The following is a 72089-nucleotide window of genomic DNA, read 5'->3' as shown; positions in this document are numbered from 1 at the left end:
TGCCAGCTGGAGATAGTTCATGTTTGGGATTCTGGGGTCTCTTCAGAGGGTATATATATATATGAATGACAGATCTCCAAGAGTAGCATGGCTGTTGCTCCTCCTGCTCCTTTTGCCTCTGCTCCTGTTGCTCCTGCTGTTGTTGCTGGTTGCTCCTATTGCTGGTTGTTGTTTGTTGCTGTTTGCTGAATTGTTGGTTGTGGGTTAAACATATCCTGATGACAAAGATTAAACTTACCCCCAAAGAACTAAACCCCCCCAACCAGCAGGAAGTAGTCTAACAATATTGGCACCCCCTTTCCTCTCTAACCTTCTTTCTGTCCTACCTAGTGTTGGGGGTTGGAAGGGATAGCGATGGTGTAGGGAGGTAGGAAAAAGAACACAATAAAGTAGCCAACAGTCGGGCTTTCACAGACCCTGGAGCTGGCTGAATGGGCTAGGCTGGGTGGCCAGTGAGGCCCCAGGGATCCTCCTGACTGGCTCTCTATTGCTGGGATTACAGACATGCTGCCACTGCTGACTTTTTTTTGTGATTTCTGGAGACTGACGTGGCAAGCACTTTACCTACTGAAACATCTTCCAATCCCTATATTAGTTTTAATTTCCCCTTTCCCTTAATAGATATTTGTTGCTTTTAAACTAGAGATCAAATAGCATTGTCAACCTTGGGGATACATAGCTGCTATGTATTTTATATTTATTCATATTGCTTTCCACTTTAGTTTCATATAGGAGCACTGTAGGATAGAGAGTGTTCCTTACAGGACCTTGGTCAGCCTAGGATGGGTGGAAAGTTGGTATAAACATGGCCAGGTGTCAAAGCCAACAACCTTCTTACCTGGCTGCTGTGCCTCTGAATCACTGTGTGTCTGCCAACAAGGGCTGGAATCACTCCCCCTACTATTTGGGATCCTGTCCCTGTGGTGTAATAACAAGTGTCGGCATTGGATGCTGTTGTATAGGTTACTGTGTACATTTAGGATCCTCCAAAAGGTACAGTTACAACTTAGGGGTTATGCACACTCACTCGTATAGCTATTAAAGGAAGTGTTATCGGCCTGGCTTTCATATGTTTATGTATAAAGAGGGCAGAGGGCAATGAGTATCGGGATTTTTATAGTTGAAGATTTCCCAATAGTAGACCGTGAAATACAAATATAAATGGCTGTACAGACCATGCCGACTAGTGTAGTTGTCGACTTGGACATCTAGAATTGCCTAGGAGACAGGCCTCTGGACACCCTGTGAAGGATTATGTCGACTCAAAAATAGCCCCTGAGAATGCCTGTCAGGGATTATCAAGATCACATTAATTAACGTTGTAAATGCCATCATAACTATGGGTAGGGTCATTTCCTGGACAGGGGAATCTTAGATGGTGCAGGGAGGAGAAAGCGGGCTGAGCAGCAGCATCTGGCCACTGCCGTCTTCTGATGCGATGTGGCCAGTGGCTTCAAGCTCTCGCTGCTTTGACTTCCTTGACATGATGGACGGTATCCAGAACTTAAGCCAACGTAAGCCCTTCCTTACGTTGCTTTTGTCAGGGTCTTTTGACACAGGAACAGGAAAGAAGCTAGAACACAGCGTTTGCATGGAGTAGCAGAGAGAAGCTGAGTGAAAACAGAGAAGCTGTGGTGCAGATGGGGTAACTGAAATACTGTGTGGCTTTCTCCCATTCAAGTGTCATGCAATTCTTTTTTTCTGTTCAGTTTCTCATTTTTATTATGTCTGCAATAGAGGCTTTTTAAGTGGCGAGTCCGCCATCTAGGAAAACAATAGCATTTTGCCATGAGGGACAGTCTTGATGTGAAGGCACGTTAATGTTTCCCTGAAGAATAGCCAGCTGCTTCCTAGAGAGGGTCTGGCATACAACAGCATTTAAAACTTTTTAAGTCAAGCCTGTCCATATGGGACTATGATGCCAGCTACTCCATAGGTTGAGGTGGGAAGATTACTAGTTCCAGGCCAGCCTGGGCTACATAGTGAGTCCAAGGCCAGCTTTAATGAGGTCTGTGCTGTTTATTATTTTTTTTTAAATCACCTTGACACAAACCTAGACATATCTGAGAAGAGGGACTCTTTTTTTGTTTTGTTTTGTTTTTTGAGAGAGGGTTTCTTTGTGTAGCCTTGGCTGTCCTGGACTTGCTTTGTAGACCAGGCTGTCCTTGAACTCACAGATATCTGCCTCTGCCTCCCAAGTACTGGGATTTCAGGCCTGTGCTACCATGAGAGGGACTTTTAATTGAGAAAATGCCTCCATCATAGGCAAGTCTGTAGGGCATTTCCTTCATTAAGGATTGATGTGGGAATGCTCAGCTCACTGTGGGTGGGTACCCCCTGGGCAGGTAGTCCTAGATGGTATAAGAAGGCAGGCTGAACAGGCCAAGGGCAACAGTGAGCAGCATCCCTCCACGGCATCTGCTTCAGTTTCTGCCCTGACCTCTTCCATGATACAGTTAGGTAGAAGTATGAGGTGAAATCAACTCTTTGCTCCCTAACTTGCTTTTGTTTATGGTGTTTTATCACAGCTGGAGAAATTCTAAGACAGACTCTGTCTCAAAATTTAAAAGATGATAAAAGGGGAAAGGGGACTTTGATATAGTAGTAGAGTGTTTTCCTGGCATAAGGGAGGCCCTAAGTTTAATACCTACTCTAAAAACAAAATAAAGAAAAGCCACAGAGATTTTTTTGTGTGTGGTATGTGTGGCATATGTGTGTTCACAGAGGCCTGAAGGGGACATTGGATCCCTCGTGTTACAGATGCTGTGAGCCAGTGAATGTGCATTCTGGGAGCCAAACTCTGGTGTTTTCTACGAACAGCAAGTGTTCACCAGTGTGCCCTCTCCTCGGCCCCACCAGCAACGTCCACAACATATAACCACGTTCCTACTTGGGATTTGTACTGGCTTAGGCATTAAAGACACTGTATAGCTCACTAAAATGTCCATCAGCATTGCAAATGTATCTATGAATTCAAGCCACATATTTGTAGCTATAGAAGCATATGTAGTATACATCACACACACAATTGAATACTAATAATATAAAGACATAAAACTTTCTCCTTCATTTTCCAAATACCAGAGCACCTATTCATAACTGTAATTCACTCATATTCTTTTTTGGTGAATTTTGAAAATGATTTATCCTCTCCTCCCAGTCTCCCTAACACCCCCAATTCTCTCCTCTCCTTCTTCTCTGAGAATGGTGGGGTCCCACATGAGTACCAATTTGTCCTGGCACATTAAATCACTGCAGGACTAGGCACATCCTCTCCCACTGAGGCCAGACATGGCACCCCAGTTATGAAGCGAGACCCAAAGGGAGGCATCAGGGTCAGAGAGGGTCCAGTTCCAGTTGTTGGGGGATCCCAGCACTTGGGGAGGCAGATGTAGGCAGATCTCTGTGAGTTTGAGGCTAGCCTGTTCTACAAAGGTAGTCCAGGATAGCCAAGGCTACACAAAGAAACCCTGTCTTGAAAAAAAATGTATAAAGTATTAGGGTGTGGGCGATGGCCCCAGTTGGTGAAGTGTATGTTTTGAAGGCATGACAACCTGATTTTGAATTCCAGAGCACAGATAAAAGTAGACATGGTGGCATGTACCTATAATCTCAGTGCTGGGTGTACAGAGACAGACAGATACTTAAAGCTTTCTGGACAGTCAGCCTAGCCAAATTGTCAAGTTTCTACAAAGCAGCCTCAGGACTCTTCACACATGACCTTGTGCCCAAACACATACCACACACATAGTACAAAATAATAAAAAAATTAGGTCAGTATAGGGGGTATTCTTTGATCTAATGCCAAGGTATGTGTGTTGATTTCAAAGGCAGAATAAGGAGCACAGGAGCAGTTAAAATGGGGGTGAAAATGACCTGGGGCCTAGTGGGTAGGCCAGCCAGCTTGGAATGGAAGGTTCTGGCCGGGACAGCAGGGCTGGAATCAGTTTCTTGGCAAGCCTAACTGCTAGGCTGAGGAGATTAGATTTCAGAATGGCATCTGTGTCCTTTGCCTCAGCTGCCAAGGGCTCGGCTGTTAACCAGGAGCTGCTGTATTTGTTTCTGGAAAAAATCCAGGAGTGTGATTAATGCTGGAAAAGAGTTTGGAGTGGTTAAAAGCAAGATTCTGGGAGCAAAATTTTAAACGGATAGCCAAGGAAGGAAAGTAGTAAACAAAGAGACAGGATCCATTTATTCACTGAACAGGCATTTATTGAGTGCTTCTATGTGCCCGTGAGAGCAAGGTACGGATAGGATAGAACACCATTCTTCCTCAGGAACTTGTCACTGGAGCCAAGGGTGGTGGCACATGCTGTGTCTCAGGACTTGCTGCTTTCTCTTTGTCACAGCTAATTTTGTTTGTCATATGTCAGGCTTAGATGAGAGAGGCACATTCAGCCTCAGCTAATTTTAATTTGTTCTTTTTTTCCCCTCCCCTTAGCAGCCACATTCAGCAAGTTGGTAGCCACTTGCCAAAGCAAGCCATTAACTTCCATTAAAAGAACAATACAAAAAATCAATTAAACTAAGAGCTGCTTCTTTGAGAAAATCAACAAGATGGACAAATCCTTAGTCAAACCAACTAAAAGGCATAAAGACAGTATCTAAATTAATTAAATCAGAAATGTAAAGGGGGACAAAATAATAGACACTGAGGAAATCCAAAGAATCATTAGTTCTTACTTCAAAAGCCTGTACTCCACAAAATTGGAAAATCTTAATGAAATGGATGATTTTTTTGATTGATTCTACTTACCAAAGTTAAATTAAGATCAGGCAAATAATTTATATAGTTATATAACCCAAAGGGAATAGAAGCAGTCATTAAAACCTAAAACCTAATAAAAAGAAGTTTATTAAAACCTAATACAAGCCCTGGGCAAATTGGTTTTAGTGCAGAATTCTACCATACTTTCAAAGAAGAGCTAATATCAATATTCCTCAAACTATTGCACAAAATAGAAACAGAAGGACATTGCCAAATTCATTCTATGAGGTCAGAGTCACCCTGATACCTAATCCACACAAAGACTCAACAAAGAAAGAGAATTTCATACCAATTTCCCTTATAAACATTGATGCAAAAATACTCAATAAAATACTCAAACCAAATGCAAAAATATATAAAAAAAAACATCAGCAGCTGACCTATGAGCTGGGACATCTTTCTATCCTCTGATATCTTCAATTTATTCCTTCAGATACTTGAAGTTCTTGTCATACAGGTCTTTGACTTGCTTGATTAGAGTTACACCAAGATACCTTATCTTATTTGTGGCTATTATGAAGGGTGTAGTTTCTCAGCCCGTATTCCATTTGTATACAGTAGGCCTACTTAATTTTGTATCCAGCCACTTTGCTGAAGATGTTTATCAGCCGTAGGGGATGTCTGGTGGAATTTTTGGGGTCACTTATGTATATGGTCATATCATTTGCGAATAGCTTTGACTTCTTCCTTTCCCATTTGTATTCCCTTGATCTCCTTTAGTTGTCTTATTGCTCTGGCTAGTTCCATATTGAAGAGATATGGAGAGAGTGAGAGAGTGAGAAGCCTTGTCTTGTTCCTGATTTCAGTGGGATTGCTTTAATTTTCTCCACTTAACTTGATGTTGTCTATTGGCCTGCTGTATGTTGCCTTTATTTTGTTTAGGTATGTGCCTTGTATCCCTGATCTTTCCGAGATTTTTAACATGAACAGGTTTTGGATCTTGCCAAAAGCTTTTAAGCATCTAATGAGATAATCATGTGTTTTTTAAATTTCAGTTTGTTTATATGGTAGATTACATTGACAGATTTCCCTATATTGAACTACCCCTGCATGCTTGAGATGACGCCTACTTGGTCATGGTGGATGATATTTTTGATGTGTTCTTAAATTCAGTTTTTAAGTATTTTGTTGAGTATTTTTGCATCAACCTTCATGGGGAAATTGGCCTGAAATTCTCTTTCTTTGTTGGATCTTTGCATGGTTTAGGTAAAGATGCCCCATGCTCATGGGTTAGTAGGATTAACATGCTAAAAATGGCCATCTTACCAAAAGCAATTCAATGCAATTCCCATCAAAATTCCAATACAATTCTTTACAAACCTTGAAAGAACAAAATTCAATTACAAAACCCAAGCTTGCTAGAGCAATGCTGTACAATACAAGAGCTTCTGGAGGTATCACTACTCAGATTCCAAGCTGTACTATACATCAATAGTAATAAAAACAACAGAGTATTGGTGTAAAAATAGACATGTTGATCAACAGAATCAAATTGAAGTCCTAGAAATAAACCCACACACCTATGGACCCTTGACTTTTGACAAAGAAGCCAAAACATGCAATGGAAAAAAACCCAGCATCTTCAACAAATGGCTGTGCATGTAGTATAGTACAAATAATCCATATTTATTACTCTGCACAAAACTCAAGTCCAAGTGGATCAAAGACCTCAACATAAAGCCAGATACACTATTAGAAGAGAAAGTGGGTAAGAGCCTTGAACTCATTGGCACAACTTCCGTAACAGAACACCAAGAGCTCAGGCACTAAAATCCATAATTAGTACATGGGACTTCATGAAACTGAAAAGCTTCTTTAAGGCAAAACTATCAATAGGACAAAACAGCAGCCTACAGACTGGGAAAGATCTTCAGCAACCCTACATCTGACAGAGGGCTAAAATCCAAAATATGTACAGAACTCAAGATATTAGACACTAGCAAGCCAAATAAGCCAAATAAAAATGGGGCACAGAGCTAAACAGAGAATTCTCAAGAGAGGACTCCATAATGGCTGAGAAGCACTTAAAGAAACATTTAATATCCTTAGTCATCAAGGAAATGCAAAGCAAAAAGACTCTGAGATTCCATTTTCCACCTGTCAGAATAGGTAAGATCAAAACCTCAGTCTGGGATTACAGACTTTAGCCATCCTATCTGGCTTTTTACAGGGTTTCTTGTGGTTGAACTCAGGTAGTTAGGTTGTGTGGTAAGTGCTTTTTACCTGCTGAGCCCTCTTTCTGTTTCTCATCTGCTTTTAATTTGCATCTCCCTAAAGATTAGTGGTTTGAGAATTTAAAAAAAGATTTATTTATTTATTTATTTTATTACATGTACAATGCTCTGCCTGAATGTGTGCCTTCAGGCCAGGAGAGGGCACCAGATCTCATTATAGATGGTTGTGAGCCACCACGTGGTTGCTAGGAATTGAACTAAGGACCTTTGGATGGACAGTGCTCTTAATCTCTGAGCCATCTCTCCAGCCTGAGAGTTTTTTTTTTCATTTTTTACTTTTACTTAGTTGTTCATTTTATATCCCAATTGTAGTCCCCATCCTCCTCTCCTTGTGGTCCCACCCTCCCTCCCTTCCTTTCCCCCTCCCCTAATCCTCAGTAAAGACACCCCATCCCAACTAACCCATTCAGCATTCCAAGTTGCATCAGGACTGAGCATATCCTCATCCAGGGATGCCTGGCAAGGCAGCCCCACCAGGGGGAAGTGATTGAAAAGCATGCAACAAAGTGCATATCAGAAACAGCCCTGCTCCTCTTACCAGGAGACCCACAAGAAGACCAAGTTGCCAGTCAGGTATATATGTGTAGGGAGCCTAGATCCAGTCTGTGCATGGTCCTTGGTTGGTGCTTCAGTCTCTGCAGGACTCCCTAGGCCCAGGTTAGTTGGCTCTGTTGGTCTTCTTGTGAAGCTCTTGTCCCTTCTGGATCCTTCTATCTTTCCCCTACCTCTTCCACAAGGCTCCTTGCACTCTGATCAATCTTTGGCTCTGAGTCTCAGCATATGTTTTGATCCTATGCTTGGTGGAACGTCTCAGAAGACAGCTACGCTAAGCTCCTAACTGCAAGCATAGCAGAGTGTCACTGTTAGTGTCAGAGGTTGTTAGCTATCTCCCATGGGGTGGATCTCAGGTTGGGACAGGGATTGGTTGCACATTACCTCCATCTTTGCTCTATCTTTGTCCCTGTACATCTTGTAGGCAGGGTAAATTTTGGGTCGATGTTTTTGTGGGTGGGTTGGTATTCCCCTCTCTCCACTAGAAGTCCTATCTAGGTAGAGGGTGGTCTCTTCAGTCTGTCTCCATAACCCTCAGTACTAGAGGTCTCAGCTAGAGCCACCCCAATATCCTCCCTAGAGCCTACCTTGTTGTAAGTCTCCAGCTTGTCTTAGAAATGGCCCTGCCCACAGGATCTCTTCTCTCTGCAAGCCCTCTGTCCTCTCACCCACTCTCCCCCATCTGCTCCCCACCCTTATTTCCTTATGGTTGATCAATGGAATCAAATCAAGACCCCAAAATAAACCCTCACACGTAAGGACACCTGATTTTTGACCAAGAAGCCAAAATCATACAGTGGAAAAAAGATAGCATCTTCAACAAATAGTGCTGGTCTAACTGGATGTCTGCATGCAGAAAATGTAACTAGATCCATATTTATCAACCTGCATAAAGCTCAAGTCCAAGTGGATCAAACACCTCAACATAAAACCAGAAACGCTAAATCTAATAATAGAAGAGAAAGTGGGGAAGAACCTTGAACTCATTGGCACAGGAGATAAATTCCTGAACAGGACACCAACAGCTCAGGCTCTAAGATCAGCAATTAATAAATGGAGCCGGATGTGGTGGGGCACACCTTTAATCCCAGCACTCAAGAGGCAAAAGCAGAGTTTGAGGCCAGCCTGGTCTACAAAGTGAGTCTAGGATAGCCAAAGCTGTTATAGAGAAACCCTGTCTTGAAAAAACAAAAAACAAAACAAAACAAAACAACAACAATAACAACAACAACAAAACCCTAATAAATGGGGCTTCATGAAATTGAAAAGCTTCTGTAAGGCAAAGGGCATTGTCATTAGAATAAACGGGCTGCCTACAGATTGGGAAAAGATCTTCACCAACCCTACATCTGACAAAGGGCTAATATCCAAAATATATAAAGTACTCAAGAAATTAAACACTAACAAACCAAATAATCCAATTATTTGTGGGATACAGAACTAAACAGAGAATTCTCAACAGAAGAATACTGATTAGCTGAGAAGCACTTAAAGAAATGTTCAACATCCTAGTCATCAGGGAAATGCAACTCAAAATAACCTCTGTCTGGATGGCTAAGATCAAAGAAGAGAGTGACAGCACATGCTGGTGAGGATGTGGAGAAAGGGGAACACTCCTCCATTGCTGGTGGGAGTGCAAACTTGTATAGCTACCTTGGAAAGCAATATGGTGGTTTCTTAGAAAACTGGGAATAGCTCTACCTCAAGACCCAGCTATATCACTCCTGGGCATATACCCAAAAGATGTCCCACTGTCCAACAAGGACATTGCTCAACTGTGTTCATAGCAGCTTTATTAGTAACAGTCAGAATCTGGAAACAACATAGATGTCCCTCAACTGAAGAATGGATAAAGAAAATGGGGTACATTAACACAATGGAATAGTACTCAGCTCTTAAAAACAAAGAAATCATGACATTTGCAGGCAAATGGATGGAGCTAGAAATGATTATCCTGAGTGAGGTAACCCAGACCCAGAAAGACACACGTGGCATATACTCACTTATAAGCACACATTAGCATCATAGTACAGGATAACAATACTACAATTCACAGGCTCAAAGAAGCTAAGTAACAAGGAGGGCCCAAGGGAGGATGCCTGAATTTCACTCAGAAGGGGAAATAAAATAGGTATCAGAAATGGTTGAGGAGAATTTTTTTAATCTATCTGTTGGGCATTTATTTACCTTGAGAAATGTCTATTCATCATTTTATAGCTCAGGGAATACCATCTCGTTTTGATAATAAATTTTGTTGATATGATTTCCTTGAGGCAGGACCCATGGGTGTGCCTTCAACATCACCACGCTGCTCAACTTCGAGTGGATGCCTAATAATGCTTGCTTTAAGGTTTCTGGCCAGGAGTGGAACTTCGTTGGTAGAAAGCTTGCCCACAAGTGCCCATGCAGTTTCACATTGCATACAGATTTAATGTCTAACCTTGGCTGTCCGGTTTCTAAAGTACACTTTGGTCTTCCCAGAGCTCACCTGACCAACCTGATTTTCATTTGCTTCACTACATACCAGCGGCTCTGCTCTGCCAAACCAGTTTTATGACTCTTTTTGGACACACCTTTTCCTCTTCCTCATACATTTTTTTACGGATTTAAAAAACCTTACCTCTTTACTAACATTGCGTCTCATCTCCATCGTTAAAATCAAGCCCAAGGCTGGTGAGGGTGCTCAGTGGTTGTTGTGTAAAAGACAAAAGACGTTTCCTGGGGAGACAGAACATACACACATGTCTACTCTTTCCAGATAGGGAACCCATAATAGGTCAAAGTAATGATTCTATAAATATCCAACTTGGGAAACAGTGAGTTTTTATTAGGGTTATTTGCAGGAGTGTGAGAGAGGTGTTATTATAGGAGTGGAGACAACTGAAATGCATTACTAAGAAGCCCACCTCAACAGATGTCACCAATCAGAAAAGCTGTAATCCTGGAGTTCGCTGCATGACTCTTAGGCAGCTCAACAGGTCCCAGAGTCTTCTCTCAGCAGCTCAGCTAGTTAGTCCCCTCCCCTAGAAGTTATTTATTGCTTCTGTAACCTTGAGGAGGGGCATTCCTGAATCCTGTAAGCTTCATTATTCCCAGACAAGAGAGGTGTGTTTGCTCCCTGAGTCTCATGAATCTGTAAGGAAATTTCTATACAGTAATGGTGGAGTACTTGGCCAGCACGCTTAAGGTCCTGGGCTCAATATACAGACACACACACACACACACACACACACACACACACACACACACACACACTGATGATTTTTTTTTCAGCCATAAACAAGGTTGAAATCCTGATGACCCTGGGGAATCTTCATTTTAAGTGAAGTGAGTCAGACTCATAAAGACAAGTATGACGTTTTCTCTTATGTGTGGAAGTTAGAATAAAATATTTATATGAAAATGTGAATGTAAGAAGGAGATTATGTGGGGTCAAGAAAAAGACCAGTGGGAAACATAGTACAAGGAAGGGCAAGGCCTGGTGATATGAGCCAAGTACAATGATACACGTCTATTTTGTTTTAAACCCACAGGGCTTGTTTCTCCAACTTTCCCATAAAGTTCATGGAATTTAGAGTTTTATTGCATATAATTACACTTAATACTTTAGGTGCCTAAGACCCCACCCCCAAGTTTATGACATCTGTCACATGCCTATACAATGCAATATACCACATTTTTTAAAAGAAATATTGTATAAACAGTACATACTTTTTCTAAACAAAACAAAAGAGGAATCTTAACGCACTTAATCATTTCTCAGAAGTAAATCAAATAAGCTGCTACTTCTCTAGCCAGCCATGTGTCCAGCATGCTGCCAGGTGCTGCAGAAAGTATGATGTCATTCAGCCAACACTTGCAAGAGGTTGAATGTGCTGACAGACCCTAGCTGGGACCATATAGAAACAGGACTCTGACCTTCACCACTGTACTGACAAGAACACAAAGTGAACAAGAAAATCTGTAACGAATCAACGCTAGGTGGCCAGGACTTCACAAACAACTGCCAGCTTCCCTACATGACCAGAGAAAGTCAACTACACACCCCTAGCCAACCTTATTGTACGCTTACTTTTAATTAACTGGCGTCCAAGTTATATCTACTAATGGCTTTCCAGGTTTAGAGGGCATACCTGTATCTTTTCCCAGCCCTACTAAAAGCTTTCTTACTGCCTTGCTTCCTTTGTGTCACTGCCAAATACAAGTGATGCTGGCTGTCTGACTGGCTGCCTCAAGCCTAAATACAGGTGGATCTCTTTGCATTCCTGCGGCTCTGGTTCCCAAGATCCCATTCAGACGTCAAACTCTGAGGATACTCAAGTCACACACATAAAATGATATAGTATTTGCATAAAGTTCACATATATTGCCTTCATCTTCTTTAAATATTTTTCTATTATTTATAGCACCTGGTGCAAAAATAATGCTGTGTAGTTTTTCTCTGTGCAGGTAATGAATACATAAGCACTTGTGCACATGGTCATCGTCCCCCCCCCTCTCTCTCTGTGTGTGTGTGTGTGTGTGTGTGTGTGTGTTTTGTGTGCGCATAGAGGTTAAAGGAGAACTTTGGCTCTCACTTCCCAGGTACAATCCTTTTATTTTATGTGTATAGAGCATTTTACGTGTATGAATGTATATGCACCAAGTGCATGCCTCGTATCTACAGAAATCAGAAAAGGGTGTTGTATCATCCCCTGAAATTGGAGCTATAGACAGTTGTGAGCTGCCATGTGGGTGCTGGGAATTTGAACCAAGGTCCTCTGTGAAAGCAGTGGGTGCCACTGAGCCACCTCTCCAGCTCCCCATTCAGTCTTTTTGGCACAGGGTCTTTTAATGGCCTGGAACATGCCGAATGGGTTATGCTGGCTGGCCAGAGAACCACAGAGATCCGCCTGTCTCTGCCGCCTCAGCACTAGGATTATACATGTGCCACCACCCTTAGCCTTTTCTTTTTTAAACGTGGACTCCTGGGGATAGAACTTGGCTCCTTGTGTTTGCATACCAAGTATTTTTGCCCACTAACCTATCTTCTAGCAATATAAACAGTTTTTATACCATATTGCTTAAGGGAGAATGAAGAGATATTCTTCGCATGTTCAATACAGGTGCAATTTTTTTCTGACCATTTTCTATCTGCGGTTCATTAAATCCATGGCATGTAACCTACAGATACAAGGACTGCCAATACCTTTGCTTCTTTGCATTTTTCTCACTTAATTCCACACTTGGGATTTATGGATTCAAAAGTAGGGTTCAGCTGTCAACTTAGAGACCTAGTGTCTCAGGACAAAATCATCTAAAATTTCTTAGGCCTTGAACTTAAATTGTAGTCTTTGAAACTGGTATACTGGACAGTCAGGAGGGAACTAGGCTGGACACACATGTGTTTGATTTTACATTATGGCACAAGTATTTGAGAGAATTGCATTTTCTAGACTGTATTTCTTGGGATACTTTGAAAGGTGTCACACTCAATACCTAGTGGATCTTAACAGATTATAATAGATTTCAACAGGCCTTTTATAGGTATCAACTTTAAGGAGTAAAAAGGAAATTAATAAAAAGATCAAGGCTGTGAAAGTAGGAAAAGAGCTACAGGCTGATAGGAATGGAGACAAGAAGGAATTCTTTATACTGAAATGATCAAGAGGCAGTAGGATGCACAAGTTCGTTTAAGAAATATTAACTACCAGTGAGTAACTGGTGCTATTGTGCACAGTGGAGGCTAGAACAAGCCTTTTCATTGTTGTAGAATTAATATGTGAAAGCATACCATTGGGATTTGGAGGGGAGGACACAGAAATGACTCATGTTTTAAAGACTTATCTCCCATATAATTAAGAGATGTAGCTCTTAATGGTTGTATGTGCGTGGTGGGTCCAGTTACTCTATAGCACGAAGGTCACTTGAATCTAGGAGTTTGAGACCATCCATAAGCGGACATTAGAGACAGTTGTGACCTTTCCTAGCATATGAGAGCTCTATGTTTGACCTCTAATTCTTTGAGGAGAAGCAAACAAACAAACAAGACTTGAAGCTACCACACCAGGCAATAGACAGTTGTTTTCCAAGGAAGGCCTTGAAGGGCCTGCAGATTTAATCTGAGTAAGGCATATAGCTATATAAGTGGGGCAAAAATGAAAGGAATGCCTGAGTTGGTCAGTGTCTTACTTAGGATTGTTATTGCTGTGATAAAATGCCATGACCCATATCATGGTTCATCATCAAAGGACCCATATTACAGCACATCATGGAAGGAAGTCAGGGCAGGAACGCAAGCAGGACAGGGACCTGGAGGCAGGAACTGAAGCAGAGTGCATGGGGAAGTGATGCTTACTGGCTTGTTGAGAAGGTTTCTTATAGCACCCAGGACCACTAGTACAAGGATGTGCCATGCACTATAGTCGGGGCCATCCCACATAAATCACTAAGAGAAAGATAATACTTCTGGCCTGAAGCCCAATATTATGGAGACATTTTCTCAATTAATGTTTCCATCTGTCAGGTGACTTGACCTTGTATTAACATAAAACTAGCCAACACAGTCAGGTTGGTGCTACAGCACAGAAACCATAGCAGGGCCTGTGTTCTAGTCATGTTTCTACTTCTATGATAAGGACCATGACCAAGAGCAACTTGGAGGAGGAAAGGGTTTATGTGGCTTATATGCCTAGTTTGCAGTCCATCACTGAGGGAGGTCCAAACAGGAACTCAAGCAGGGCAGGAACCCAGAGCAGGAACAGAATGAGAGACCATGAAGGAGTGCTGCTTATTGGCTTACTCCTCATTACTTCCTCAGCTTGTTTTCTTATAGTACCAAGGACTACATGCTGCAGGACTGGCACCACTCCCAGTGGGTAGTGCCCTCCCACATCAGTCATCAGTCAAGAACATACCCTATGGGTCAATCTGATAGAAGCATTTTCCCAGCTCCCTCTTCCCAGATGATCCTGGCTTATATTAAGTTGACAAAAAAAAATGTAGCCAGGTCAGCCAGGTTTTATGAAGCAGTCTTGGGGAATTTCTCTCAGACAGCTAGGGGGAAATATTACTAGAAGAGTTAAATTAATTTTGAGAGTACATGAACATAATATACTGAGAATGATTTTTATCCCACATATGAACAACGGCACCACTGCCCTTTAGCAGGTGCTCTGGAATTACACTGTAATATCAGTAACTTGCATGCACACACTGTCCTTGTAAGAAACCCATACTCGTAGATGGAGAAACTAAAGCACGGTGGTGATAATCTGCAAGATTTTCTAACAGATTTTCAGAACTAGAACTCATGTGCTAGGGGTGGTGGTGCACACATTTGACCCCAGCATTCAGGAGACAGAGGCAGGCTGATCTCCCTGTGGGTTCAAGCCCAACCTGGTCTACCGAGTGTCTTCCAGGCCAGCCAGGGCTCCCATGTGAGATGCTGTCTCCAAAAAGAAAAACAACCTAGAACCCACTTTTCTTGAATCTCCTATCCTTCCCCCTAGACAAGGGCAGCCCCCAACGCTGAGACAAGTTGGAGACCTGGGACAGGGTAGGCTACAGAGAGGGTGTAGGAATGACTTTAGCTGAGCCTCCTAGCAGCTGGGGAGAGGAGACTGAGGAAACCACCTTCTAGCCAGGCAGGACCTAGAGAGGTGAGAGGGGAACACTAATCCTACAAAACCTTCAAACAAAATTTACCCTGCTTACAAGATATGCAGAGATAAAGATGAGTAGAGACTGAGGGAATATCCAACCGATGCCTGGCCCAACCTGAGACTCACCCCATGGGAGAGAGCCAACCCCTGACACCATTAGCAATACTCTGCTATGTTTACATACAGAAGCCTAGCATAACCGTCCTGGGAGAGTCACCACCCCTCCCAAGCAGCAGATTGAATCAGACGCTGAGACTCACAGCTAAGCATTAGGTGAGCTCAGGGAGTCCCGTGGAAGAGTGGGAGGGAAGGATAGAAGGACCCGGAGGGGACAAGAACACTGCAAAAAGACCAACAGAGCCAACTAACTTAGACCCATGGGGGCTTACAGAGATGGAAGCACCAAAGAGCATGCATGGACTGGACCCTGCTATGTATATGTAACTGACGGGCAGTTTGATCTTCATGTGGATCTCCTATTAAGTTGAGCAGATGCTGTCTATGACCTAGACTCTGTTGTCTGCTTTCAGCCACTTCACTCTAACTGGCCCCCTTGTCTGCCTTTAGTGGCCTTTGTGACTTGATGAGCTGGGGTGGATTGGTGGGTGGTCGTATCCCCTTTTCTGAAGGGAGAGGGTAGAAGGAAGGGACTGGGAGGATGGAGGGGCTACAATCATGATGTAAAGTGAATATATCAATTATAATAAATTTTAGAAAAAGAGAAAAAGTCACACTATGTAGCTCTAGCTTTCCTATTAACTCACCAGGCTGTCCTAGAAATTAAAGGGCTGGGATTAAAAGCATGTACCACCATGTGTGGCCTTGACTCTTTGATTCTGAGATTGATTTGCCATGCTTTTTTTTTTTTTTTAAACTATATCACATATGTAGCAAAAAAAAAAAAGCATACTATGACTCCTAAAGAATGTTAATGAGAGAGAATAACTAGGGTTGAAATAACAGGATTTATGTCTACAGGCAAATCCCAAATGTGTAGCGTAGTAATTTCAAGTATATGCCATGGCTGTAGGGTTTTTTTCCTACCCTGAATAAGCTCCCCCCTTTAAGAACCCTCAAAAGGTAAACATTCCACGTGTGGAGTTGATGGGAACAGCTCATGTTCTATCTTCTTGCTCCCAAGGTCTATTTACTATATTGTTCTTGGAAAGAGGATGGATTAGAATTTGTGTTTTTGGTTTTTCGAGACAAGATTTCACTGTGTTAGCCTTGGCTGTCTTGGACTCACTTTATAGATCAGGCTGGCCTCGAACTCACAGCGATCCGCCTGCCTCTGCCTCCTGACTGCTGGGATCAACGGTGTGCGCCACCACACCAGTCTGAGGATGGATTAGATTTTTAAATAGGTAAGAACAGACAGTATGCTTAATTGCTTGATCTTACCTAAAAGGCCATGATCTGTATTTGTGTACAGGAGTGTACATTACAGAGGCCAGAGAGCATTAGGCACACTGCTTAGAGGCAGAGAGCATTAGGCACACTGCTCTGTCTCTCTCCAGCTTACTCCACTGAGAAGAATCTCCTTCTGAATCTGAAGTGTCTGGCAAGGAGTAAGCAGTCTCTGTCTTCCCATGCTACTGTGGCTACAAATGTGCACATGACCAAGCCCAGCTTTTTACAATGGTACTAGGGATCTGAACTCGGGACCTCATGTTTGCACAGCAAAGACATTTGCCCGCTGAGTTATCTTTCCTGCCCCAGCAGTGGGCTTCTCAATAAATGAAGTGTTCGATGCCAGTTTATTAGAATCTGACAAGATCACAAAATGTTCGTTTTATTTTTAGTCAGTAGACTATTTAGACAAAAAGTGAAAAAGAGAAAGGATGAACCACATTGTGACTCCATGAGCAAGACATTTTATTTCTTTGCCTCATTTGATAAAAATGCTAACAATACACTTCTGTTTATAGAAGCTTTACGTCTCCTGTTTGTTTTCTAAATACAAATCAGGTTGCTGGCCAACTTTTCTATTTTATGGGAGCTTCAAGATACTTAAAAATAAACACAGAAGTGGGGCATGATGGCACACATCTTTAGTCCTAGCACTCAGGGAGGCAGAGGCAGGCAGATCACTGTGAGTTGAAAGCCAGCCTGGTCTACAAAGCAAGTCCAGGACAGCCAGGAACACAGAACAACTCTATCTCAAACAAAAACAAAAACGCACAACCAAACCAAACCAAAGTTATACTTCAATCAGGCTAGCATCTGTGGAGGTCTTTCTATATGTCATAGGCTGATTTGATTCCATTCTATTTGACAGCATGTGTAGAACGGTTGTAAACACACACCTGAGGCACTGACAGGATCCTGTGCTTTTTTTTTTTTTTTTTTTTAAATAAAGAAAGTGAGGGCCAGAGAGATGAATAAATTGGCTTACACAACTTCTAACACCAAGAATGAAGACCTAGTTTACGGTCGGTCAAAAATGATCCAGGAATCCATGGCCCGCCAAGCCACTCGCCTGTCGTTTTTAGAAAGGGCTACTGGAATAAGCAGCCTAAACTTTGGAGGAAACGGTGCGGCCAGTCTTTGCTTGAGGGTGGGGCTGTGGGGATGCCTGGCCGCCTTGCCAGGGCTGGACTCTCCGCTAGACACTCTCGCCCGCCCGCTTCCCTCCGCTCTCCTCCCATCTCTTTTCCTTCGCGTCACCAGCACGTCTCTAAGCCAGAAGGCTGCTTAGCCTTTGGAGTCCACACTACTGCAACATCATCCTGGAAAATAGCCTTCCGCATGTCTGAAGTCGCGCCCAGCGTGACGTAACCCCCGCGCTGCAGTCCTGGGCCCAGGGGGCGGGGCCGCAGAAGCTGACTGGACCGGGGCGGGGCCTGCCGGGGGGCGGGGCCTTAGGCTGACCCACCCAGGCCTAGGGTAGTCAACCACGGGAGGGGCCGGGATGGACGAACTGACGGTGGAGCTTGGCTGGTTCACTCACTGAGTTATGGCGAGGGCGTCGCCTGGTTGGTGGGCAAGCTGGGGGCCTAGAATCTGCAAGATGGAGTCCAGGGGGCCTGGAGCGGTGCCTCTCTGCCGGGACCGGCGGTCAGGTTCGCAGTCCAGGGGCGGAGCTTGATTGGTTGATCTTCTCGTAGAGTAGCCTAGCTAACTGGTGGGGGTGGGTCTCGGGGGCGGGGAGGACTGGCTAGATGACCAGCAGGGGGCGGGGCCCGCTGGCCGGCCAGCAGTGGGCGGGGCTCGTTTGGCCAGCAATGGGCGTGGCCTGGCGGGCTGACCGGCCGGGGGTGGGGCCTGGGCCGCGGCTGCGATCCGGGCCTCCCGGACTTTCGCTGCCAGCGCACCGTTCGGTGGCCTGGGTCACTCCCCTCCGTCGGTGCCCAGCGCTGGCCGGACTGACAGCCCGCGTCCCGGGCGCCGAGGAGCCAGCGCGGCTTCTGAAGTTGGGCTTGCTGCGCGCGCGGGGCGCGATGCTGGGGTCTGCGTGTGCGGTGTGAGGCGGCCGAGCTGGGCGGCGGGCCTGGCCGGAGCCGCTCATGGTGCCGCCACGACTCCATCGAGGGGCAGGAAGGCCAGGTAGGCGGTGGGCCGGCGTCCGCAGCCGGCCGTGGAGGACCTGTCAGAGTCCTCGCGCCCCTCACGAGGCGACACGCTTGGTTTTCCTCCCCAAAGGGGGGGGGAGGCTTCCCTGTCCCAGCTGTTCTCTGTCCGTCCTCTCAGACTGCAGCTGGCTGGGGAGTAGTGACTGGGTGGGTGGGGAGCGAGGAGGATCAGCGTCCTCACGTGAGGTGAGTGGAACCTCGCACATCACTTCCTGTCAGCGAGCTGAATCCACTGGAGAATGGGTGGGGAGGATAAGGACACTTTCTCATCCACGCGCCTGCGTGTCGTATCTAGACTGCCAGGGGGAGGGTGCCCTAAAAGGGGAGTCCAGAGAGTTGTGTTTACGAGACTTCCAGGATCTGTTTATGGCACTCTTTAATGCGCCATATGTTGAATGTGGCTTTTTTTTTTTAAACCCATCTGGTTACCCAGGACCTCCTTGACTATAATCTCTTTCTTTCCTTTTTTGCAGGGGTGTCAGGTAGGGGGCAAGTTTAATGTATCCAAGACTGGCCTTAAACTCACTTTATAGCCAAGGATAACTTTGAATTTATCTTCCTACTTTATGGGTATGCACCGCCACACCTGGCTTATGTAGTGTTGCTAATGAACTCAGGGCTATCAGCATGCTCTACCAGTTGAGCTACACTCCCAGCCTGGGTGTTTGTTTGTTTGTTTTGTTGTTGTTATTTTGTGATATGGTTTCATGTTGCCCATGCTGGCCTTAAACTCATGTGTATTCCGACTGACCTTGAACTTCTGATTCTCCTGTGGGGCCCCCCGACTTCCCAAGTGCCAGGATTATGGGCAAGTGCCACTGTGTCCTGTTTGGGGTGTGGGTGGGATGGAACCCAGGAAGTCATGCATGCTAGGCAAGTACTATACTACAGAGCTACATGTGCAGGCGACTGTGGCTTATGCTGAGCACACTTTGGTAGCCTTTGAAGGTGAAGAGTAAAAAAAGATTCGATCTTACACTTGAAATTTTCCTGAGCGTAGTTTCTGTGATGTCGTTTTAGGTGGACTGAACTCTTCGCCACCATTTAGGCTGAGGTCTGCCAGGTTTACAGGCATTGCATTGGAGGATCTCAGAGAAGCCCTGGCAGCAAGGTAAATTCTACATTTTACCCTGGGCACAGACGAGCAAATGTCTCCTGTTTTCTTGTACCGGTTTTCTGACTTCTCCGTGGCCCTTTTAAAAGACACTCTGATGAGCTCTCCATTTTCTAAATTAACAGACTGCAAATGGTTTGTGTGTTTATCATGAACCGTGTGAATTCCCAGAGCAGCGGCTTCAGTCAGCGCAGGCGAATGGCCCTGGGGATAGTAATTCTCCTGCTAGTTGATGTGATCTGGGTGGCGTCCTCAGAACTCACCTCGGTATGTATTTCTCCACCAATGATGTTGCATTGCGGTAGAGTTAATGTTGACCTATAGTATTTCACAATACTATACTATACCATTTAGTGTCAACCTGTACTTTCTCCGTCAGTGTCTTACGCTTCTAACATTAGCGTCTTAAGTACTGTTGAATTCTTGGCTTTTCTTTGGTACTGAATTAGTGTCATTTTAGGTGAAAATTGAGATGATGCTCTTTGTTGTTTCCTGAAGTTACAAAAGGTGTGTGTGTGTGTGTGTGTGTGTGTGTGTGTGTGTGTGTGTGTACATGCATATGTAGGCCAGAAGGGGGCATCTGAGTCCCTGGAACTCAGATGCAATTGTGAGCTGCCCAACATGGGTGCTGGGATTGGACTCTTAAGGAGCAGTAAGCTCTTTGAACCATGGAGTAATTTCTACAGTCCTACATACCGTTCTAGTACATTTGTACGGAACATTACTCAGAATATATTTTCTTACTACGTAAAGGTGGTTTTATTTTAATAAAAATTGAATTTGCTTCTTCTCTTCACAAATACTACTTTTTAATGAACAAACACTGAAGTACAGTCTTTTACCAACCAGTAAAAAGTAAAGGTCTGGCTGTACAGCTTAGTGGAGTGCTTGTATACACGAATAAATTTGAAAAGCAGGTGTTCTTGGAAAAGTAAACATGAGTCATCAGATTTTTCATGTGCAAGTCACTGCTTCCCACATGCATACATTGGTCAATCCACATTTATGTGTTGCTTGTTCACAGATTTTTATGAAACTCACAGTGTGTGATTGGCTTCAGTTAAGCTTTTTGTTACTTGATGTCTCCTTGGTAGTAGTGTGGTACTTCGATATTATAAGCTAATTTTACTTGGTATTTGTATACTTCTGTTTGGTTGATGATCTTTGTAAGAAGACAACAATTTGTTGTTTATAGTTTTTAATATATTTACTATCTAGAGTGTGTGTTTCCCCCTCCGTATCCCATGCGTGTGCCATGACACCCATGTGGAAATCAGAGGACAGCTTGTGGAAGTCATTCTCCCTTTTCTCTGTGTGGGCCTGGGGGTCAAGTTCATGTCATTAGCATTGGCAGCCAGGGCCATTACCCATGAGCCATCTCACTACCACAACCTTTATTTCAGACCTAATCACAAAGGGCTCACATATTGCAGTCATAAGGAAATATCCAAGAGGAAACTTATGTTTACAAAATGGATTTAAATGTCAGAACAGGCCATTTGATGTGCTAGATCGCACATCACAGCTAAGTAAATAGTTGAGTTTATATCTTGTAAGTAAATAAAATTTGCCCTTCTGGGATTAGGCTCTGGAACACCACAGACACTTTGATTTTTACTTGAAAACTCTTGTAATCTTTTAGATTAACATTCCATAGTTTTGCTTCAAAGAAACCTAACTTTTAGATTTTTTCAGCGTTAAATGGTTTTTAAAAAATCAGATAATAAGCTTTAGAACATGGCTTGGCATGGTGGAGTACACCTTTAAATCCCAGTGCTCAGGAGGCAGAGACTGGTAGATCTCTGTGAATTCCCAGGCCAGGCCAGCTTGGTCTACATACTGAGTTCTGGCTCACATGAGACTCTGACTCCAGGCCCACCCCCACCAAAAGGAAGGATTTAGAACAAGAAAGCAGTTGATTAAATTATATTTTAGCAATCTATATCTAAAGGTTAAAAAAGTTCCACCAACTTGCATCTACAGTTATTTCACAGTCTATGCGTGTATTGAACCCATAAATTGTACACAGTAAATATATTTTAGGATGGTTTTTATTTATTCAGTTTTTAGTATTTTCTTTTGACAGGTTCTCCCTGTGTCATGCAAGTTGGTCTGGAAATCACAATGTAGTCCAGACAATTTCCTTTAAGTGCTGGTACTGTGTGAGTGCCACACAGTACACACTGTAGTTTTCATTTGTCAGTTATACCTCATTAAAGCAAGAAATCATTTTTAATGATTTAGTAAAAAAAAAAAAAAGCTTATAATTCTGTTATGTTAGAGCATATGTAGCAGGTTTAAATCTTCAGCCAGGTAAACATGTCAGACTTTGGAGACAAAGTGTTTATTCCATAAGCAGAAGGACTAGAGTTTGGATCGCTAGAGCCTATCTAAACACTAGGTAGGCGTGGTGGCCTCCTGTAATTCTAGCACTTAGGAGTCAGAGGCCCAGGACCCCAGGGCCACGCTCACTAGGTAGACTAGCTGGAATTGGTAAGTTCCAGGTTCAATAAATAGACAAGAATGGAGAAAGATACCTAATGTCTGCCTTAGACATCTACATAGACACCTGTCCACACACAAGGACTCATACACATACGCACACCACAGACACACTAGAGGCACACACACATTAAAAAGGAGAGACTAAAATGGTATAATAAATCCCCATGACTCATCACTTTAACAGCCATTAGTCTTTCTAATCCCATCAACCATGTTCATAACACATTTCCTGGAGTATTTTATGAAAATTCTCAGTATGTAATTCACATTGAAAATCACATTGCTTTAAAAAAAAAAAGATTTATTTATTTATTGTTATCTATACAGTGTTCTGCCTGCATGTACACCTGCAGAAGAGGACACCAGATCTCATTATAGATGGTTGTGAGCCACCATGTGGTTGCTGGGAATTGAACTCAGGACCTCTGGAAGAACAGACAGTGCTCTTAACCTCTGAGCCATCTCTCCAGCCCCAACACATTGCTTTTATTTAAAAAACATAACCAGTGCTATTAATGTATCTAACAAAATTAACTAACATTCATTAAAATCACATGATAACCAGTTCGTACTCACATTTTTCTTGATATATCAAGGACACACACACACACACACACACACACACACACACACACACACACAGACACACAGACACACACAGACAGAGAACACCTCTTGGGAAACTTCCATAACCCTACACCTGTTCTTTTTCTTTTTGGTACTTCCATGGCACCCTGAACCTCCTGTGTGGTGCTTAGCACCTATCTTCTGTAAGTGTCTCCTCAAGAGCACAGATGACTGCTTTAGTTTTCTTTAGCCCCTAGTACAGATATTTTTGCATAATGTTTTCAGTAGATGTATTGAAATTACCCCCCACCCATCTTTTTTATATGGTTGCTGTTGCTCATTTAACGATATTACACACAGGGTAATAAGCAAGGCACACACAGTGTTCAGAGATGAATTTGAAGTATTTTTTTTTTTTATGTCTTTGGCCTTTCTTACTCAGCATGGACTTCTAAAGAGCTAAAGCTGACAAGATGGGGATGGAAAGAAAGATTTTTAACCTCTCAAGGTTGTCTGTGTAACATTTTCCTCTACAGTATGTCTTCACGCAGTACAACAAGCCATTCTTCAGCACCTTTGCGAAAACCTCCATGTTTGTCCTGTACCTTTTGGGCTTCATTATTTGGAAGCCGTGGAGGCAACAGTGTACCAGAGGATTTCGAGGAAAGCCTGCTGCTTTTGTAAGTTTTACATTTTGTCTATTAATTACTATTTTTTCAAAGTTTAGTGGTGTATCAGTTTCCTTAACGACAGATTTTTTTTTTAAGTTGTTCACTTGAGTATGTGATGGTAGAATATAGAAAAAGTCGGACTGCAGTGGCACACATCTTTAATCCCAGCACTCAGGAGGCAGAAGCAGTCAGATTTCTGAGTTTAAGTCCAGCCTGGTCTACACAGGAATTTCCAGGATAGCAAGGGCTACACAGAGAAACCTTGTCTCAAAAAACAAAACAGAACAAAAAATAAAGACCCCAAACCAACCAACCAACCAAAAACAACAGACAAAAAGTATTTGTGAGCAAAATTTTATTTTATTTTTAAGATTTATTTTATTTATTTGTGTGTGTGTGTGTGTGTGTGTGAAAGAGAGGGGGCGGGGAGAGAGAGAGAGAGAGAGAGAGAGAGAGAGAGAGAGAGAGAGAGAGAGAGAGAGAGAGATAGATGTGTGTGCAGGCAGGTGTGCACGTACAGAGGCCAGAATCAGCTATCCAGTTCCACAGAGCTCAAGTTAACAAGCATTTATATGAACCCTTGCTTGTTAATGGGCTCTCAGATATGATCTCCTATCCTGGTTCTAGAACAAACAATTTTAAGCATTGTTTTACCTCTTTAGCTCATGTCTGAAAAAATAAATATATTCTTCCAGCTTGTCAGCAGAGTATCTTGTGAGGAATCAAAAGTGTATGATACTTTCTGTCTCTTTTCTTCTAATACCTTTCAGCAGTCATTACTGCTGAAGTAGCCCACATCAGCTTCTATGGAGAGGATGAAGAAAAGGCATAAGAACAGTTTCTGATGTTTTTAGTCATTTTCAGATTGAATGAATCATGCAATTAGCTATAAAGTTAACTGTAGAAAGAAGTAATTCAGTTCTTACATTAAATGAAAGTTTTTTTATTTCAAGATGTCAGGTATTTAGCTAATCAAATGATATAATTTTATTGATGTTTTATAAGGTGCTCATTCACAGTGTTGAGAAATATGGTAGTTATGTAGCAACTTATCTCCTATGTACTAGACACCTTATATTTTTAAGAAGGAAGGGTATAAAACTGTTATCTCTATTCATTCTTTAAAAAAATATTTTTCAAAAAAATTATAATTTGCCTAATAAAAGAAAACTGAATGATAAAAAACAAAAAACAAACAAAAATTATTTTTCTTTTTCTACGCCTGTAGTAAATATACACAACATCAAATTTTAGCTATTTCCTTCTCTTTTTATTATTGCAAAGTAGATGTAATATCAAATTTATCATTTGGGTCATTTTTTAAAAATGTACAGTTTAGTGGCACTAAGTACATTTGCTTTGCTGTACACTGTCAATCTCTAGGACTTTCTATTATTCCAAACAGAAACTCAATGCTCTTTAAACAAGAGCCTCTAACCTCTCTAGCCTCTCAAATATTCTTCTAAATCAAGTTTGATTAGAACACAGCAAAGAGAGGCCAGACAGTGGTGGCGCATGCCTTTAATCCCAGCACTCGGGACACAGAGGCTGGTGGAACAATGTGAGTTCGAGGCCAGCCTGGTCTACAAAGCAAGTCCAGGACAGCCAGGGCTACACAGAGAAATCTTGTCTCAAAAAAAAAACAAAAACAAAAACAAAAAAGCAAAAAAACCCCCCCAAAAAACAAAAAACACCTAACAAACAAAAGAACACAGCAAAGAGAAGAACATTCCTGGTCTTGCCTTCCCTAGGCCCTAATAACCATGATCTAATTTTCTGTTTGTTTCTGTTAGTTCGTGTGGGTTTAAATGGGACTTTCTTGGTAGAGTAGTAGGGGTTATGCAGTGGAATCATACTTTCACAGTATTAAGTAGCTCCTAGAGTGTGGGCCACTCCCTGAGCTCTTCTCAGTGTTGAGTACCAGTCTCATGACAATCCTGAAGGGTTGCTGTCTTCTTTCACTAGCTCACCCATCTTTCTCTGCACGACTGAAATATTTCAGTAGTGTAATGAAAGGACTTGAACTTTAGCCTTAGGTGACTCTCTGAGGTTTTAAGTAAGCTCTGCTACTTTGATGAAATAGCCAGCCTCATTTTCTTCATCAGGACAGACAGGATGATGAGCTCTACTGTGCATGGCTGCGCCCTCAGCAGTGGCTGCTGTGGTTGAGAACAATGGGTAGCTGCATCAGTTTATTCTGCACTCTTGTTTGTCTGAGGAGTTGGGTGTGATGATCCGTTTCCATGATTTGATGTCCTGTTCTCCGAATTTAGTTTACAGATGCTGAAGGTTACTTTGCTGCTTGCACAACAGAAACAAGTATGAGTAGTTCTTTGGTAAGTGCTGCCTTTCTCATTCAGCCATGGCAGGAAGAGCCCAGACAGCCTGATTACACCCTGCTTATGTGAGAGACACAGCTCAGTATTGTGTGCTGAGAGAATCGCTTGGACACTTCCTTTCCTGAGGGAGACTGAGGGCCTAGGGGTAGGCAAGTCAGCTGCCTCTGAGGAGGGGGGAGGGGGCGGATCTCATTACAGAAGGAAAATAATAAAGCCCAGGCCAGGCCTCTGTCTCTACTAACTTTCAACTTAATGCTCATTATTATTACCGTTTGGAAACAAGAATTGGTGCTCGACACTGAGAACAGACAAATGTTCATTTACTTATTATACACTATTTGTTTATTTGCTTGTTTTTAACATTTATGTAGGTATTTTGTCTGTGTCTGTATGTACATATGTATGCTGTATGTTTGTGTGGAGTTCAGAAGATGACTTTTAGGAGTCGTTTATTTTTCATCATCTGAGTATTGGGGATCAAACTCAGGTCATCAGGCTTGTTTGAAAAGGGCCTTTACTTGCTGAGCTATCTCTCTGGTCCTTCTAATACAACTTTTTTATATATTGTCCTTCCGTTATTGTTGGTGTTTGTTTACTTGAGTTTTCAGCTACATTGTGTGTCAGTGTGAAAATTATTTGACATGGAGAAAAAGCTGTTTGTTCTCTGACATCTTAAGCATCAACAAGATAATGTAAAATCGTCTGTCTTGTTCAGGGTACAAGGCACTGACTACTCTAATGGTTTTTGCTTTTGTCTCTAAACTAGATAAGTCAAATTTGTCTAGGCCAAATGTTGTAATAAGAAGTTACATGTGGTACTGGGTATGGTGGTGCACACCTTTAATCTCAGCTCTTGTGGGGCAGAGGCAGGTGGATCTCTGTGAGTTCAAGGGCAGCCTGATCTACAAAGCAAGTCCAGGACAGCCAGGGCTCTATTACACAGAGAGAAAGCCTGTATTAAAAAACAAACAAAAGTTACATGTGGAAAAAAGATCATGTCAATTTTTAGATCTCATTGACTTAGTTTACTGAATATATTTTGCTTTCTGAATATGTTGTGTTGTCATTGTTCTGTGCCAGGAGTTAAAAGAGAGATCAAATAGTTTGATTGGGGGAATTATGCTTTAAATAACAACATTTGTAAAAATGCCAAGGCATTTGGGTCTTGGAGCAAAATTTTGTTTGTTGCTTAGTTGTTTTTGTAGCTCTGCCTTGAGAACAGTTCCTCTAAAATATCTGAGTTCTAAATTTATTTTGAGGACTAATGAGAAAGAAATTTTAGATATGTTGTGTGAATAGAAAGAACTAGTCAGCATTCCTTCTTCCCCCTCCCCTCACCTTTCTTCAATCATTTAAATGTTTTCAAGACTTGTTGGTTTGGGATTCAGATGGTAGCTCAGTTGGTACAGTCCTTGCCACACAAACATGAACACCTGAGTTCAGTCTTCACAGCCTACATAAAAAGCTAGGGGTGGTGGCAGGAATTTGTAATCCCCGCACTGAGGGGAGAGAGCAGGAAGAATGCTGGGGTGCAGTGGCCAGCCAGCCTAACAGATGAGAGTTTCAAAAACTCATGTGGCCAGCTCCCGAAAAGCAGCAATGGTGATTGATCTCTGTCCCCCATACCTATACTCAGATAGACATGTACATCTTGTACTCCTATCCCCTCGAAATTTTTTTTTGTTGAATTTTAGGTCTAGTAAAACAATTAGACAAATATAGATCTACTATATGTTTGATTATCTGTCCCTTAACTGCCTTCTGTTGTAGTACAAGAAGTGCCACACAAACCACTCAAGCACCGATCTCAGTGAGATATTGATGGTTTATTGAACACCTTTTCCAAGCTGATTGCTGTTAGGGCCACAGAAAGGAGCTTAACTGTGACATGGACCTGCTTTCAGGGAAGTCCTTTTATAGAGAAACCAAATGTAAAGGACAAGGTGAGGGGCAGGAACACATTTTGGCTAGCATTCAAAGCAATATTGTATTTTTGGCTAACTATTCAAAGTATTATCAGCTAACCTTTAAGCTAATTGGTCCCAAGTGAGGTGGTGGGTAGGGTCTTTCAGAGGACATCCAAGGTGTAACCAAGTAGGTAGATAACAAGAGTGCAGCCAGAGGGTAGCCAAGAGTGGAGATAACAGAGTATGAATTGTGGCACCATTGAATCATCTAGTGAAGGTTAACCTGACCCTCTGGCAGGGAATGGTAGTGTCGGCTATGAATAACTACTTCTAGGAAGCAGAGTTGAAATGTTAAAAAAATTTTTTTGAACTAAAGTTCACCTTATAAGCAAAATAGAAGTTGAATACAGAAATGGCTGCAGCTATGTCAAAAAGAACAGGTCTCGACACCTTCCTCATTAGACTGCATGAATATGGGGAAGAACTTCCATTACTCGCTGTTATTCACAGGACTTAGAGCAGTGCCTGTTTAGGAAGTGCTCAGAGGGTTCTGTCCTGGTGTGTGTGTGTGTGTGTGTGTGTGTGTGTGTGTGTGTGAGAGAGAGAGAGAGAGAGAGAGAGAGAGGGGTGGGGGGACAAGGGCCGTTACACGGGCTGGCTCCACACTCCTTATGCCCCAGCCACCCAGGCAGCAGGGAGGTCATGTGTGCAGCTCCCTGTGGCCAGTGTGCGTATGTGGAGAATGAAAAGAGGCAGAGCATTGTCTGTTGCCTAAGAGAGGTTTGCTTTTATGATATAAGGTATTAGTCCTCAGAATGTGCCCAAGATACCATTTTTCATTTCCAAACTTTACATGTTATTTTATTTTATTAACTATTATCAATTGAGGGCATGGGGAGGTTCTTTCCACTGTGGGTTTCAGGGATTGAGCGCAGGTTGTCAGATCTACACAGAAAGCACTTTGGCCTATTGAGCCATCTCATAACTGACAATTCTACTTTAAAATGAGTCTTGTGTCCTTGTACCTGTGTGGACTGGTTGAGTTTCCTTTCCAAGTCTTTGGGGAAAGTAGTGCTGGCTAGACAGGTGTGCTGGGGAGCAGCCATGTTGTCACAATTCTTGTGTTGACATGCCTAATAGATGACGTTGGCTTCTGCTGCTTATGTTTGTTTCTGTTTGCATGTGTTCCAGAGTGAACCTCTGTATGTTCCTGTGAAGTTTCATGATCTTCCAAGTGAGAAGCTCGAGAGCACAAATAGTGGGACTGAAAAAAGTGAGTCAAGCTGAGGTTTCCATGCTTGAGAGTGAATGGAAATTTAGCTTCCTTTAAGCCACAGTGGGCTCACAGGGTTCATGTAGTGTCTTGACTTGTATGGGGTTTGACATGGCCTCAGTCTTCTGAAATTTGACTGGATTTGAATCAGATAAAATATAATTCCTGTATTAATTTAACTGAAAATACTTTGAAAATACCAGGAAGATCCATAGTTTTATCATCACTACATAGAAATGAATATATGTTCATATGAACATATATATTATTCATATGAATATACATATATAATTTTATTTGTTCATGTTCCTTTGAGACAAGAGCTCATGTAGCCTAGGCTGGCCTCAACTTTACTATGTGCCAGGGATGACCTTGAACTTCTGGTCCCCCTGTCTCTGCATCCTGAAGGCTGGGAATTATAGGCACGTACTGTCATGCTTGGTTTAGTCAGTACTGCGGAGTAGGACCCAGGAGTCCAGCCAGTCAAGTACTCTCAACAGAGTCACAGTTCCAACTATGTATGTACATGTTTTCTATTTACTCATTTAAATGAGCAGTATTTTCATAAACATGTCCTCAAATACCCAAATGTACTACAAACATTTCAAGAATTTTGCTAGTTGTGTGAGTTTTTTGTGTTTGGGGGGGGTTGTTTTATTTTCAGAACAGGTTCTTTGTGTAACCCTGGCTGTCCTGGAACTCACTCTGTAGACCAGGCTAGACTTGAACTCAGAAATTCACTTGCTTCTTTCTCTTTAGTGCTGGGATTAAAGGCATGTGCCATCACTGTCTGGCTCTGTGAGTTTCTTTCAGAATGTCAGCCACAGCACAATGTTCATCTTTTACTTCTTTTGAAAGGCATGAGACTATAGAGTAACGTTCTGAGTGCTTGCCTAGGAAAATAATTCTCACAAATTTGCTAGCCATGAAGAATAATCCAAATGTTTTACTGTAAATGCTAAAATAGTAAGTATAGTAAAATCTTGAACCAGATGACTATGTAAATACGTAGCTGTAAACCTTTTGTTAGAATTTTAATAATTTCAAATTCTTTAAATTTTAAATTCTTTAAACTTATTAAAGTTACTTTTAAAATTTAATTTTCATGCCTATATAGATATCAGAGTACAACTTCTCCCTTTCCATCATGTGGGTTCTAGGGGATCAAACTCAGGTCACCAGGCTTGGTGGTAGGTCTTACTCACTGAACCATTTTGCTCACCCTAATTTAAACCATTTAAAACATTGCATAAATGAAATGATTTTTTCCCATTAGCTCATTTGACTGAGAAAAGCTGCCCTAGGTAATAATATAACTAGTGTTTTTAATTGTCTTACTTTGATCATAAATGAACAAAATAGTCTGCACTTATCATTAAATTACTGTTTAATTTTTGTTGGCTATGAGGGTACATTTAATGTTTTGTATTATGTTTATTATTCTAGCTCCCAAGAAGTCCCGTGTAAGATTCAGCAATATCATGGAGATTCGACAGCTTCCATCAAGCCATGCATTAGAGGCCAAGTTGTCTCGAATGTCTTATCCTGCTGTGAAAGATCAAGAATCCATACTGAGGACTGTGGGGAAACTGACTGCAACCCAAGTAGCAAAAATTAGCTTTTTCTTTTGCTTTGTGGTAGGTGGCTTTTGTTTTTTGCTTTTGTCTTTTTAAGACTTATTTTTGTTGTGCATGTCTATGTTATGTGAGTGGAGGGAGGGGTTGCCGCAGCATATGTGTGGAGGTCAGAGACAACTAGAGGAAGTCACTTATGTCCTTCCACATTTCTGGGGATTGAACTCAGGTTGTCAGGCTGGCATGGCAGTTATTTGCCTGCTGAGCCTTCCTGCCCTGTTTTGTTTGTTTGTTATGTATTTAAGATGGTGCATATGCCAACAGTTCAGTATTGAAATGTAAGGCTACAAGGGTTCTTGATTTATTTTCTTTTAACTGCTGTCTGGAACACTGGGATGTTAGAATAACAAGCTCAGTAAATATGTATCATACCTCAAAGAGCTAGAAGTTCAGGTTGGGGAGATAGTTCAGCAGGTAAAGTGCTTACCTCGTGAGCAGCACAAGGGACTGAGTTCCATTGCGGGATCCTGGAAACAGCTGCGTGTCATGCTACACACTTGTAATCCCTTGCTAGGGAGGAAAGGGACTAGATCCCTGGGCTCAGTGACCAGCCGGCCTTGTGTACTCAGTGAGTTCCAGGCCAGTGAGGTATCCTGTCTCAACCAATGAGGGACAGCACCCAAAGACAGCTTCAGTTCACCCCTGGCTTTCACACACACACACATGCACGCACGCATGCACACACGCACGCATGCACACACGCACGCATGCACGCACACACATGCACAATGTGCACTCCACATGATAAAGATGTGAAGCCAAAAGGTCCTAGAACTCAACACCTGTATACACACATCCATACATGTACACAGTTGATAAATTTTAAATGTATTGTTGCAGGGGTAGGCATGGCCTTGCTTGGCTTGCTTACATGAATATGGAATCTGAACTCAGGTCAAATAGTTGTATGGCAAGCACTCTCACTCACTAGGGTATCTCTCTAGCCCCCATAGGTTTTAATGTCAGAGAATTTCCCCAAGTTTGAATTTAAATTAGATAATAAAGTATGAACAGTGTGTGAATAAACAAATGTTAAAGTTGATTTGATAGTCTCTCTTTTACTCTTACATACACATACACACAAAATTTCTGAATGCTGATTTTTTTATTTTTCGTGTGTGTGTGTGTGTGTGTGTGTGTGTGTGTGTGTGTGTGTGTGTGTGTGTGAGCGAGCAGTGTGTGCATGTGCCTGTGGAGAACAGAAGAGAATACCAGATTCCCCTAAAGCTGAGTTAAAGGAGTTTCTGTGGAAAGCACTGTGGGTAACAGGAAGCAAACTCAGGTCCTCTACAAGAGCAGCAAGAGCACTTAACTGCTAAGCCATCTCTCCAGCTCGGAGTGCTTATTTTTCACCAATGTTTGTTAGTTATTTTCTCTTGTTGCCGGTGGGGATTGAACCCACGATCTATGCATGCTAGACAAATTCTGGTTTATCTTTTTTCTTTTTTAAAGATTTCTTATTATGTATACAGTACTACATGTACGCCTGCAGGCCAGAAAAGGGCATTAGATCATATTATAGATGGGTGTGAGCCACCATGTGGTTGCTAGGAATTGAACTCAGGACCTCTGGAAGAGCAGTCAGTGCTCTTAACCTCTGAGCCATCTCTCTAGCCTGTCCCCCCCTTTTTCCTATTGCAGCTTAAATTGTCTTTTGAGACAAGGTCCCACTTGCACAGTTCCACAGCTCCAGAGCTGTGGACTTTGTAATATTCCTGACTTTGAGTCCTGGGGTCACAGGTATATGCCACTTATATCTTGCCTGTTTAGTATCTTTAAGGAATAGGATAGCAAGATCTTAGGAACGATTATTAATGTTTGTCCTTATTTTAGGGCATGTGATTTTTTTTTTCCTCACAAAACAACTTTTGAAATCACTTATGGGGAGACCTGGTGGCACTCAGAGGAAGGATAGCAGGCTCCCAAGAAGAGACTTGATACCCTATGAGCATATAAAGGGGGAGGAAATCCCCCTCTGCCACAGTCATAGGGGAGGGGAGTAAGGGGAAAATGAGAGGGAGGGAGGAATGGGAGGATACAAGGGAGGGGATAACCACTGAGATGAAATATGAATAAATTAATAAAAAAAAGAGCACATACTGCTCTTGCAAGACTAGAGTGTAGCTCCCAGTGCCTACATTGGATGGCTTGCAAACATCTGCTTCCAGTTCAAGGGATCTGACACCTTGTTCAGTGTTGTGTGCTGGTGCTGTGTACAAGTCCCCATACCCCAGCACAGATACACACATGCACACGTGATTTCCTTTTATCTTAAAAGCAAAACCAAGCCTCATTCAGAAATAGTGCTTGTGAGGGTGGGGGGGAGGGAATGGTAAATTGGACTGACAGTATAACTAATTTTCATGAGGTTTCCCTTTCTTTTTGTTTAGTGGTTTTTGGCAAACTTGTCATATCAAGAAGCACTTTCAGACACACAGGTTGCCATAGTGAATATTTTGTCTTCAACTTCTGGTAAGAAATGTATCTTCAAAATCTGCATTATGAGTTGATGCATGTATTTATAGTGATATTTGTATGTATATAGACACAATTCTATCTTCTGAGTTTTTAGTTTTGCTGTACATTTGTTTATTATTTATTTTTATTGTTATTGTTATTTATGGGGAGGATTGTTACTGAGATTCTTACTATTTAGCTCTGGCTATTTTACTGTTGGCCTTCTGGGGTTTTTAGTCTTGAAATGCATGAATGTTTTCTAGGTGTGCCATCCCTTGGCCCCCTGTGGATTTTGTTGATTTGTTTTTGTTTGTTTTGTTGTTGTTGTTTGACAGGGTTTCTTTGTGTAGCACTTGCTAGTCTTGAACTCACTCAGTAGGCCAGGCTGGCCTCTATCTCCCAAGTGCTGGGATTAAAGGCATGCAGGCCACGCCTGGCCCTCTGTGTTTCTTATTCTACAGTGTATGAAGGTTTTCTAGGTCTCTTCTCCCCTGATGGTAGCCTTATCCTGCATATCTCCTGTTCAGAGATCCTTCACTGGATTCTTTTGGCTAAATGCCATTGCTTATTTCATATCTAAAATTTGTACTTTACTAAGTGCTTTATTTTTTAACATTGACTTAACCTTCCAAATCTGGAAGATAAAGGAAGTATTTTTGAAACTGTGGAAATAAGCTTAGAACACAAGCATGACTGACTGTCAGGAGATCGCAGAGCTCCTGTGTAGGGTCAATGTTATACTTAGTAGTTTAAAAATAAGTAGGCCTACCCTTATCTGTACTGTTGGAATAAACGCGGCTTAGTTTAGAGCCTGCTTTTAATCTAACCTCTGAACGTTTCCACTTTAGTAAATGCCGTATTGATTTGCAGTTTGAAAATAGCAAAACAATTAGCTTAAAAGTTAGGTGTGTGTACCAGGGCATGGTGGCACATTCCTTAAACCCCAGCACTTGGAAGGCAGAGTTTGAGGCCAGACTGATCTACAAAGTGAGTTCCAGGGCAGCCATGGCTACACAGGGAAACCCTGTAAAACAAACAAACAAAAAATTAGGCATGTAATTTACTCATGTCACCTTTGGTAGTGGTGTTTAGGAACGTGGGTGGCAAGTACACTTACCAGCTTCTTCTGTTCTTTTCTTCCTCCCTTTAGGACTTTTTACTTTAATTCTTGCAGCTGTATTTCCGAGTAACAGTGGAGACAGGTTTACCCTCTCTAAACTGTTAGCTGTAATTTTAAGGTAAGACTATAACACATGCTGCTTTACCCTGCTCAGGAATCTGGTCTTAGGAGTGGAAAGATGGCTCAGCAGTTAAGAGAGCTTGCTCAGACAACCATGAAGCCTGCAGTTCAGATTTAAGCACGCATACAACAAACTGGCTGTTCCAAAGCCTATAGTGCCTCCTCTGACAGCCCCAGAACGCTCTTCAGTCCCTCACAGCACACAAGTATGCACACCTATATACACATGCACACATATACCCATGGAGACACAAAATAAAGACTTTAATATGATATTGAAACAATTATGTTATAATGCATAAGCAAAGAAAGAGGAGGCCAAAGAAGTCTTTCTGTGGACATGATGCTGTTTGGCCTTGTGTCCCATTAGGGTAGCTGGAGAGAAAGATCCCAGGGCAGCTCTGGTTCCCACTCATTGGTTCTCATTGGCTGCAACACTACTAAGTGTTGAGCTGACTTTCACATTTAGCAGTAATGCACCAATGTAATTATCAGTTGTTTATCTCCTTTTTCTAACACAAGCCCCTTTTTGAGTTGCCTTCTTTTCATCCCTTTCTTCTAGAAATCGAACTGAGTCTTTTCCAGTTATCTTAGCCTATGGTGCTCTTTTACTTTCTGTTTAATTCATTTGGCAGCTTTATCTTGGAAAACAGCAACCATGTGACCAATAACTACATTTCAGTCTTACCTATGTAACAGTGAGCTTGTTTCTCTTGTTTTCTCTGCTGGGCTGTACTTTTTTAAAGTCTGAAACCTAGCTTCATATTCTGTGTGTCGCCAAAAGCCTAGCAGAGGCCTTTTCCCATAGACAGTACTCATAGGAGATGCTTTAGTTTGACAAAGCTGCTATTTTTGGAAAACAAGAGAGCAAAGAAGTTAAGAGAAGCAGTTAATGGGAGGCTGTTTCTTACCAGTAGCGATTGAGACTGAGTCAGAGTTCTTCTGTTGCTCCTCCCAAGCCCTGCTCTGGCTGAGAAGACCGAGTGTCCTATAACGTTTGCAGCAGTGTCTGTAAAGTATCTGAAGCACTTGCACTTGGCAAGTGTGGAAGACTGGTCACTCTTACTGCATTCTGTATTATAGCTTTTAACACAGGAAAGCTGACCAGGCTTGTTTCAGTAATAGTCTGGTTGACCCAACTAATTTACATTTAGTCTTCATAACTATCAGGGATATATTCTTTTGTATGTGTGACTAATGCTTTAACCAAACATATTTTTCATATTGGAAATATAATACATTTATATTGAGGAAGGAAATGAGGTTTTATTAAACTTTAACAGAAAGAAATATATGCTGTTTAAACTTTTTTTTAGTACCGTGTAATAAAGAATGGTTTGATAAAGAAGGGAATAAATATAAAATGTTGAACTTGGAAGTGCTTTGACAGAATATTATTTCTTGTTAAAGTAGCTTAAGAATGGGGACTAGGAGCCAGGCGTGGTGGTGCATGCTTTTAATCCCAGCACTTGGGAGGCAGAGTTTGAGGCCAGCCTGGTCTACACAGTGAGTCCAGGGCAGCCAAGGGTAAAAAAAAAAAGAATGGGGACTAGAAAAATAAGATCTGCCAGTTTTTATAAATAAAGTTTTATTGAAACAGTCATTTTCATTTACTTACAATCTGTGGCTGATATGGGGCAGCAAAGTTGTAAAAGAAACCACATGGACCACACGTCTAAAGTAGTTACTTTCTTTCCTTTAAAAAAAATGAAGTTTGAGCTGTAGTTTAGGATAGTTGATACTTACATTTTTGTGTTTTATTTTACTCTTAAAAATACTCTAATAAAGACTATTTAATAGTTTGTTTTGAATTGGCCTTAAACAATGAGATTGAGTTTTTGTGACCATATATAGAATTTGATAAAGCTGTAGCTTTGAAGGAAATCTGATGATCTCAGAAGTCTCATTCTGTTGTCTGTGATCCAGAGCCATGGCCATTACTAGTTTTGAAATCTTGCACATTATTTTAAAACCTTGTTGTTTGCTTCCTCTTCTGTAAACTGGGGATCACAGTAGAATTTGTCTCATGGGACTGCCACGCAGAGCGATGAGGTCAAACTTCTAAATTGTTTCAAAGAACAGCTTGTGCTCAGTAAGTATATTTAGGCACCGTCACGGCCTCATCCTCTGGATGGAAATGAAATGGTTTCTATTATATTGTGGGAACTCGGTAAACAACAGCTGACTCTAATCCAAACACTGATCATGGCAAGAAACCTGACGCTGCTACTAGGAGTAGGAGACTCCGTGCAAGGAATATTCTATTTAGCTTCTAATCACAGTATCCCATAAGGGGAAATACCATTTTTCTGTATGCTCCTCAGATATGTCCAAGTCTTTTTCCTCAGTAAGCAAGAGAATTAGACTGTCTTTTAAATTTGCAGCATTTTCACTTGTTTGGAAAAAAAATAGACAAGTAATAAGCTACCTGGAAGTAGAAAGCTGGTCAGGCTCTTTGAAGACCGGAAGCACGCCCGTCTTGTGCCACTGGAACACACTGCTTTGCTTATTCTAGATGCTCAGCAAATGATAGTTGGATGAGGCGGTGTCCTTCGACTTTTCAGCAACCTTCAGTTGTCTCCTTTTTGCCCATTGAAGTCATGGGGCCAACAGGGCTTGTCAAATGTATATGGACAGCCTTTCTCTCTACTTAGGTTTCATCTGCAAGAAGAGCGCCATTGCTAGCTTTATATCCATCTCTGAAAAAAGCTGTGCAAAGGGACAACAAGTTATCCCTTTTCCATAACTGAAAGACAGTAACATGTAAGCATGTTGGACTTTACAGCTAGGCTTCCTGTGTTCCAGCCCTATCATGTGGTCTTGGTCATGTTATTTCACCTCTTCATGCCTCAGGCTTCCCATGTAAAATGGAAGCTGTCAGCGTGCATCTGTGAGGAAGAACTGTCAGCGCGCAGTACAGTACTGTGCTGGGATGATGAGCTGAGTCCCCGTCAGTGAAACCACTACCTTCCCAGACAGTTCTACCCACGGTGACAATGACTTCTGAGGTTTTATGCAGATGGTTAGTCTCTCAGGAGTTTCTGATTTTGTTCATCAGTAACGGTGCTTCTCTCACAGCATTGGAGGTGTGGTGCTGGTGAACCTGTCTGGGTCTGAAAAGTCTGCTGGAAGAGACACAATAGGTAAGAAGCCAACTGCTCTGCTAGGGCATTCAAGCAAGCTCTTTGCTGCAGTGCACGAGGACATGTGCAGACCCAGCATGGGCATATTGCATTTATTTATGTGTGTGTACACTTAGTGTGCATGTGTACAGACAGACAGACACACACACACACACACACACACACACACACACACGGACAAACAAGCCCCCCCCCCACGCATGCATGCACAGGTGACACATCTTATGTGTGGCTAGTCTTTCAGCGTGGGTCCCAGGGATTGAACTCAGGCTTCCAGGCTTGGAAGCAAGCACCTCTTGACCGGCTAAGCCATCGTGCTGGCTCAGTAACAGGGTTTGACATGGACTCTGTTGACAGCTTTTTGATGACTTCCCCTCTGGCAGGACTGCCTTGCCTGCCCACTGGGGAAGAGGACACACCCAGTTCTGATGCAAGTTGATGAGCTGGGTGGACAGGAAGGGGGTCCCCCCTTCTCTGAGGAATAGAGGAAGGAGGATAGGGAAGAGGAAGGGAGGGTGGAGCTGGGTGGTTAGGAGGGACAGGGCTATCACCAGGATGTAAAGGAAATAAATAAATAAATAAATAAATAAATTTTTAAAATTTAATTTTTCCTTTAGAAATGATGCAAAAAGGGCTGTTACTAGAATTTTTATGACTTTCCCTCAAATTCTCCAGACATTAATTTATATGACTACAGATCAATTACAAAGTTCAAGAATTAACATTACCTACTAATTTTCTCATTAGATACTAATTTTGTATCTTTGATGAGCACTTACTACTATAGTGAACACTTATTTTGATAGTAGATCCATCCTTAATGCAGCCGTCTTTCTCACAGTGTTCATGTAGTGGCCTGGAGCCTTTTATTGGTTTTCATTTGGTTGTCCTGTTCTCCTAATGTCCTTTCAGCAGGACCCCTAATACAGTCTTTCTTGCCTTCTGTGAGCTTGACACTTATGGAGCGTACAGCTCATTTTCCTTGTACAGTGTTTCTCCATTTGAGTTAGGTTTATCTAGAATTCGTTCTAGTTAAGTTGATGCTGTAGAAATTGGTAGTAATATCATGACAGTACTATTTCCTGACCTGACTGGTGTTGGTGCACTTTCTCCAAGGACCCATGACGTTGCTCTCGTCTATGGCTAGTGATGTAGGTTATCAAAGTAGTACCTGCCAGGGTGCTCCGGGGCGAGGGAGGGGACTAATTGTGGAAGGAGCAAGCATGTTATGGGAGGTACTTGGAGGTTACAGAAGTGTCCTGTAGTCATACTGTTACCTACTAACATGCACTCCTGTTCCTCGCCTTAGCAGTTACTATCATAGAAAACATGTAGTTTTGACCTACTGCCTAAATTTAGAAAAAAAAAACCAAACCAAACCAAACCAAACCAAACCAAAACAAAAACCCAAAGGTAACTAGAGCCTGAATTAGTTCATCTCTCTAGGTATTTGAAGTTCATAGAGTAGAACAGCGCTTCCTGGACTCTACTTGGTTACTGCCTGGTCACCTGTGCTCTGACCTAAATCTCCTGTTTCTGACTCAGAGCCACTTTGTGTATAATAAAACCCAATATATACATATAGGTTTTTTTGAGTGCAAGATTTTGTTGACAAATTTAAAAATTTTTGATAATAATAAAAAATAGAATTAATAAATATTGTTTTTCAGTAAAATATTGAGTGTGCTCACTTGGCACATTGTTTAATTGTCTTTGAAGGCTTACTTAAGGGTCATTAAACAGAGTTAATAAAGACAGTTAGTAGTAATTATTCACATAATCTGAGCTTAACATTATATAGCACATTTCAACCAATTATGAGCATATATTATATGCTTGTAATTTTCAAAGAGTTCTTGTTTTAAAGTAAGGTATGGGTATTACAAAATAAAGCCACTAGAGAGCAAATTAATGACATTTTAATTTTGTGTGGATACATTTTGTGTGTGTATGTACATGTGAGTGTGTTGGTATAGGTGAATGTGTGACAGAATGCTTGTGTGGAGGTCAGAGGACACCTTCAGGTGATGGTCCTTGATTTCCACCTTGTTTGAGATGAGCTTTTTTTGTTGGTTGTCACTGTGTATGCCTGGCTGCTGGCTTGTAAGCTTCCTGGGATTCTCTTGCCTCTGCCTCCCGCCTCCTTGCAGGAGTGCCGGCATGGCAGATACATGCACTTCCCATGTCTGACTTGATGTGGTTGTAGGGATGCGAACTCATGTCCTCCTCCTTGTGGGTGCTTTACCCTCTGTGCCATGTCCCTAATCCATAATACAGTACTTAACATTAGTAAATGTTCCATTGTCTTAAAACAGAAGACAAATTAGTGGGAAATTCAGCAGAATAGAAAAGAGGATGCTGGATGGAAGAGTGTAACCTTATGAATATGGTGGTAGTGCATCTGTAAAATCATGGAGAGATGGGAATAATAAGATCAACAAATGGCTTAGAGATGGAAAGAAGCATTTGTTACGTTGTACAATAGACTGTGTCAAGTCGCTCATGTAAAGCAGAGGTTCTCAACCTGTGAGTTGCTGAGGATGGAATGACCCTTTCTCAGAGGCCCCCCTGAAATCATCTGAAAATACAGATATTTGTATTATGATTTTAACAGTACCAAAATTATAGTTATAAAGTATTAAAGAAAATAATTTATGGTTGGGGGTCACCACAACATGAGAAAAGGGTTGCAGCATTAGGAAGATTGAGAAACTCTGATGTAGAGAAAAATAGGAAGTATGTGTTTCAAAATTAATGACAAACTGCTACTTATCTGACTTTCATTGTTGGAATTTGTGTGGGTGTTTTGCATATACTTGTTTATCCATTCAGTTCCTTACTACCCTACCGGGGGATGTGGATGTAATGAGTTAGGTTTGGTTTGTTTGTTTGTTCATTTTTGCATTCTCATTTCTTCACATGGTATCCAATATATTATTAGACTCTATGTATATGCAGTATGATATACAGAATGAGTTCATGGGTGGATGCAACAGTTTAAATCATGTGTTGGTTTTTGCAGGTTCCATTTGGTCCCTTGCTGGAGCTATGCTCTATGCTGTCTACATTGTGATGATCAAGAGAAAGGTAGACAGAGAAGATAAATTGGATATTCCGATGTTCTTTGGCAAGTACACTCACTTACCTGAAAATTGCATGATTTCCTTGTTTTTAATAGCTGAGTGGTATCCCATTGTGTAAATGTACCACAGTTTCTGTATCCATTCCTCAGTTGAAGGACACCTGGGTTGTTTCCAGTTTCTAGCTATTATGAATCAAGTTGCTATGAGCATAGTTGAGCAAATGTCCTTGTATGGTGGAACATCTTTTGGGAATATGTCCAGGTGTGGAGTAGCTGGGTCTTGAGGTAGCACTATTCCCAATTCTCTGAGAAAGCTCCAGTACCTGTTTAACCTTCTAAGCTATTTATTTGAAGTTATAAATTCATAGGTTATCTTTTTGAGAGAATATGGAGGCATTTTTTTCTCCTTATGATTTTTTTTACTAATATGGATTCCAAGGTCTCTCGTGGAACCTTCTGAAGCTCATGATTCAGCCAGACTAATTGGCCAGTGGGTCCCCAGGAGCCATGTCTGCATGTCCCCAAAGCTGCATGTACAAATGAGCAGCCCTGTGTGCTGAGGAGTGCACTCGTATCTGAGCACAAGCACTTTACTGGCTGAGCCGTCTTCCCCACCAGACTGCACTCAGCACTTACCAGACACTTGCTCTTGTGTTTTCCTGGTGTTACTGTTTGTAGAACTGCTCTTCAGACCAACTGACACAAGTCCCAGTCAAGCAACTGCAGAAGCCCCTTGTTTCTAATAGTGTTGTTAAGTTTGGGAAATTGAAATCAGTCATGATTTTAACCCATGTCTCTCTGATGCTCAGGTTTTGTAGGTCTCTTTAATCTGCTGCTCTTATGGCCGGGGTTCTTTTTACTTCATTATACTGGCTTTGAAGACTTCGAGTTCCCCAATAAAGTAGTACTGTTGTGTATCGTTATCAATGGCCTCATCGGAACAGTTCTTTCCGAGTTTCTGTGGCTGTGGTAAGTTCTGTTATTTCTCCTGTGGTTCGTTTGTTGTCAGTTTGTTGACTTTTAAGTAGTTTGAACATTTCTGAGTCTTCTGGGGTCTGATGCTCTCTTCTGTGTGCTTCCCTTCCACATAGATACTTTTATTGAATATATTTACCCTAATAGAGCAGAGACTTTGATTTTAATGTCTGTGGGCCCATTGTAAAGAGGACACGTAGAAGGAAGCTCAAAAGTATTTGTTTAATAAGGGCGTGAATATAGATATGTGAATGAACATGCTTTGGACTCCTCTCTGCTGCTGTGCTGAAACACCCTAACCAAAGTGACTGAAAGGAGGAACAGTTTATTGGCTCACACTTAAATAGGCCATAGCCCATCACTGAAGGAGTTAGGGAAGCCCCGGCCCCATTAGTCATCAATTAAGACAGTGCCTTAACAGAAAAGACCCAGGCCAATCCAATCCTTCAATTAAAACTCCCTCAGATGACTCTAAGCCAGCAATTCTCAACCTGTGGGTTAAAACCCCTTTGGGGGTCAAATGACACCTTTACAGGAGTTGTATGTCAGATATCTTGCATATTAGATATTTATACTATGATTCATATCTAGAATAATTACAGGTATCAAGTAGCAACCAAATAATTTTATGGTTGGGGGTCACCCCAACATGAGGAACCTGAATGAAAGTGTCATAGCACTAAGATAATTGAGAACCACTTCTCCAGGCTGTGTTGACAGCTGGAGCTAACTAGGAAATACAAATTATTTAAATTTGAAAAATGCCTTCAAAATGTTGGTTTACAGGTATGAAATTATCAATTTTAAAGTACAGTGTTGGGGTCTCAGTTGATAAAGTTGTTGATGCACAAACATGAGGGTCTGAGTTGCGTTTCTAGGCGGGTGGCATGCATCTCTAATTAGTGAGCGAGGTTCAGTGAGAACTAGTCTCCAAAATAAGGTGAAGAGTGAAATAGACACCTGATGTGGACCTCTTACCTACCCATGAACACATGTGTATATACATCTGAGTGCATAGGCACACACATGAACATGTAAATGCAAACATATAAAGAATAGTGTTATATAAATGAAAGCAGCTACTGACTGATTAATGAACTTCCAGCATATGAGATGTGAGGACCAGGTGTGAATTCGTGGATTCTTAGTGGGATTTCAAGGGCGTTACTTACTTAGGAAGCTAGGGAATATTTGGTGGTTCACAGGCTTTGCTGCTGTTGCTGTGTTTATATTCAGTATGTTACAAATGAATGATCCAGGTGTGGAAGTCATGAGTGAATTAACTTAGGATGCTAACACATGCTACAGTTTTTCTCATTTAATGACAATAACTTTAAGGTAAGTTTGAAAATAGTATCCCATAAAGAATTTATACGACTTCCATTATAGTCTTATACTTAATATTCTTCCTACCAGACTGAAGTTTTAAGAGAGCGGGGTCTTGTGGCGCAAGCTTATCAGTTTCTTAAAGTTTATGTATGATTTCAATTTTAATAATACTGTTTTGGGGTCTAGAGAGATGTCTCCATGGTTAAGGGTGCATGCTGGTCTTGCGGAGGACCTGAGTTCAGGGCCCAGTACCCATGTTGGGAAGCTTTCAACGGCCTGTAACTCCAGCTTCAGAGGAATTCCCACATTCTCTTCTGGTCTCTAAGGATACTGCATTCACATGTACCAACCCACACATATGCACATAATTTAAAATTTATTTTTTAAATCTAAAGAAGGATACTTTGGTTTAGTTAGGTTGTCATGACAAAACTAAAAACTCTGCTCAGTAATTTTTTAAGTTAATGGAATGTAAATTATATATCTAAAGTTGAATAATATATACAAGCAGGTCTCAAATAGTATAAAGCACCCAGCACTCTTTATAATGCCATGATGGTATTTTTAATAGTCGAGGACAAACTTTGGAGTCATTTTAGTAACTATTATTTTCTGTATCTGTTCCTCCTCAACTTTCACCTCTACTTGAGATCTCTGAGGTGCATATTACAGGATAGGACATGTTAATTTGTTCAGTGGCGTTTTTTAGTATTTTTAATATAGGGGTTATGTTTCCTTTCTCTTTTCAGGGGCTGCTTTCTTACCTCATCGTTGATAGGCACACTTGCACTAAGCCTTACGATACCTCTCTCCATCATAGCCGACATGTGCATGCAAAAGGTAAGTTCATGGGTACTGTAACATTACGAAGGCCAACCAGGGACAGTTACGGGATGCGTTTCAGCAATAAGGGAGGCAGACATGGATAATACTTGATGCTTCTCTCGCTAAAGAGACTACTACATAGAAACATAAACAGTAGGAGTTTAAGAGGTGGCTCCATCAGTACAGTGACTCCACACACTCGAGGACTGAGCTGGATCCCTATAATTCATGTTCAAAAACAAGAACAAAAACCAGCCAGGGGTCGTGTTTCATGCTTGTACTCTGAGTCCTAGGTCAGTAAGTGACTGTTCCAGAAATCAGCACGCAAGGAAGGACAGCTAGGGTTGACCTCTGGCTTCTGCAGTCATGGACACACCATGTAGAGATGTATAGCCACACCCCATGAGCTAGGAGTTCCTTTTCTGCCTTGAGATAGGGTCTCACTGTATTATCCTAGCTGGTCTGGAACACACTGCATCAATCAGGCTGGCCTTGAACTCATAGGGATCTGCTTGCCTTTGCCTCCCAAGTGCTGGCATTAAAGGTGTGTGCCACTATACCCTGTGGAAAAAGTTTGTTTAGTGCTTCTAGGGTGGCAGAGGAGAGAGGTGTGCCTTTGCCTAAAGCTTTGAGAAAGGCATCCATTTATTCTGCATTTGGAATTTGAATATTTTAAGTCATAAGTAATCATTGTGTGTGTGTGTGTGTGTGTGTGTGTGTGTGTGTGCTAGCTTAATACAATTTGAAAAGACTCCAAAGTTTGTGCTGTGTTCTACTAGCCTTATTTTTAGTGCTATTTTTTCTTTAGGTCTTTGTGTAGTTTAATGATAAAGGCAGAATACTCTCAGTGATGTGTATATTCATTATTTAAAAATGATTCTGCAGAGCTAGAGAGACATCTCAGTGTTAGGAACACTTATTGCTCTTACAGAGGACTTGGGTCCAGTTCCCATCAGGTACCTCACGGCCGTCTGTAACTCCAGATCTGTGAGATCCAACAACACCCTCTTCTGGCCTCTGCCAGCACCTGTACATGTGTGCTGCACGTACATACACACATACTCCTAAATAAGTAAATCATTATAAAAGCAATCCCGTGCTGTTATTTCTAGTTGTCTTTAAAGATTTCACTTGGTTTTAACATTAGGAACTGTAACATAACACTGTTAACACAGTTTTAACATGTTTGTTTTCAAATGTGAAGTTTTGAAGATGGTATTGAAAATTGAGGAAGAAAAATCTACTTGTGAGCAGGGGTTGACCATTATGGAGGAAATGAGTGTCGTGGTGTTTGCCACAGAAACTCCATTGTGGACATCGCACTCTGGGCAGTGTGCCTAGTAATTACTGGCTTACCTTTGTTGCTTTTCTTTTGCCCATTTTTCTTTTTAGAGCAGTAAGTATTGCTTTTGGTTATTTAAGCGAGGAGAATTGTAAATTGAAGCCCTAAATCTTCTTATATAGTAATACTTCATAACACATTGTCAGTGCTTAGTCTGTCTTTGTATTCTAATGTGTATTAACTGTAAAGACATTGCCTTAATGATTGAGATTTTATTTTATTCTTTTGTTTTAGGTGCAGTTTTCTTGGTTATTTTTTGCAGGCGCTGTCCCTGTATTTGTTTCATTTTTTATTGTTACTCTCCTGTGCCATTATAATAATTGGGATCCTGTGATGGTAGGAGTCAGAAGAATTTTTGCCTTCATATGCAGAAAACATCGAATTCAGAGGTATCTTTTATCCCACAAAGTTTTTTAAAGCTTGTGTATATGTGTTCATTTGTTTGTTTGTGTCTGCATGAACCTACATATGTGTGCACGTGCATGAAGGGAGACCAGAGGCCATGTCAAATGTCTCCCCTAGTCATGCTCCCCCTTAGGTTTGAGGGTTGTGCTGCCGCTGGCCAGTTTGGGTAGCCTGGACCAATTTGACTAGACTGGCCAGCAGTAAGCCCCATGGATCCTCCTGTCTTGCCTTGATTTTTTTTATGTGGGTTAGAGGAGATAGAATTTATGGTTTTATGCTTTGGGACAAGTACTTTACCAACCAAGCCACCCCTCAGCCCTTGTTTTTGTTTTTGAGCTATAGTCTTACTATGTATGTAACTCTGCCTGGCCCTGAACACTAGGATCACAACGTAGATTTTTTTTTTTTAAAAGAACAATATTTGTAGCTGGGTGTGGCTGTGCTTGCCTGTAATCTCAGCAACTTGGGAGGGCTAGTAGGATTCTGAGATTGGAGCCAGCTTGGGCTATAGAGGGAGACTCTGTCTCAAAAGACAAAACAGCAGCCATGGGTTGGCTAAGTAGGCTGGAAATCACCACAGTGGCTGCCTGGCTTTTAGGGATTTTGACAGGAATTATTCGGAGAGTAAATTATATACTTTGTGTCATATAAGGAAAACAGATGCATTTGGATCCTTGGGATGATGAAACAATTTCTCTACTGCTAATTTTTAGGAAGGAAATGTTTTGGTTCATAGGTAAAACCAGAGTACTTATAGATAGTTTGTAATTTCAATGTAGAAATTTCAATTTCTGGTTTGGGTGTAGCTTATAATAGAATATGTTAACACAGTCTTAAATTTTCTCTTCTCAGTTTTCTTTTTCTTTTTTTTTAAACTTATTTATTAGTTATGTATATACAGTGTTCTGCCTGCATGTACTCCTGCACGTCAGAAGAGGACACCAGATCTCATTATAGGTGGTTGTGAGCCACCATGTGGTTGCTGGGAATTGAACTCAGGACCTTTGGAAGAGCAGCCAGTGCTCTTAACCTCTGAGCCATCTCTCCAGCCCCCAGTTTCTTTTTAAGAGGGAAAGCTTTTGGTATTGTACTTCAAAAACATGAGGAAAATCATTGGTTATGTCACTAACTGTACTGTGACCTCCCAGCTTTGGATAGAGTGGAGGGGCATTTCTGAGGTTTTGTTTGCAGTTCTAAAGCTGTCTTAACTCTTACGTTTTTTCTTTAGAGTCCCTGAAGACAGTGAACAGTGCGAGAGTCTCATTTCTATGCACAGCGTTTCTCAGGAGGATGGAGCTACTTAGCTGCTGTCCTCTGTAGTTCAGGTGTGTGTTTGAGCCAGCTTCCGTGCATCATGGTGTGTTTCTTCTTGGGATATTTGAGTGTGGGGTGGGCTGGCCAGTCTGTCAACCTTCCCCCTCCCTCCTTCCCATTTTTCACCCATTTCTTCCCTCCCTTCCTTTTTTCTTTTTTGAGACAAGATCTCTCTGTGTAGCCCTGGCTGGGCTGGAACTAACCTAAACCCACAGAGATCCTCCTGCCTCTTATATCTAGAGTGTTGAGAGTAAAGGTTTGCAACACCACACCCTCCCCCACAGGAGACTTTCTAGAATGAGTTCCTCGAGGCGGCCAGATGTGCTACAGCCCCTGGAGTCCAGCCGCTTTGGGCTCCAGGTCCCCAGGTTCTTCACAGCTGGCTGTGTGATGCTTTGGGAGCTTCTTTGCCTCTTTGAGCCTCTGTCTCCTTGTTTGGGAAGTGGCGTTATGATAGAGCCATCTAACAGGTACTGAGCTCAGACTATCACAGTAGTGCCTTCCTCAAATCAGATGGCCAGTGAGTTTTAACTCATTCTGACAGTGTGTGTGCACATGTACACGTGTGTATGTCCCCATGTGCGTGAACGTGTTCATGTGTCCATGGATGTGACCTCTGGCCAGAGGTTGTCTTCCTTTATTGCTCTCAACTCTGTGTTTGAGACAGTCTCTCACTGAACCTGGTGCTCACTGATTTGCTGGGCTGTCTAGTCAGCGAGCCCAGGGTCCTCCTGTCTCCACCTCCCCGCACTGGGATTACAGGCGTGTGTCGCTGTGCCTGGCTTGTTATGTGGAAGCTGGCAATCTGCGCCCAGGTCCTCATGCTTGAGCAGCGAGCACTTTACCAGCGGAGCTGTCTCTCCAGCTTCTAACCTGCTCTTTTTCATGCTAAATCATTTTATCTAGTTATATACTTTAGAAAGATCTTTCTCTTATTATAAAACCAAGAAAAATAAAATATTTTATGGTGTATCACATCTTCTCTTCCCCCTCTCCACTGTGGGTATGCACACATGTGTGTATGTGTGTGTGTTTTATGAGACTGGCAGTGTGAGCCTTTATTCTCCAACTGCTTTTGTTAATGTTTCAGAATCATTTTCCGACTTTAAAAATTTTAGGAATTTATATTTATTAGGGGACCAAGGGAATATATGATAATTATTGATTTACTAACGAATTTTGGAATAAGGCCAGCATACCTTTGGTAGGTACAAAAGCAATTTATTTAGAGTAGGAAACTGCAGTAAGTTACAGGAATTCTGGGGATCCTGGCCTTTCATTCTGGGATATCCCTAGACAGTTTCTGCTGAGATGTTTCCTGATTGTGCCTGGACTTTGCCTCTGTACCCACAACATCCCTCAGCAGTGCTAGCTTCTAGCAATTGATTTGGCCTTGAGGGCTAATTGTTATCTGCATAGCACATTCACCTCTAAAGCTACTTTGTTGGCTTTCTGTGGTTGTATCTTTGCACAGTCTTGGCTCTATCTCTACAAAGGTCTACAGAGCAGCTTCCCTGCCCTGCCCTGCCCTGCCCACTCTGCTCACCCTGAGGGAATCACATGGGGCCCATGATGCATGTGGGCACTTAAGCTGTGGCTTATGCCAAGGCACTATAAAAACAAACAACTGATCCTTTTTCAAGACTTTTTATTAGCAGGTATTAGTTACACATAATAATGAATATCATTATAACATTTCATACCTGTGTGTATCTACTCATAGGAACATCCATATTTCTATCCTTTATAACCCTTCTTGTCTTCACTCCTGCTGAGCCTCATTCTCTTTCAAATTGGCATCCTTCTGCTTTTGTTGCCCCTTCCTCTGTGTGTACATGTGTGTGCATGCTTGTGTATGTGTGTGTGTGTGTGCATGCTTGTGTATGTGTGTGTCTGTGTGTACACGTGTGTGAACTTCCATCTCCTTACAGGAACATGGGTGAAAGTTATTTTATAAGAGCATGAGCAACCTACGAGTAGCTACAGCACTGAAGAAAATGTCTCTCCTTTCCTCAGCAACCATTAACTTCCCATAGACCCTCAGGAAGGGGTGGAGTCAAATGTTAACTCCCTATAAACCCCCATTCTTAGCTGATTCTCCTGTGTTTGCCTGTTTCTTTACAGACTATACTCATGTTTCTGTTGCTTGTCTGTTCAACTGACAACACTCTTTACTAAGGCAGATCAGGATTTCTGCTTTCACACCACACGCTTACCTCCCAATCCCGTATCATTCTGGCCAGAATAGAGAGGCCAATCTCCATCATCTGATAGGGCGTGGTGACACAGGCTATTACTCCAGCATTTGGGAGGCAGAGGCAGGAAGAGTTCAAAGTCAATCTCTACCACATAGTGAATTTGAGGCCAGCCTGGGTTACATAGACTTTGTCTCAAAACAAAACAAAACAAAACACCCACCACTAGCATATAATTATTGCATAAGTTTGGAAAGATCTATGTTCTGTGTTTATATTTTCATGATTAACTAAGAAATGACCATGTCATTAAAATTCTACTTGATATTGTCTCTAGAACCTCTCCTGTGTTTAGATAATACACTTTAAGACTTTTCTGTTGTATAAAACGCAGGAATGTATAACTGATACTCTATTCATTTTTTGCCAGATTCCTGCTTTCTTTTGCTTCCCTCCCCATCCCCTGCAGAGACACTTAGTGGTGTTTCCCTGTGGCCACCAAAGCTTTGTTGCTGTTGCTTGCTCTTCTCTTGGCTCATGGAGTTTATTCCTTCTAAGAAAAACGATCCTTTATTGTCTGTTGTCCTTTTAGTGAGGCTTGGGAAACGGCTGTGCCATTTTTAAATTAAAAGTAATGGGAAAAAAAAGTAATGGGAGCCAGGCTGTGGTAGTGCTCACCTTTAATACCAGCACTCGGGAGGCAGCGGCAGATGGATTACTGTGAGTTCAAGGCCAGCCTGGTCTACAAAGAGAGTCCAAGACAGCCAGGGCTACACAGAGAAACCCTGTCTCAAACAAAAACGACAAAAAAAACGGAAAAAAACAAAAATCAACTAACCAGCCAACCAACCAACCAAAAAGTAATGGGGCTGGAGAGATGGCTCAGCGGCTGAGAATACGTGGGACTCTTTCAGAGCCGGTGAGCTTGGTTTCTAACACCCACATGAGGCAGCTCACAACTGCCTGTAGCTCCAACTGCAGGCGATCCTGCGAATGTTCTGGCCTCCTCAGGCACTGCAGTCGTGTGCACACACCCACAGAGAAATACACACAAATAGAAATAAAATCGTTAAATTATAAACCACTGTAAGTGCACAGCTTCTTAGTGCCCTTGCGTTAGTATAGGTTTTCAAGAATGCTTAGCGTTATCCTCAGTCACATTCAAGCCTACCCTGACCCCAGTGGTGTTTCAGTAGTTGGAAAGCCAGGAGCCAGAGAAAGTTGAGAATGAAGACCAGAGAAGGCGGAGCACCACCCAGTAGCATAGAGCAGAGCAGGCTGTGAGGAAGTGACACCACCACAGTAGACCATGCCAGTAGTAAAACTAAATGCTGAGACACAGTACTTAAGTAGTCAAGTACTTAAGATGCAGTGTTGCCATGAAATTTGCCTTGAGGTCCTTTTTTTGTTTTTTATTTTTTTGCTTTCTTGAGATAGGATTTCTCTGTGTAGCCTTCACTGACTGTCGTGGACTTGCTTTGTATACCAGGCCTCTAACTCATAGCAATCCACCTGCCTCTGCCTCCCTGAGTGCTGGGAGTTCCTTTTTTTTTTTTGTAACACATATTTACTTGACATGTGTGTATTTACTTGTGTGTATAAAGCACACATTTGCACATGTGTACTGCCATACCATGTTTGTGGAGGAGGTCAGAAGCTAACTCGAGGGACTTCGATCTCCTGCTACCTGTGGGTTTCAAAAATTGAACTCAGGTCATCAGACTCGGTGGCCAGCACATTTAACCCCCTGAGCCATTTTGTTGGCACTGTCCTGAATTCTTATAACTCAAGCATAAGCATCCAGATACTTGAATAAGTGCACGTATTGTGTAGAATGGTTATTTCAACATTTGCTTTTCAGACCTGTAGACAATTAGAACGATGTAAATGATAAGTAACCATTTTCTGTATCCTTTTCTTTTTAGCGTAATGGAACATTCTACAGTGAAGAGACAATCTGGCAAGTTCTTTGTAGAAGTGTTTCAGTGCCTAGTCTGAACAATTTCAGTTCAGCAGTTTCAGTTCTTTGAAACTCTAAACATATTTTCCACATGTCTGCTTTCTTCGTTTTTAAAATGAAGGACGTTCCATGTAGGCTGTGTGCAGTCCAGCTGCTCCAAAGGACCAACCTGCCTTACGTATCAGTTCAGTTCATGAAATCACTGGAACTAATCAAGGAACAAAATTCTTCTGGGCACTGTGTTTAAACATCTTGGTCAGCTGGAGTAATGCTGTTTCCGAGGAATCACCCAAGTGTGCAAATGAGCATTTCTGACACCGGACACTTGTCTGTGTTGCCTGCAGGGGCTGCAGATTATATTTTTGACTTTTGTAGATTGCAAAATAACCACACAGAAGAAATGTTAGCTATGTAACAAGTATGTTCATGCAAAGCTAGTGGCGCTTCAGAGGACAAACGTTTAAGAAGAGATCTGCTCTGAGTGTGCTGCGCTCCCTGGTGTTTGGTGCCTTGTATCTTTAAAAAAGTATGACAAGCCGTACAGTTCTAAAGGGAAGAATTGTAAACTGGAAGAACCATGTATTTCTAAAGGTTGTGTGGCTATAGATTAGTTGAGAAAGCTCTGTTTAATTTAGAGTTTTAAAGGAATATTCTCTCTTCAATTAAGAAATTTTCATAATGGAATGGTTTAAATTGAAGTGATAAAGAATATTATTAGAATAAAATGTTTGTATATGAATTTGTGTATTAAAATGTATTGAGTAATTTTGTATTTTTTCACATATGGATGTGCTAAATTACTCTAAAACTGGGTGCTGCTTCCTTAAACAATCTTACTTTTCCTAAGTAAATTTAAATGGTTAAAATAAAAAAGCAAGGAAACTCTGCTCAAAAATGACATTTGATTTTTTTTTTTTTTTGGTCTATTGCTATTAAATCATGGGGCTGGGAGTTGTCTCAGTTGGTAGAATGCTTGCTTGGCACATTTGAAGTCCTGCGTTCCATTCTCAGCCTGCATAAACCAGGTGGGGTGGAACACACCTTTAATCCCAGCCCTTAGGAGGTAGAGGCAGGGGGACCAGGAGTTCAAAGTCATGCATGGTTACTTGGTGAATTTAAGGCCAGCCTTGGAGAATGAGATCTGTCTCAAAAAATTATAAAATATTCCCAACTGTGATTCCTAAATTGAGCCTCAGGCATATTCACAGTGTGTGTGTGCTTCAGGGCTCACTTCCTGTCAGTGAGCTCATGTCTCAGGACTCTGGCTTTTGGTTAGTCAGAATCCATTCCTGTTTCAAGTAAAGTCAGAATCATTCTCTGCATCTTTTAGTGGATCTCATTTTTAAAAATTCCCTTTACAGAGTTCCACTTTACCCTCTTCACATTCTTAAAATTGGTCTGGTGTTACCCTGAATCTAAAATGAAGCTTAGCTGTCTTTCTGCTTAGTTCTGAGTCCTCTGTATTATATTAATTGAAATACCAGACAGCTGTGTGTTTCACTTGGGGCCACCAGAATTCTTATGCTAAAATGAATGCTGGTTGGCAAGGTAAAAGACATAGAACCGATGAAGAGGCTGGGGAGATAGCTCAGTCAAAAAGTGCTTGCCTTGCAAAGCATGTGGGTTTGAGTGTGCTCTCCAGAACTGGTGTAAAAATAGCTCTGCATGGTGGTTACAGGAGGATGCCTGGAGCTTGCTGGCCCACCTGGTAAGGTCCAGGCCAGTGGCAGACCCTGCCTCAGAAGACAAGCTGTGGGGCTAGGGAGACGACTCAGCTTGTAGCACAAGCCCGAGGGGCCTGACTTTGATCCCAAAAACCTGTGTAAAACACCTGTGATACAGCATATACAATCCCGTGTAATCCTAGCACTCCTGTGGTGAGGTGGGAGGTAGACAGAAGAATTGCCAGGAATTCTGGCCAGCTAGTTTAAAGTATGCAGTGTAGCTTGAGGAGCCAGAGAGACAATGTAACAAGGTGAGGGATAATAAAACAATTTCTGAAGGTTGTTCTCTCGCTGTGTGTGTCTGTGCGCACAAACATACAATAAAAAAAAAATGTAAAAGCCATTTATGCAGGACCTGAGGAATGGCAGTTGGCAGTGACCACTTGCCTACACACATTTCTCACATGTGCACACACACACCTTCACTGTACACATGAATACTATGTGCAAACACACATACACACACACACACACACACACACATACACACACACACACACACACACACACACACACACACGCGGATACAATGTGGACTTCTGAGGAACTTTTAGGAAGAACTTACTGAAGTAGCATATCAGTTACTCAAAGCCTAATTCTGGCTGTTCATTATCTGTACCTGTTGTTCTCTGCCTTTGCCAGCACCGTTTACAAAGATGGTCACCAATTTTCAGGGGGAAACAATTGAGCCTATGGAAGGAAAGCCCAGGCTTCCGATGGCTAGTGGGCGGGGTAGGCGGGCTCAGTGTACTTTAACTGCTCAGTGCTCATGTTTCACAGATGATCATTGGCACTTAGGGTTTAGAGACTGCTGAGTATCCTTCAGACAGCCTGAGTTACGGATCTGCAGCAGGTCCCTTGAAGGAGCCATCATCGAACCAGTGAACGTTAGGGTGAATCCTCGCCACTTTCCTTTCCGTACTGCCATCTTTCCCCTCAAGTCTTATTTGTCTGGGTAATTTATTATTATAAAATTATCTTTGGATCATTTTATACATGTATATAATAGTGGTACTCTCGTCCTCCATTCCTCTGATCACCCACATACCCCACCAGGCCACCTTCCCACCACTTCCACCAAGTCCCAATCTCACTGCCATGTTTTGTTTGTTTGTTTTTGCTTTTGCTCCATGAGGCCACTATGAAGCTGTTACATGATTCACAAATAACTTATCAAATGGCTACATCACTAATGACAATGACTGCTATTATCTCCCCTGGTAGAGTAGGGCCCTAGGAGACTCTCTCCATCTAGGACAGCAATAGGATCTTCTCAGTAGGGCCTAGGTCCCAAGGCAAAGGCTACTGAACAACTTTACAATAACAAATGGATTCCCTCTGGTGCACCCAGCCTCAGATGCAGCCATAGCAGTTGGTTTCCCCCTTCATGGTCTTGCCATTATTACTCCAGTAGGTACATTGCTCGGCAGGTCTGTTTGTAGCATATAAGGTCCACAGTTGAGTAAGCCTATTGATGACTTTTCTCCCCCAGAGCTTGCACAGCACATCTGGTACTATGAAAGCTAGACAGTGGGGAGGAAGCTTTCAGTATAGTCCAGGATTTCTTCCCAAGCATGTAGAGTTTTCAGCAGTAGGATAGTCACACACCTACTTCAGGTGTGAGGTACATTGCCTATGGTGCACTTTTCGACATACGTCTTGCTGAGCTCTAATGTTAGTGGCCAAGGATGCTTCCCTGGCTCAGCTTCAGCCCTCTGGTGTCACTACAGAGATTGCATTGTAGACTTTTAGGAATCATAGGGAGAGGCCAGCAAGATGGCTTGGTAGGTGAAGACACTTATTGCCAGGTCAGTGAAAGAAGAACTGACTTTTACACATTGTCTTCTGACCTCCATGGGTGCACCACGGCTCACACAAATAAGTAAATGGAAATAAGAGTGTTTTAAATTAATGAAGGGTGGAAGTCCCATTCAAGCAGCAGCTAATGGCCTTTTTGTTTTTCAGCATTGGCCTGTAGCTAGTTTTCTGAATCTGAATACAAGTAAGAATCTCTGAACTCTGTTTTCAGTCGTCTCCTTTTCTTCCTGCACATAATTTCAATCTCATTATTACCCAGTGTCTCAAATTATGGTCCTGATGAAGGCAGTGCATTTGCGTTTTGGTTTTGAGTGGGTATTTTTGTGTATGCATAAGTGTGTGCACATGTGTGTGTGTGATTGCCCATGTGTGCAGATGGAAGTCAGAATTTATAGCAAATGTCACTCTCTGGCTTAGATTTTGAAAAATGTATTTATTCAATTTATCTCTCTGTGTATGTGCATGCCACAGCACTGGTGGAGGTCAGAGGATACCCTGTGGGGAGTCTGCGCTCTCCTACCATAGGTCTCAGAAGTCCTCTGGCTTGGTGTCAAGTGCCTTTGTGGGCTGAGCCATCTCTCCAGCCTCCACCATACTTTTTGTAACACAGTCTCTCACAGAATCTGAAGTTCACAGGTTTCATTTGGCTAATCTTTTTGGCCAGTGAGCCCCAGGGTTCTCCTAGCTACTGCCTCCCAAGCACTAAGCCTGGAGATATAAACCACTATGCCCAGCTTTTTGTGGGTACAGGCGATCCGAACCCAGGTCCTCATGCTTATGTGACAAACACTTTATTGACTGAACCATCTCCTCTGCCCAGGAAGTGTGTTTCATCTGGGAAATTTCCTGGTTAATGATAATCAGAATCTTGCATGATGGAAATGAGGCGGCACCGGGAGAGCGAGGATGGATCCGTCTAGGAGCTTGGAGGGTCATTTGGTCATTTGGTATGTGTTGCGCATCTGTGCTTCTCCTTTAAGTAAATTTTAAAGTTTTTTATTGAGATGCTGGCTGCTGTCAGCCTGACGTAATTAATTCTTCACATTAAACTGGTTGTTGCCTGGCAGCTGATGGATAGAGCTCATTGTCTCGGTAGAAGTGAGCTCACAAGGTTAAGTGTGCATGTTCTCAGAGGTGTCCGGCCTTGTCTCAGGAAGAATGCTAATGTCCACTTTGATATCAATCATGCAGGGCCAACTTGGGGTTGGAACTTTGCAGAAGCCACTTTCTCATCAGACCTGTAGTACCCATCCTGCTGAGCATGCCTGCTGAACACAGGAGCTAATTAGGAAACAATATTCTCTATAATCTTATTGGCGAGTGAATTAAATGCCACCCCCAGTCTAACCATTATTGCTGTCGTTTCTTCCTACTCTCCTTTTGAAATAGGCTTTGTTAGTGGGTGATATTTCTGGAAGAATTTGAAGGCATAAGATATGAATATTATCTGACATTTGTGGACTTAACGTATACCATGAAATATTTTATGCTGAGTTTTTCATGGTGTGGTAATCATAGCTGTCTTTGGCATCCTCAAAACTCCCTTTAAGTAAATAAGGTCCTTTCTGTCTGTCGCTTTGTGTTTGTGTCTGTGACTTTATTCAGGGATCTCTTTCCTTTTTTTTTTTTCTTTCAAAGATTTATTTGTTTATTGTGTATACAGCATTCTGCCTGCATGTGTGCCTGCAGGCCAGAAGAGGGCACCAGATCTCATTATAGATGGTTGTGAGCTACCATGTGGGTGCTGGGAATTGAACTCAGGACCTCTGGCAGAGCTGCCCAGTGTTCTTAACCTCTGAGCCACCTCTCCAGCCCTGATCTTTTCCCTCTTTATCCTTGTTTCTCTTGTATATGTTAGGGGATTGAAAGGATGGAAGAAAAGCAGTGGAGAAGGGTGGAAGAAAGACGAGCCCACAAAGTAGCAAAAGATAGCTACATATTTTCATCTCTCTCTCTCTCTCTCTCTCTCTCTCTCTCTCTCTCTCTCTCTCTCTCCTTCCTTCCTTCCTTATTCCTTTCCTTTTAAAATAACCCAGGGAGTTCAATTAGAGCTGTTTGCATGAGCATGGATAGAGGGTTACTTACAGGAGTATGGTCAACTTACCAGTGGCTACACCACTGAAGACAATGCCACTCCCTCCTCGAGCCACCGTCAATTGCCAATAGCTTCTCAGCTAGAGGTGAGGCCTTATGAGTCCTAGCCAGTTTATGCTGGAACACTGCTTGGCTAGATCTTGTGCCAGTGAACAAAGCTGCTGTGAGTTGTTGAGTGTACCAGTCCTGCTGTGTCCGGATCATGATTTGCTTTTTCTTTTCTTTTTTTTTAAACTGTCACTATAATACTCACTATTTTGAACTTGTAGCCTTAAAATTCAGAGATGCAAACAAACAAACAACAGGCTAAAATGCTGTCAAGTGTTTTCATCTTTTACTTTGTTAGAAGAAGAAAAAAAAATCACAGTTGGGCTCGTTTTGCCCTTCCCTGGACTCACAGTACTATTAACACAGGTACAAACACCTGTGATGGAATGTGTCCTGGGTAGTTTTTTCTTAATTGAAAAAAATGCCCTTACCAGGGTTAGTTTGTAGGCAAGCCTGTGGGGCATTTTATTGACTAATGATTGATGTGGGAAGAGTCTAGACTACAGTGGGTGGTGCCAGCCCTGGGCAGGTGGCCTTGGGTGTTTAAGAAAGCAGACTAAGCAAGCCATGGTGAGCAAGGCAGTCAGCAGCACTCCTCCATGGCTTCTGCTTTGGTTCCAGCCTCCAGCTTTCTGCCCTGTTTGTTCCTGATGAACTGTAACTTAGAACTTTAAGCTGAAATAAAACTTCCCCCCAGCCCCCAGCCCCCCAGCCTCCCAGCACCCCCATAAAGTTACTTCTGCTCACTGTTTTTTCATAGCAACACAAACCCTAACTAAGACAGAATTCTGGGTGAATCATTGATTGGAGTTTGGAGACATACAGGACCAATAATAAATAATTGTATCTATCCAGAAGAGTCTACTCAAACTACTGAGTGATGGGGAGAGCGGGAATACTGGGGATTGAGCTCAGGGTCTTGTGCCATGCTAGGCAAGTGTTCTGCCACCAAGCTATATCCCCAGCCACTGCTGTGTCTCTATCTGAAGGAAGAGCACCGGTGGATAGCGAGAGAGTATTTCTGCAGTAGCGTTTGCAATAGTTCTTTTTGAGCTGGAAAGATGACTTAGCTATCAAGAGCTAGGACCAGAGTTCAGATCTTAGCATCACCAAAATAAACAAATGCCAGTTCCCTCAGCTTCAAGGTAGGTGGAGACAGGAGGATCACTAGGGTGTGCTAGCATGCGGCGCCCCATGCACAGGGAAGAGAGTTGGAGAGTGATGGAAGATGGTACATGATAGCCCTTTTCTGGTCTGTGTGCATGCATAGGTGTACCTCAGACACTAATGCACACACACACACACACACACACACACACACACACACACAGAGAGAGAGAGAGAGAGAGAGAGAGAGAGAGAGAGAGAGAGAGAGAGAGGGAAACAGGGAGGGATTTTTAAAAGTCTTCTCTTAGAAACCTGAGCAAAGAGGCTTTACCAAATGCAGAAGGGCCATTAAAACGTTAATTCATTTTATTAGCATAACTTGAAATATCTGGTAATAGAAAAAAACGAGTTAAATAAGTGCCAACATATAATATAAGGCCGTGGTTTACCTAGTACAGTCTAAAGTAAGCCTCCATGTATAAACTAGGATTAGAGGTTAGTATAAGAAGCTGCATATTCAGCTCACATTCCTCCATATTTACGTGTTTGTGTATGCCTATGTGGTCATGCTACATGCCCATGGAGGTCAGAGGAGGGTATCACTTCCTCTGGAAGCAGAGTTAAAGACAGTTATGAGCCTCCCAAGGTAGGGGTTCACAACCAAACCCTGGACCTCATAATTGATGAATGAGCAGCAAGCTCTTAATTACTGACCCATCTTTCCAGTCTCTTGCCCTGGTGAAGGTTTGTCTTAATGTGTGAAACAGCTCAGCATAGCAGCATAGCAGCATAGCAGCGCATCCGTTTATGTGTGTGAAGGTGCGTGCAAGTGTTTGCAGGTGTGGGCAGGTACCAGAGGTATCATTCTCAGTCACCATTATGGTCATTTGAATGAGCAGTGTTCTCCACAGTCTCAGGCACTTGAACTTTTAGTTCTTAATTGATGGTGGTGTATACATCACTTTACTGTCAGTGCCAGAAATGCCGGTGACCTCTTTCATGCCTTTGAATATTTTTAAATTAGCCAACCCTTTTATTTTAAGGGCAACGGGACAATGATTCTTCCATTTGTGACCAAATTATCTACCTGTGTTTTTATATTTAGGAAAAGCTACAACCCCACTTACGCTTCAACTCAATTACTCATAATTATGATTTCAAAACAGATGCTCACAAACCCCGGGAACAAAGGGAGCCTCGTTCTCGACGACCAGCAGCTGAGACTTTTTAAAAAAAAAAAATTCCTTCCAGCTTCTACCAACCCGATGCCCTCCCAGACACGTTGGCCTTAATTGCGAAGGTGCCTCAGCTTTTTCTGAATCTATTTGGAAAGGATGAGAGATGTTACTTTTGGGCTGCTTATTGACGTTATGCTAGATGGTATTTTACTCAAGCTAAAAATGCTTTGTACATATTAGGGGCAGGAAGTTGCTTGCGGAGCGCTCCAAGCCTGCCGAGAGTGCTATGGAAATGGATTGTCTCTTCAGATTCCTCATTATCTCAGGAGGAGAAACATTTCTACTGTCAAAACCTCAAATGACACACACGCACAACAGAAAGACATCCGGCTTTTTGTCAATCACCAAGTCAGCGTTTTTCTAAGCCCTGTTCTCTGGGACGGAAATCTCTCTCTACAAGACAGCAAAAAAAAAAAAAAAAAAAAAAAAAAAAAAAAAAAAAAGCCAGGACTCGCTGATCAAGTTCATTTAAAGACAAATAAATTAGGCTGTGCTTTCTTTCTCTTCCCTTTGTTGTGATACAATGCCCTGACAAAAGCAACATAGGGAAGAAAGGCTCTGCTTGGGCTTACAGTTCCAGGGGATACAGTCTGTCATGGGAGCAAGCAGGGGAGGCATTTTGGCTGGAGCAGGGACCTGGCCAGCCCCGTTGCACCTACATTCAGGAAGCAGAGACTGGACCCTGGACCGGAAAGCCTCAAAGCCCAGTGACTCACCCTCTAGTGAGGCTCCACCTCCTAGAGGCTCCACAACCTTCCCAAACAGTGCCACAACTGGACAACAAATGTTCATGCATGTGAGCCTATGGGAGACTTTTCATATTCAAATCACAGCAGACCATGCCCAGTGTAAAACTTCCTTGCCTTTAAATCCTCCTTGCATAATACAGGGCATTAATCACTTCATGGAATGCTGGAGTGAACCAGGAACCTACAATCACGGCCTCCAGCTTAAGCTGGAATCAGCTTTTGTTATGTTTGCTTTGTAATTCTCACTAAGTCAGCCAAGCAGGGCTTGAATTGGGAAATGATTTCATGTAGGCATAGGAAAATTACCTGCAAGAAAAAAAATAATTATTCGAGTTGAAACACACACACACACACACACACATACACACACACACACACACACACACACGTCATAAGTATGCATGTGTGTATTTGTGTGTGTGTGTGTGTGTGTGTGTGTGTGTGTACTGAGTGGTTAGTTTGTAAATATTACCCAGTGTAGTCACATGCCACATAGTGTGGTGGTCTGAATAGGTATGGCCTAATTGCCTCATGCGTTTGAATTCTTTGTCCATTAGGGAGTGGCACTATTAGGAGGGGTGGCCTTGTTGTCTGCCTGCATGGTGTCATACTTCCTGCCATGATGACAATGGGCTGAACCTCTGAACCTGTCAGCCAGTCCCAATTAAATGTTTTCCGTTATAAGAGTCACCTTGGTTGTGGTGTCTCTTCATAGCAACGAAACCCAAACTCTCTCTCTCTCTCTCTCTCTCTCTCTCTCTCTCTCTCTCTCTCTCTCTCTCTCTCACACACACACACACACACACACACACACATATACATATAATAAATACACACATGCATACTTATGACCTGTCCTCTTCATTTTTGGATGTGAGATGGCTGGGTATGTCCTATTGTTGAATGTCTACTTTAACAAAAGCATGGTGTGACTCACCTTTCATTTAAGATACAACAACTTGTCTTTTAGTCCTTATAAAAACAACTCATGTATATTTCAGATCATCTTAGCTTTGGAGGTGATTTAGGTCTATGTAGCTAAAATTTTTAAGAGATTTATTTATTCTTATTTTGTGTGTATATGGATTGTGTGCCTACATGTATTTATGTGTACCGCGTATATGCCCGGTTCCCACAAAGGCCAGAAGTCAGTGTCACATCTCATAGAAGTAGAGTTTCAGATGGTCGTAAGCCCTGACGTGGGTGCTGGGAACCCAGTCTGGGTTTCTTCTATAAAAACAACAAGTGCTCTTAACTGTTGCTCCATCTCGCCAGCGCCACATGTGGCTATATCTAACCTGATCTCTTTCTCTTTAATGTCAACTTAAGATATATGTTGGTATGATAAATGTCAGTAAAGCAATATATATGGTATGTGTGTGGGGTACCCATACTATGGTGCTTTAGGGGGTCAGAGGACGACCGTGCAGTTGACTCCCAACCTCTAACTTTACATCTGTTCCAGGGATGAAGTTCAGGCTGCTCTGTTGTACAACAAGCACCCATGATCCATCATGCTGGTCCCCACTTCCTGTGAACATTATCCAAATCCTCCCATGATCCATCATGCTAGTCCCCACTTCCTGTGAACATTATCCAAATCCTCCCATGATCCATCATGCTGGTCCCCACTTCCTGTAAATTTTATCCAACTCCTTCATTATCTTTCCAGTCACTAAAATATATATATATATATATATATATATATATATATATATATATATATATATCTTTTCATATTTGCTTGGTTTTAAAGAGGTAACTCTGCCCTTGTGTTCTTTTGATGTGGTAGGTGGGGAGAAGAAAAAGAGAAAGGAACATGGCAGAAGGTAAACAGAGAAAGAGGGATGGGTGAGAGAAAGACTGGGACAGGAAGTCTCTCCAGCCACTTCCTGGCGTGCACTTCGTATGCACTGAACCGGCTGAATTCTAGGCAGTCTCTTTAATCCCACAAGGCAGGCAGATTGCTGTGAGTTCGAGGCCAGCCTGGTCTACAAATTGAATCCATGACAGCCAAGGTTACCAGAGAAAACTTGTCTTGAAAAAGAACACCCTCCCCCCAATTTTTTTTAAAAAAGAAGACTTGGAATAATTAAAAGAGAGGAAGAAGTAAAGGCGAAGAAGAAAAGGTTATTTTTGACAGAAGACCTCACATGTGTGAGTGGGGAAAGGAAGAGAGATAGACACACAGACAGAGACAGACAGAGAGGATGGAGTGCCGAGGCTTGAGTTGTAGCTAACTCACTAGGCATCTTTGATAAATAAGTAACAGCACCCCCATCTCAGTTCTCCCTCCCCAATGAGTGTGTTGGATGGTCTTTGAAATCTACCTGTATAAGCATCACATGTATATTAAACAACAGCTCTCTGGTTGAGAAAGGTAATTGAATTCAACAAGCCCGTGTAGGGGTACCAAGCATTTGAGAAGCTCCGGGGAATAGACCAATGAATGACACAGGCTTCAGTGTCTAGGAATGTTCGCTTTTTGAGAGGAGCACGTGGTCTGGAGAAACTGAAAATGAAACAAACACACAACAGCAAAAACCAGGCCAAAAAACCGAAGCGTGTGTGTGTGTGTGTGTGTGTGTGTGTGTGTGTGTGTGTGTGTGTGTAAGAGAGAGAGAGAGAGAGAGAGACAAAGAGAGAGAGAGAGACAGAGAGAGAGACAGAGAGAGAGAGAGACAGAGAGAGAGACAGAGAGAGAGACAGAGAGAGAGACAGAGAGACACAGAGACAGAAGCAGAGAGACAGAGACAGACAGAGACAGAGTACTTGTTTTAGATGTCAGCTCTAGCTCTCCAAAAGGTCTTATTCACAGGCCTCAGTAACCTGCAGTTTGAACTGCTGAGGGGACCACTGGCCGCTTGTGAGTGTGGAAACTGAGGACTGTGGGCTGTAGGAGCAGCAGCCTGGAGACAGGTAGCCACACTGCAGGAGGGAATGGTGGCTGTCTGGAGGTATTCGGGTACAAACAGGCAAGCAGCAGGGCAGCCAAGGGAGCAAATAACATCAGCTGAGATTAAGAATGTCACGGAATGTTCTTGCTCAAGTAAATAGCTTCCCACCCATGCTCATGCAGTCAGCTCTAATTAAAGGCAGTGGGGCACAACAACAAGAAAAGGAACATGAGAGTAAATGGAAGGGTGGACTGCAGAGATGGCTTAGCAGTTAAGAGCACTTGCTGCTCTTGCAAAAATTCCCAACGCCCATGTCTGGTGGCTTATAACTGCCTGTATTTATAATACATGTGTGCAGTACGAGCACGCACATACGCATGCACGCATGCACGCACGCATGCGCACACACACACACACACACACACACACACACACACACACACACACACACACACACACACATACACACACACAATAAAATATATCCTAAAGAAAGAAGGAAGAGGATCTGTTGAGGGAAAGAAATGGTTTGGTGAAAAGAGCAGGGAAAGATAAGGGGGGGAAGGATATGATGACAGAACCTTTATATACAAATAAAACTGTAAATAATAAACAAGTTAAATTAAAAAAAAAACCATGAAAAGAACAGGGCAGCATTTATTTCCGGGGAAGAGTCAAGGCTTTAAGAGGGAACTCTGAGAGTTTGACGCCAACAAAGGGAAGTCCACTTAAGCTTGTTTGACTTTGGCCAGCAGGGGGCGCTACGGCAGCGCGGATGCTGATGGCTGACTGAACTACAGGATCCGGCAGGATGGGCTTATTAAGCCGACCCATAGCACAGCATTTTGAGCGCTTCATTTATTACTTTTATAGCCGTGAACCTTCAGAGGAGGAACTTTTAAGGTTTCTCTTTAATTATTAAGGCATCTAGGTTTTTTCTGAAGTGCCAATTCCGATAGTCAAAAAGAAATTAATTTCACAGAGTTTAAGGGAATTATCGCCCGTTTATTGACTTCCCTTGAGGCATATAGTGGAGATTAGGAAAATGAGGAGAAAGACCAAGGGAAGAGAAACGTGCATGGCGGTGGCTGCAAGAAGAGGGGCTACCGTGTCACCCTGGGACCCATCTGTGAAAGTCAGAAGAGGGCATCAGATTCCCTGGATGTCGAGTTGCAGCTAGCTGTGAGCAGCCCGAAGTGCGTTCTGGGAACCCAGGTTATCTGTGCGGACAGCAGGCATGTTCAGCGGCGGAGTCACCTCTCCAGCCTGTTTAAAGTGTGTGTGCCATGGCACCAATGTGGAGGTCAGAAGACAACTTTCAGAAGTCAGTTCTCTGCTTCTACCGTGTGAGTCCTGGAGACCAAGCTCAGGGGCCAGGCTTGGCAACAAGTGCCCTTACCCACCGAGCCAGCCATCTTGCCAGCCCATATACCTTATTGTGTGCTGCCCAGCTGATTTCCAGAGAGTGTGACCCTTCACTTCTGCATTATAGCCTCATTTCTCAACACCTCTAAAAACACCTACATTACTAATCTTTTTCTCATTTGCCATTCTGAGAGGGAATTACGGAAGTTTTGAGTACTTTAACCTTGCATCTCACTCTTGGGAGGATGCACCCTTTTTCTTACGTAAATTTTATTTTTGTATGGAATGTACCTCAGTAGGTAGAGTGCTTGCCTGGCATGCATAAAGCCCTTGGTGTGCGTGGAAGCCAAAGGAAAAAATCTAGCATGCATTCCTCTGCTAGCATTCACCTTGTTTTTATGAGACAGTATTGCTCACTGGCCTGGGACTCACCTAATAGGCTGGGCTGGCCAATCAGCAAGACTTAGGGATCCTCCTGTGTCCACTCCCTCAACCACCGTGCCTTGTTTTTTAAAATGTGGGTTCTGGGGAGGGTGTGGATCTAATTCATGTCTTCTGTGTGCAAGACAAGGCACCTCCCCAGCCCTGCTTTGTTTTCCATTACGTCATCCTAGCACGTTGAAGTATGTGTCATTGTGGCTCTTGGTTTTCATTGTCCTTTATGCTCCATGGCTACAATGGTTAATCTGAAGTGTCATCTTGTTAGGGCCACTGGCTGCATAGACAGGAGAGTAAATGTTCCCTGCTGGGTGTGTCCGTGAAGTTGTTCCCAGATAGGTCAATGGCAGAATTAGCTGCCTAATTAAAGTGATGTGACTCTGGAGGATAGGTGGGGTCATCCAATTAATAGAAGGCTTACAGGCTGGAGAGTTGGCTCAGTGGTTAAGAGCACCGTCTGCTCTTCCAGAGGACCCGAGTTCGATTCCTAGCACCTACATGGCAGTTCACAACTGTCTGTAACTCCAAGATCTGACGCCCTCACACCAATGCACATAAATTAAAAATTAAATAAAAATATTTAAAAAAAAATAGAAGACTTACATAGAATATGGACACAGCGAGGATTTGAGTTAACTCTGCTCGGCCACTTGAGCAGGGGTCTCAGTCTCCACCTTTCCTCAGCACTCCTAATTCCCAGGGGTGGTTCTACCAGCACCAGCTCTCTGACTCTCGGGCTTTCTCACACTGCACTGAAACCAGCTTCTGCATTTCCAATTTGCTCCCAGCTCAACATGGAACTTGGCCTTTGTCTTCAGTAGCTCGCAGTAAGTAAGGAATCATGGTGACCCCAAATGAGCACGCAGGCTCAATTTATAGACAGAGGGATTTGTGACAGACTTTAATGAATTGGTCAGAAGTGAGTCAGGGTGTAGGAAGGGATTCAGGATTGGCTGCTTGTTTGGTTACTGGGGACTTTTTGAGTCACTGAGGTTTTGGCTCTTACTCAGGAGTTGGCCTTTAATTTGATTGGATGGGGCCAGCTGTGTTCTTTACCAAGGCCATAAAGTAATAAAAACACAGTATCTGGTCATTTTGACCTGTAAGCTGATTAGCTGCCCATGAGCTGCCCACGAGTTGTGGTTTTTCCAGGAATTGTTAGAAACTTTGCCTAGTTAGTCAGAGTGAAATCCTGAAGCCTGTGATGGAGTTGGACTAGTCAAGCAAACTGGGGTCTTTGGGGGGGTGTGTGGGGTCCCTGGGGAGGGTCCCATCAAGCTTGCAACTCCAGGTGTAGTCCATCGTAATGAGGAGTCAAGGCAGGAACTTGAGGCAAAAACTTAAAGGGAGCCCTGTTTCCTATCCCATACGTCATTTCCTTGGAAAAAGAAATGTTCCTAGCCAACAACACCCCATGGGAACTATAAGGTTACTGGTTGCTACCTGCCTCTACAGGCCAGCCACACTCAGTTAGCTTTTACCTACTGTTCAGAACCGCCTTCCCAGGGTGCTGAGCCTATAGAGCTGGCTGGACCTCCTGTATCAATTAATGGTCAAGGCAATCCCTCACAGACATGCCCACAGGCCAGTCTGATGTAGACAGCTCCTCAGTTGAGACTGTCCTCTCCGATGACCCTAGGCTCTGTCAAATAGACAGGTCAAGCTAAGCAGGATGGCCCAGAATGGAGGGAGCACTGGGAAACAGGCTCTTCCTTTAAAGGTAGGATGTCTTCACTCTTTTGATAGGTTCTTTGGTACATGAAAGTTTTAAACTTTCATGAAGTTTATTTGATCTGCTTTCCGTCTGATGCCTGAGCTTCCCACATCATCGCTAGATACCCACTGTAAACTCCAAGACAGTGAAGACTCGTCCCTGTGTTTTCATACAAGTAGGTCTCCGTTCCCACTTTGTGTGATGTGTGGGTTATGTCTTTCAAAACGACGTTCCATAGTGGAGAGAAGTAAGGCCAGTTCTGTGAAGAATCAATGTGCCCATTATCTATTACAAGTGCATAACCCTCCCAGCTCCACCTCGAGGAATTAATACCGTAGATATGCAAACAATGCATGTACAGACCTTCATGCACTCACACACTGAACACACACACACACACACACACACACACACACCACATTATACACACATACCTCCTCAGACACACACACTGTCTCTTTGTCTCTGTCTCTCTCTCACAAACGCACACATAAACACATACACACACACACACACCATGTTATACACACATACTTTCTCAGACACACATACACTCTCTCTCTCTGACCCTCTCTCTCTCTCTCTCTCTCTCTCTCTCTCTCACACACACACACACAGACACACACACACACACACACACACACACACACACACACACACACACGCTTCTTATGAGTGGTAAAGGCAGAGAAGGAAGAAAAGAAGATGGTCCCTAGTTATCACATGACTACTAACATGCTTCATTTCCTGGCTCCTCATGGCTACTAACGTGCTAAACAGTCACAGCTGAGCTGTGATCTATGGTCATAAATCAAAGCCTCAGACTGGTCCCCAGGAAGCTGAACCAGTGGCTCTTACCTCATTCACCCAGGAAGGAGCAAGCGCCACATGGAAGGTGGTGCACAACAGGCGTCTAAACAGCCAGGGTGCTGTAGAAGGCCTCTCGCTTGAGGAAGACAGGTCTGAATGAAGCTGTGCCTGCTTGCTTCCCAGCGAGGCTCCCGTCACCACGCACATTATATTCCTGTCCTTCGAAAGGAACACCCTTCATGTCAGGCCCCAATTCTGTCTCCTAGTTCAGGGCACTCAGATACGGATGAGACGCTTGTCACCGGTGATCGACTCTATTGCCTCATTTGGAAAGTTTGCCCTTGTCTCTAGATGGTTCTAAAGCTGCCTGTCGTGACATTTTCCACTCAGCCCTTAGGAGCACCTTTGCAGTTTTAGCCAGCCCTTCTGAAAGAGCTCTCCTCTCTCTGAATTCTTCAGCCAAAAAAAAAAAATTGTTTGAGGGCTGGGCATGGTGGTGCACACCTTTAACTCCAGCACTCAAGAGACAGAAGCAGGTGAATCTCTGTGAGATGAAGGCCAGCCCAGTATATGTAGTGTATTCCAGGCCAGCCAAGGCTACAGAGTGAGACCCTGTCACTCAACAACAACAAATAGTTTTGGGGCCAGTGAAATGGCTCAAGCAGGTGAGGCTGCCATGAAGCCATTAACCCTAACAAGCTGTGTTTGATGCCCAGAACGCACTCCAGCATCATCTAACAACCACCTTTGCACCGTGCCAGGCACACATGCATGAACAGTAAACAAAAATGCGGTACAAATTAAAAGGGAAAAAAAAATTCAGGCACCTACGATAATAGTTTCATGGGTAAATATTGTTTCACAAACCCGATGCTCTGAGTTCAATGCCTGGAACCCACATAAGAGAGGAGTGAAAGAAGCAAGAACTTTCTACTCTGACCTCCACACTCACCCACCTGCATTAACACACACACACACACACACACACACACACACACACACACACACACACGTCAAAGAATACATAGTATTTCCAGCCTTGATAAAACTGTAGTTGAATCTTATATAGAGCTACTGGGTCTTGGTGGATAAACATGTACAAATCTGTTTAGGACGGCCTTGTGGAGGTGTGCTGAGTCCTCTGGACACACCGTAGCAGATGTACCTGGAGGCCAGACTCCTGGGTCTGAAGCTGGTCCTGGCCACTCACTTAGCCTCTTGGTGCTTCGGTTTCCTCCTTTGTGACCAGAAGACAACAGCATCGTGCATCCCTGTCCTTATCGGGAGGATCGAACGACTATAAAAAGTACCAAAGAGTAACCCATCCCCGGTACTGGGTACTTCCTTTCGAGTTGCTATGAAGCAGGGCATACACACTTATTTAAAATCTGAGGATTCCCTGGCGTGGCTCTCCTCTTGTTGTTCCAGGTTCTCCTCTCTCATCGCCTGCCGTCTGGGGCTATGAAGGCACAAGGTATGGGAGAAGGTGGACGGCTGTCAGGCCAGTATGGACAGCTATTCTTGAAAGACAGAGAGCAAAGAGACAGAGAGCCCTCCTGGGACAGATAGTTCCAAGAAAGGTCAACCAAGTCTTCCTGTGTCTGGCCTTTTATCTCTGCTCTGAGTCTATCCTCACAGTCTCTCTCCTGGTCTCCCTCATCTGCTCTCCCCTTCTGTCTGTCTGCTTTCTCCCTGCCTCATTCTACAACACTTTCTCATTATTTTCCTAAATTCTATTTCCCTGGAACCATCTTCTTCAAGGACAGCAAGGGACACTAAAGCATTTCACCTCTAAGGACAAGGGGTGGAACCCTTTTAACGTGTGGCTTTTCATATTATATTACGCTTAAGATCATGTTGCAGTTGTTACCTCCTTCCCTGTGACCCCACTCCCCAAGGTTTCGGTTCTCATGGTTGACCGCGTTCAAAAGGATTAACTGCAAAATTCAAAAAACAAACAACTCGTGATTGTTCATTGCCTGACATTAAACATGATGACACTGCATGCCTGTCCATCGCTGCCCTGCTTGGGATATGAATCATAGTATTGTCCGGTGCATCCTTCATCTGCCACAATTATGCTGCTTAATATATTGATCTTCACCATAGGCACATGTGTGGTGGCTTCACACACACACACACACACACACACACACACACACACACACACACACACACAGTGTTCAATCCCATCTTGGGGTAGTCACTAGGGCTCTTGAGCTATATCCCTTATGGCTAAAGGGGTGTTACTCTAATGCATTTCATAATGAAGACAATATATAACATTAGACCAAAACCTGAACCAACCAAAAATGTTCCCTGGTGCATTATGACTCTAAATAATCCTACTCCAGTGAGTTCAGGAGAAGGCCAGTAGTAGCCATGTTTTCTGTCTCCGGGATCTAGAAGTAAACTGTGGCAGGTTGTTTTGGGTGGTTTGCCTTCACGGTATCTGTTCTCAGCTGACTCTCACACAGACCCAGGCCTATGCCTGTGGCGAAGCTTAATTTATTAAGTAGCACAATAAGAGATGACTAATAATAACCAGCAATAGAACAATAGGCTGGGGATATGGAATAATACACTAGACAGGATTTCTTAGCGGCACAGTACTTTTAGTATGTGTGTTTGTGTGTGTGTGTGTGTGTGTGTGTGTGTGTGTGTGTGTGTGTGTGTGTAGCCTTTCTTGTCCTGGGCTTGCTTTGTAGACCAGGTTGGCCTCAAACTCACAACAATCCACCTGTCTCTGCCTCCCAAGTGCTGGGATTGAAGGTGTGCACCACCATTGCCCAGCAGAGTGTGCATTTTTTTAAAAGAAGGATTTGCTAGAACAGCTTACACACAGTAGGGCCTCTGCGACTGTTAGTTTTGTCCATGTGACGACACTTAGAATCACATGGACAGAGGGACTGTCTAGATCTTGTTGACTCTGGAAGGTTGTTTTTTTTAAGGGTTGTCTTAATTGAGATCATTGAAGTGGAAAAAAAAAAACCACCCTGAACAGGGAAACAAGGCCACATCTAAGCACTCTTCTCTGTTCTTGACTGTGGATGCATGTGACTAGCTGTCTCAAGCTTGTTGTTACTATGATTTTATTTTATTTTATTTATTTATGTATTTATTTATTTATTTATTTATTTATTGGCAGTGAACTTTGAAGCAGAACAAATCCTTTATCCTGGAAGTTACCTGTTGTCAGGATATTTTATCACAGAGACAGATGTAAAATTACGGCATCCCGGGTAAGCGAGCAGTGGCCATCTGCACACAAGAGCCTGAAAACCCAGTTGCCCCTCCATACATGAAGCTGGATACCTTAGTATTTTCAATCAGGTGTAAAGGCCTGGAAAGATCTTGGTTACTGTTCGTTCTACCCCACAGTGGAAGACCAAAGAAGCTAGAGTGTGACATCATCAAGAGATGACAACAGGAGCACTCTCTCACCACCAAGAACGAAAGACAGGCAGCTAAGCCACCTAGTTTCCCCCTTGGACCTCTTTAGATCTGAACCATCTATTGGAAGGCACTGCCTACTCTGAGGGACACTCTTCCTTAATTAATCCTGTCTTGAAACACTGTCGTAGACTGGGACAAAGGTGTGTCTGTTGGTGGATCCCACCAAGCTGACAAGCATAACCACCACGTCATATTGCTGTCTTTTCCTCCTGAGGCCCTCGATGGGTGTTTAGCAGATTCACCCCTGCTCTGTTCACTCTTGACGGGTGCCCTCATGGGCATTAGGTTGCCGTTATAACTTCACAACTATGAGCGAGTGAATTCCAGGCCTGTATCCTTTAAGCTGACACCTGCCTGTGCTCCAAACACACTTTCCACCTGCCTGTCAGACACCTTGTGCTCAGGTGACCATGGCGGGTGGACTTTTACACTTCCATTAGTGCTCTGGTCTGCTCGCTTCCGGAATGAAAGCCCAAGGTGCTTTTTGGTCCTTTCTGATTCTTTCCGTGCCCTTCCAGTTTTAGCAAACTGTCACTTACTTGGGGCCCGGCTTTCGGGTGCTGTGTGTCTATCTATGCCTTAGGACTGTCGGAAGAGGAGATGAAATGATGAGACGCCGCTTTTATATTTTTCTGGCTCTTTCTGCACCACCTGATTCTGAAATGTTTCATAAAAACATTAACAGGTTTTCTGGTTGATTCCAGAGCCTTTCATTTTTAATTCATTTCAATTTTATCTTAGCAGCTGTGTGGTGATAGAATTTTATATGGGAAAATTTTCAGTTAAGGCCCATAATTAGTTCAATTATTTTTGTGAGTGTAGATGGCGGTGAGGGCCTGGGAGACAGGCAGATCCCTGTAGACAGACAGGAAGAAGAGGCTCTGGTAGACTAAAGTGTTTTCCATTCAGACATTTAAGGTGGCTGGATTTTTGATGGTTCTCCTTCTTTCAGGACAAGGAGATGATTTTTTTTTCCTTGCCAAAGGATATCAGAACTTTTGAATCTCCCACTGGCACTCTGATGGCAGGAGCCAGTCAGCTCCTCCAGGCAGCTTTTCCGTGTCTGCCCAGAGTATTCAGTCCCTTGGGATAACCCAGCCAATTCTGAGGGAGAAAGGCACCCTATCCCTTCCTCTGAAAATAAACCTCAACTTTCCAGGCAGACCCGTTCATGGGCTTTGCTTTCCACTCCCACCCTGGGAAGTCTCTCTGTGTGTTGGTGTGTGGATGGTGAACCAGACCAAGAGGCAGAGCATCCATGAGATGAGCGAGCGCATGCGTGTGTGTGTGTGGGGGGGGGTGCGCGCATGCATGTGTGCGTGTGCACGAGCACATTAGTTTAAATAAGAATGGCCACCAAAGGCTCACGTATTTGAATACCTAGTCATCAGGGAGTGACACTATTTGAAAGAATTAGAAAGATTAGGAGGTGTGGTCTTTTTGGGGTGGGTGTGGCCTTGTAGAAACTACATCACTGGAAATAGGTTTTAAGGTTTCCAAAGCCCATGCTAAGCTTAGTTCATCAGCTCATGAGCTAATGGGGCATCTGGGTAATTCCAAATCCTTGCTTATGTGTATGAGCAAT

General features: G+C 42.7%; 1 protein-coding gene across 2 annotated transcripts; it reads left to right on the top strand.

Moving 5' to 3' along the window:
* Positions 1–17835: 17835 nt before the first annotated feature.
* On the top strand, positions 17836–51799 carry SLC35F5 (solute carrier family 35 member F5). 2 transcript variants are annotated; one of them, XM_084783655.1, is made up of 16 exons: positions 17836–18259; positions 19790–19880; positions 20009–20150; positions 23492–23635; positions 25900–25962; positions 29064–29145; positions 30592–30782; positions 33170–33251; positions 34387–34474; positions 37555–37619; positions 40642–40746; positions 41511–41670; positions 43755–43845; positions 45407–45561; positions 46806–46902; positions 51012–51799. In XM_084783655.1, the coding sequence occupies exons 1-15, from the start codon at positions 18154–18156 to the stop codon at positions 46879–46881; spliced, it is 1641 nt and encodes a 546-aa protein (XP_084639781.1). In that variant the 5' UTR covers positions 17836–18153; the 3' UTR covers positions 46882–46902; positions 51012–51799. The 2 variants fall into 2 exon arrangements, with proteins under 2 accessions (XP_084639781.1, XP_084639782.1); XM_084783656.1 differs by lacking the exon at positions 17836–18259 and adding an exon at positions 18442–18743.
* The last annotated feature ends 20290 nt before the right edge of the window (positions 51800–72089 follow it).

This window comes from Acomys minous (assembly GCF_964271855.1).
Source record: "Acomys minous genome assembly, chromosome: 1".
NCBI classification, from domain to species: domain Eukaryota; kingdom Metazoa; phylum Chordata; class Mammalia; order Rodentia; family Muridae; genus Acomys; species Acomys minous.
The sequence above is the reverse complement of the archived record's forward strand: the minus strand, read 5'-3'. Positions and strand labels throughout refer to the sequence as shown.

Excerpts from the sequence above, each read along its gene's own strand:
- SLC35F5 (XM_084783655.1), top strand. The coding sequence starts at position 18,154 with ATGGCGAGGGCGTCGCCTGGTTGGTGGGCAAGCTGGGGGCCTAGAATC. Across the intron at positions 40,747-41,510 it reads GGATATTCCGATGTTCTTTG|GTTTTGTAGGTCTCTTTAAT; the intron begins GCAAGTACACTC and ends TCTGATGCTCAG. Across the intron at positions 43,846-45,406 it reads CCGACATGTGCATGCAAAAG|GTGCAGTTTTCTTGGTTATT; the intron begins GTAAGTTCATGG and ends CTTTTGTTTTAG.